The 62,100-nt window shown below is 38.6% G+C and overlaps 4 protein-coding genes and 1 long non-coding RNA gene across 10 annotated transcripts; 2 read left to right on the plus strand and 3 right to left on the minus strand.

The window, feature by feature from the left end:
* The first annotated feature begins 885 nt into the window (after positions 1 to 885).
* Positions 886 to 1,464, plus strand: LOC115732221. The gene is made up of 2 exons (XR_004014329.2): positions 886 to 1,173; positions 1,215 to 1,464. It is a non-coding gene; the product is annotated as an uncharacterized LOC115732221 (long non-coding RNA).
* LOC115727029 (DExH-box ATP-dependent RNA helicase DExH7, chloroplastic-like) lies at positions 1,024 to 31,722 on the minus strand. Its single transcript, XM_030657142.2, is given in 35 exon segments — positions 1,024 to 1,655; positions 2,702 to 2,824; positions 3,286 to 3,378; positions 4,550 to 4,762; positions 7,052 to 7,144; positions 8,592 to 8,661; positions 8,766 to 8,836; positions 9,232 to 9,360; positions 9,449 to 9,547; positions 10,313 to 10,396; positions 10,629 to 10,685; positions 10,775 to 10,864; positions 10,964 to 11,104; positions 11,571 to 11,675; positions 12,718 to 12,870; positions 12,960 to 13,061; positions 13,148 to 13,294; positions 14,267 to 14,450; positions 14,547 to 14,629; positions 17,614 to 17,679; positions 18,086 to 18,143; positions 19,089 to 19,189; positions 20,941 to 21,027; positions 21,201 to 21,323; positions 22,718 to 22,797; positions 24,138 to 24,311; positions 24,497 to 24,608; positions 26,831 to 27,037; positions 27,039 to 27,050; positions 28,156 to 28,547; positions 28,628 to 28,778; positions 29,625 to 29,681; positions 30,604 to 30,794; positions 30,905 to 31,010; positions 31,400 to 31,722. Coding segments are annotated over 35 exon segments (4,326 nt in total). The 5' UTR covers positions 31,697 to 31,722; the 3' UTR covers positions 1,024 to 1,580.
* An 886-nt stretch (positions 31,723 to 32,608) lies between these two features.
* On the plus strand, positions 32,609 to 35,640 carry LOC115727035 (nifU-like protein 2, chloroplastic). 2 transcript variants are annotated; one of them, XM_048278779.1, is made up of 5 exons: positions 32,609 to 32,882; positions 32,977 to 33,091; positions 34,024 to 34,334; positions 35,239 to 35,431; positions 35,466 to 35,640. In XM_048278779.1, exons 1-4 carry the CDS (start codon positions 32,802 to 32,804, stop codon positions 35,425 to 35,427), a joined length of 696 nt encoding a protein of 231 aa, XP_048134736.1. In that variant the 5' UTR covers positions 32,609 to 32,801; the 3' UTR covers positions 35,428 to 35,431; positions 35,466 to 35,640. The 2 variants fall into 2 exon arrangements, with proteins under 2 accessions (XP_048134736.1, XP_030513014.1); XM_030657154.2 differs by having other exon boundaries at positions 32,611 to 32,882; positions 32,980 to 33,091.
* Positions 35,641 to 36,559: 919 nt separating this feature from the next.
* Positions 36,560 to 44,346, minus strand: LOC115727031 (ribosome biogenesis protein BOP1 homolog). Of its 3 annotated transcripts, none has more exons than XM_048278778.1 (19): positions 44,217 to 44,346; positions 44,025 to 44,120; positions 43,816 to 43,899; positions 43,303 to 43,425; positions 43,064 to 43,218; positions 42,355 to 42,472; positions 42,164 to 42,265; positions 41,498 to 41,654; positions 41,296 to 41,404; positions 41,109 to 41,211; positions 40,821 to 40,971; positions 40,605 to 40,737; positions 40,416 to 40,513; positions 39,707 to 39,780; positions 39,546 to 39,606; positions 38,559 to 38,786; positions 38,393 to 38,477; positions 38,030 to 38,208; positions 36,560 to 37,059 (listed from the first exon to the last, which is right to left on the minus strand). In XM_048278778.1, exons 1-19 carry the CDS (start codon positions 44,322 to 44,324, stop codon positions 36,974 to 36,976), a joined length of 2,250 nt encoding a protein of 749 aa, XP_048134735.1. In that variant the 5' UTR covers positions 44,325 to 44,346; the 3' UTR covers positions 36,560 to 36,973. The 3 variants fall into 3 exon arrangements, with proteins under 3 accessions (XP_048134735.1, XP_048134734.1, XP_030513007.2); XM_048278777.1 differs by having other exon boundaries at positions 40,407 to 40,513; XM_030657147.2 differs by having other exon boundaries at positions 40,407 to 40,513; positions 43,809 to 43,899; positions 44,217 to 44,312.
* A 5,711-nt stretch (positions 44,347 to 50,057) lies between these two features.
* Positions 50,058 to 59,885, minus strand: LOC115727032 (ATP phosphoribosyltransferase 2, chloroplastic-like). Of its 3 annotated transcripts, none has more exons than XM_048279162.1 (12): positions 59,765 to 59,885; positions 55,820 to 56,167; positions 55,571 to 55,630; positions 54,861 to 54,974; positions 53,850 to 53,915; positions 53,650 to 53,757; positions 53,429 to 53,512; positions 51,959 to 52,060; positions 51,756 to 51,869; positions 50,883 to 50,963; positions 50,637 to 50,756; positions 50,058 to 50,459 (listed from the first exon to the last, which is right to left on the minus strand). In XM_048279162.1, the coding sequence occupies exons 2-12, from the start codon at positions 56,108 to 56,110 to the stop codon at positions 50,364 to 50,366; spliced, it is 1,236 nt and encodes a 411-aa protein (XP_048135119.1). In that variant the 5' UTR covers positions 56,111 to 56,167; positions 59,765 to 59,885; the 3' UTR covers positions 50,058 to 50,363. The 3 variants fall into 3 exon arrangements, with proteins under 3 accessions (XP_048135119.1, XP_048135118.1, XP_030513009.2); XM_048279161.1 differs by having other exon boundaries at positions 55,820 to 56,164; positions 59,761 to 59,850; XM_030657149.2 differs by lacking the exon at positions 53,650 to 53,757 and having other exon boundaries at positions 55,820 to 56,164; positions 59,761 to 59,850.
* Between the last annotated feature and the right edge of the window lie 2,215 nt (positions 59,886 to 62,100).

Raw genomic sequence — 62,100 nt, forward strand, 5'->3', positions numbered from 1 at the left:
TTTTAGTTGTTTGGAAACAAAAATATATTATTTTCTTAAAATATTTTGCCAAATCTCCCTCAATCGGACCAAACCTTACTCAAATTCCCTACTCCCAAATCGCAATTCCCTCAATCCGAAACCCAGATTTCCTCACCAGTCAAATCCTCCCTCCCCCGTGCGGCCGCTGCTCCCTTGCTGACCTTCGCTCAGCTCCTCAAGCACGTTTGCGAAGCTCGCAAGCAGGCCACTGGCGACGGCGGTGAGACGCCCCTCTACCACAGCGGTGAGACACCCATCTACCACAGCGCCCTCGTCGACGTCAGCCTTGACCCTCTCTCCCTCCCCTTGGTCCTCCACTTCAACACCTCACCTACAGCGTGAAGGTTCGCTGTAAGGTCGCCCTATCCTCGCTCCTCCCTGGCGCTGTAGCCACCTCGACTCCGTTGCCGTCGAGGACACTAACGTCAGGGAGAGCCTCTTCACCTTGAGCAAGGTCCTGGTCAACGACATCTCCAGCAAGATCCTCGCCGTCCTCGGCGCCAGCGACTTCGAGAAGTCTACACTCGTCGACCCAATCGCAAACAGGATCGCGAAGGGCAGCCTGAAGGGGAGCTAAATGGGGAGATGCTTGAATTGAGGCTGTTGAAGGTGATATTTTGTCGTACGTGATGCAGACGACGTCCTCTTTGGAAGCGGCAAAGATTGAGAAAATAATTTCCTGTTTTACAAAATGGAAATAATCTTCCCCAATACATTTTCTATTGACCGAAAAATATTTTCTGTTAACCATTCATTATTTTTTTTGGTAAGGTTGACCACTCATTTTCCGCCCTCCAAACACCCGAAATTAGGAAAAATATTTTTCAGAAAAATACTTTCCGTAAAACAAACAGAGCTTTAATTCCACATTATGGTTATTAAGGAATATAACGAAAACTCTTGGGGAATATTTATCTGCTATACCATCAAGGACCACTTTTCTTTTTCTTAGCGCAGCTGGGCCATCTTGCAAATGATCACGAGGACAAGAACTTTGTCGGCTGACAGAAAAACAACTCAAATAAAGAACTTCGATAAAAGAAAGACACGAGTTTGAAGACCGGGAGTTTCAAATATACTCTAATGATAACGACATTTTCCTTGGTACTCTGATCTATTCGTGGAGCCTCACCTTCAAAAAGGGGAAAAAAGGTGAAGGCTACTAGACCCCAGTCATGCTGACGATGACATAGGGGATACATTCAGATCTACAAAAGACTTAAGAGTCCAGTAATTTTAGCCACGCAGGTATCGTACTGTAAGCTCATATGGCATCATGTGGACAATTACATCTGCGGCGAGTGTGCTTGGGGAGACGCATCTTCACTTCATATGCTTGAAAAACGACATGGAAACCTTAACTTTGCCCTCAACATCGAGCTCCGATGATATGCTTAAATCAGATGCATCGACCTCCAGACTGCACGGATCATAATGTCAAGAAGAAACATTGAGAATCAAAATCATGAAGGTCACACTATAGGTTGGAACTTACATATTAGTGTATAATATGCCCAATGTGAACAGGAGATTTGGCTGCTGAGATGCCATTTCATAGTTCAGTTGACAGGCGTTTGCTCTTGGAGCAACAAATGAATGATGGAGCTGACGACTTCATTGCTAGCAGACGTATCCTGCAAAGACATCGAACTGCATCAGTACGATGTGTGTTGCCATGTGCAAGAATAAATATGTAGAGATCAGAAGGATACTCTACAATCAGGATCTATGCACATCTAACGAAACTGAATAGTAAATTCTGAACACAATATCCGTATATGCTTGCAACTAATACTTGCAATTCATGTGAAGAAAATGTATGATGCTCATATATCCGTATCTCCAGTGAAATGTCTTCAGCTTTACAGAAAGCAATAAAATAAAGGTCACATCTTCCAAAGTTTGGTGCAATAGACCAAAAATGAGTGTTGTCCAAATTTTGCTGCAGACATCATTGCACAGATTTCTTGTGCAATGATTCCAACTCTGTAACAGCCAACCTGAATACATCTTATGAACAGTGGTTAGTGCTATTCAAGGCAAACATTCTCCACTTTGTCACGGTCAGCAGCAGGATAAGCTTCCAATATTAGACAAAACTCATTTTGGATCAAAGGCCTGGTCTATATAGGCTATCTCCTAATGCTGACCTAAAAAATTGCCAAAGTCGATGCATCAGTATGGTCTGGACTACAACTTCACACTGAACTCCTGCCCTTAAGAAAAATGATGAGCTTATCTGATTGTTGAGGAAAAAGACTAAGCAATGAAAAAAAGGAATGACTGATGATTCCATCTTTGGCATTATTGCCACGGGAAAAAGAGAGGTTTGTGGCAAACGACGGATTACTATTATTCATTGTACTTACGTAGTGCGATATCAGATTGCTTACTTTTCAGATGATACCTCATTATTTATTTCAGAAGTCACAGGATGCTTTCAAACATGAGAATTTTGGATAGACTACACCAATGTAGAAGCATAAGTGAACATTCCACAAAGATAAACCTGTTCAAAGGCAGTGAAAGTAATGGCTTGGAAAGTGGCGACTCAAATAGAATTGAAAGGATTCACTTAATCGGATCAGAATGAAATCAAATGAGCATTAATCTCCATAGGCATGTAATACAACTTCTAAGTATTCCATAACTTCAGATGAAAGGAAGCATGCAGCAGTACCTCAGGATTTCTGATCAGCGACTTCAACACAGAATGAAGCATCGATCGAAGTTCCTTGAATATGACAGCTGTTTGAGCTGGTGCCATCAGTTTCAACCATCCATCAATGATTAGGACTCCAGACTGAAACAACCCAGCATCAAAAGCAATAAACGTCGAGAAAAATTACCGACAAGTGGAGAAATACTAAACAGCTTGGAACTGTACGAGTTTTTTGCAAAAAAAGTTACATCACGGAATAGTACAAGGCAATCCCAAAAGTTACCATGGAGAACATTTTTACATAACACTATTTCCAATAAAAATCCACCAGGCATGTTCAACTAGTGTGACTTTGCTTTTCTAGGAGTCATAGGACATTGATTACAGGTGCACATGCACCCATCAACATGAACACACTATCTCCACTCGGTTCATCTTATCACTACTGAATCCTAGTGAACTAAAAGAGGATTACCGTCATTATTAATCAAATCTTTCATGTGTCTTCTTTCTGAAAGAAATTGGAGAGGGGACATTCTCATGTACTTCCTAGTTTACAAATACATGCATATATTCAGAGAGAAATTCACCAAGAACACTACCTTATGTTGAATATCAATGGATCCCCCAAAAAGCAAAATCGAGTATGGAGAAACAATGGTCGTATCCCGCAGAAATACCTTGCCAGTTTCTACCTGAAAAACGATATTGTAGTCATCAAACAGGCTCAACATAAAAAGGCAGTGAATATTTATTTCTTCTATACAGAATTGGAGTTCAACTTGCCACAAGTGTCAGCTTGACGTGACCCATAAAGCATATCTCACTGCCTACATTGTTATAGAGCTCAAATAAACATTTAGACATGTACGACACTTGGGAAACGAACTTGTTGTGACAAAACTAATTTCGTATCTACGAAAGTACTGACCTCCCTATACTCTTCAAGAATAGGTGCTTTACCGTGAATGTGTGAATTACTTGGTCCGATTATAAGGAAAACCCAGATAAACTCCAGGTTCAAAAGTTCAATCTATCATTGTCAATTCAAGAAAAAGCACTCTATATTAGCTTATGCTTATTACACATAAAAGCTTTACGCACTAATCAGCGTAACAAACTGAGCAAACTCTCCATCATGACACAGTTATTCTGTAAGGGTTATGGCAAACCTGAGCATTGCCAACATGGGAACCAATTCTTTTGACATCTAAAACTCCAGGACCTAATTTAGGCATCAGATTATGTGCTGCCGGAAAGTACTGCTAGACAAATTGAACTCCTTTGAGTCAATAAACAACTATTTGTCTGACCAATAATACTATTTCTAGCTAGATCAGTGTGCAGAGAAAAGTTTGCAGTCGTCCTCACCGAAGTATGCATCTAGATCAGGAACTTAATGCAATTTGAGGTTGGAGGCAACTCTTTGAGCTCTTTCTACCAGCCTTTCCCATTAACGATTTTAACAATTATGATTTGCTCAGTGTGACCCCCTCTCGAACCCTTTATTTGACACGGACAGAACTAGTCATGTGTACATCCCCATTGAAGAAAATGGATGTCTAGTTGTTCCATCAACAAACCTTGCCAGTTATCCAATTGATACCAATATAGAAAAAGAATGAGTTGACGTTTCTTATGATCCTAGGTTTCATGGTTTAACAATTACAGAAAAAAGCCAGGGGAGAAAAAACAGGGAAAAGGACGACAGTAAGACTAAGAGGTGGAGGTCAGAAGAACGAAAAAAATGGTATCAACATGTCATAGAACTGAGCTTGGAACAGATTTTTATAATTTGGGGAACAAATACAAAAGGAGAAGACTATAAAAACATTAATGCAGTTGATTAGCTACAACTTCACAAACCTTTTCAAGAAAGACCAGAAATGGGTAATGAAATGATCGAACACTGCTGTTGATGGAAGTATGGTGTATGTAAACTTCCCTTCTTCCATCATACCAGGCTAGACTACCCTTGGGCGACGGACCAGCTGACTGTATAAGATTGCTGAGAGCTGCCCCAGCCATTCCTAGCTCGGTGGCTGCCACATTGGGGTATAGACCTGCACACAAAATTGCCTACAAAGATAACATGAATTAATAAAGTACCGTGATGTCATCAAACTGAAAGAATATGGTCTAGATTCTGGACAATAAAATGCTTTAATTCAACCCATTCAACCCATTCAACCACATAATAATGTTTCCAACATAATAATAAAAAAGAGCCAAATGTTAATTCAACCCATTCAACCACTCGACCCCAAATCAATTTAATACTGAGATAAAGAAAGATGTTGACTTAATGATACCAAATGGTTTTCCTTCTTCCAAGAAAGAGGTATGCCGCATTTATCTCTCAGTTTGGAATTTCATCGAAATTAGAAGGTCGCATGAATCCACAAATGTCAGCAGCCACATTTTCATTAAGAGCATTAACTAGGTATTATAAGCATAGTTGCAAAGAGTTTTAAAAAAGCTTTGAGAAATATGGCAACAGCATAATCTACACACAAGGAAGCTCAAAACTGGCATCTGAAGGCTTGAACATGGTTATTGAAATCAAGATCCTTGGCCAAAAGAAAAACAGAAAAGGAAACAGAGATCCTGGTCATTGAATCAACACAATTCCCATCCTTGTAAATGAACCTATGGGTATCGACTTAAAAATAACTCCTTTCTGCATCCAGGATTAGAGGATGGATGGAGAAGGTTCTGATCCCGAGGATTCAGATTGACCTTCCAATGCTAGTAGTATTTTTGCATTTCTATTTCTCTTCTTTTATTTTCAAACAAGTCTAGTTCCATCCATACTGTATCAAAAGGGATGAATAAGCAAATACTTTGGGTGACTCTAATAGGAAGAAGCCATACATAAGGTCTCCACTTATTCAAGCATTGACAGACATTATTTCACTCAATGTCCACAGCAAACATGAAGCTTATCTGTCAAGGAGATGTACTGTGCATCACCATGTCTCTAGCAGTCAAGGCATTAAATAAACCATGGATGAACCACCCCTAATCTTCGAACCTCCCTTTATTTCTTTTGATGTTGCTCCAACCGGTCAGTGGTATGGTTTTCATATGTTCTACTCAAGGGGATGGTTCCTTCCTACTTCTGTACAGTTCTAAAACTTATCTAACGTTCAATTAAGTGGCCAACACCATAAAATTTTACTACGTTAGACGTTATGAAGGAGATTACCGATCAGTGTTGTCTCTTATGAAGTTGGAATAAAAACCACGTTTACTTTTCTCTTTTACATTTCTCTTGATTGATGTAAAAAGACTTGTAGATGAGAGATCTAAATCCCAGTAATATGAATTTGACTTCAGATTAGTCTACAGTATGCACAGGGACATGTGTGGCAAACTTAATCAACTTTGAGGCAATAAGTGCCATTCTTTCATGTTATCTAGCTTCACTGAGATATTCAAAACCATGATGTTGTGCTTAACTTCTAATAGAATGCTAGGTATATATTTAACCTCAATTTCCTATACATTATCAGCCAAACCAGTTGGGATGATTTCACTTCTAGCAATGAATTAGTTTGATCTTATGATTCTGCAGTCATCAGAACATTTGATCCTAATGGAGACTGACGATCCGAAGTGGAATCAGTGTTTTGCAAACCGGACTAGACCAGCCAATTCAACTGGCAGCCAGAAGTTATTCCTGTCTAGTTGAGTAATTTGAACCATATTGGCGAGAGAACCAGATAGAATTGGCATTTACCACAGTTCAACCATTCAAACTGCTGTAACCCACTTAAAGTGGTTGTGGACTCCATGACTTAAAAATCTTGTCAGGGCCCCTCTTCATTGCTTTAACAATTGTAGAACTTCTTCCATCCACTATAATCTTATTATTGTGCCCTTCATTCTCTTTCAGTTAGAATCAACCCTTGCCATGAATTCCATTGCTGGCGAAAGGTGAGGGATTTACTAGGTTGAAACTTGAATCTCGAAAAGAAGAGACTTAGACATGAGTGAGAGAAAAACAGAGTTATAGGATTCAAGCAGGAACATCGCTTAATTGTAACGCAGATTGTCAGAACATGATGATTTTGACTATGTCTGATCTGAAAAAAGAAAAAAGGAAGACAAAAGATAACGGAATTCGACGATAGGACAAAGAAGCCAAAGCTTTTGAGGGTAAATCTTTTTGTCACTCAACCACCGATCGGTTATCCGGCTTGAGGCGCATTTACTAAGTATACAGTGTAATCAACAGTGGAGTACCTGTCAAACCAGTTCAATCTGATAATCTGCAGGGCAATACTAAACCCTACATCTTCCTCAATTTGTAATTGCTACTAGAAATTGGATGCAAAAGTCAACTGAAAGAGATATTTTTCTTACCTTTACAACTGATGAATGATGCGAGTGCCTATTGAAAGGTTGTGATGAATCAGAAAGCCAGCTGTCAAGATTTTCCTTCTTTCTTAGCATAACCTGAGCCACAAAATCATGTCACTGTCAGAAGTTATTTAAAATGGGTTCATTCCTAGTGATATAATGCACATTTTACCACCTAATGTATAAAGTTAACTTCACGATGTACATAAGACTTATCACAAACAAGTTCCAATGTTGTAGACAGTTAGGACTATATATGAAAATTCTCCTAAGGGAAACAATAGGCTAAGCGAGTAAGAAATCCTTATATGCAAAGATGATACAATACAACTATACAATATTAGAACAGGTTGAAATAGTGGAAGACAATGTGCATTTTCTGGTAAGAAAATCCTATGTGAACCTAGCGAACAAGACAGGGAAAGTGGTGGGGGAATGATAAAGCAAATCCAGCCAAGTCTGCAGGTGGTTTTCTTTCTTTCTTTGGGTGGTTTTGTGTTTGGGGGTTTTGTGTTTTTTTTTGGGGGGGGGGGGGTAGGGGGAAGGAGGAAGGGAATATGATTACCCTACAAATTAATGTGAGCTACATACAGAAACATTGTAGCTCCATGAAAGTTCAGTGCAATGAGCGGAAGTTGCAAATTATTAGCATGTCTCATTCCCTTTCAGCAATAATTACGCTTTTGGCATAAGAAAAATTATACTTTGAATTTCCAATTAAGAAGTAAATCTTCATGCTATTTGCACCATTTTTTTTTTGCTAAGATCTGATTTGTCATTGAGCACACTGATGATAAAGTGATCTGCTGCACATAAAAACAACACATTATGCATAGGTACACTGTTTGAGAGATGGGCTTCTAATCCATAACTTAATATTTTGGATATTTATGTGTCGACTATATACTCTTTCATTTAATCAAAAAGGAAAAAAAAAATAAGTAAAGGACTAAAGAAAATTCTGTACAGATACATAACATCGTCCTAACTAAATACCTTGACCAATTCAGTCGTTGCTCTATTTACTCCTTCACAAAGTTTTTTCTGTTATTTTGAGTAGGTAGGTGTCATTTATGATTCTTTAATTATATCCCAAAGAGAAATTGATACGTAAAGGACCAAAGATAATTCTCTACAGTTACATGATATAGTCTCAGCTACTGTAGTATGATTCATGTACCAATTTTATGGTTGCTGTAATTTTTTTAATAAGAGAAAAAAGGAAAGATTGCGTAAATGGTGATATTTCTAATAAACAATATCTAACTTCATTATAGCATTAAATTTGATCTATAAAATCACCTGTGATAACATTAATTTACTGTAAAGGGCTGTATTATGAAACAAACGTTACAGCTGCTTGAGAATGTAAGGATATCAATGCTTACAACTTCTTGATCATATAAAAATATCAATATTGAACATCTAAAGTTAGCATCCTAGGTTGTAAATAATGTACTCCGCCATCTTTACGATGTGCAATAGAATGATAATGTATAATATGCAGATCAACTAGGGCATCAACTGCAGGTAGAACATCCACCTGGTAATTCTTGGGAAAACTGATAAGCCCAATATCTGTTAACAGAGTTCCAAACTGTACCCTCATGTCCCTACATATTAATACCTCCATCAGAAAATCAGAAGCAAAAGAAAAAAGGGGAGGTGTTGGACCAGTTGGCTTACTACCAAGATGAAAAGTTAAGATGACATTCACCTTATCATGAACATAACTGGACTGCTCAAAAAGTATGAATTGCAAAACTGGTGAGCAGCTTTGGCTCCTTTCTGCAGAAGCAATATTGTACAAGTAATGAACAGCATGCTTTGGATAGACATGGTTTTGTTTGAAAACCACATGTATTATATTAACAGCAGAGAATTACTTCATTTACCTAAGTTCAATTTGTAAAAGAAAGGGAAATGGCAAATAACAAAAAGTAACTGGAAAATAAAGTCTCTTTAGCACCATCCACCATGAGAATACCCAACTTACAAAACACACTTACATGCAGGAGATATTCAAAAGAAAAAAAAATAAAGAAATGAGAATATAAAAGGAGAAAACACATTACGCCATAATCATCGTCCTGAACATGCATTACCACTACCCGTCATGAAATTCATAAGTCAGGGTTTTGGAGAGCTATTTGAAGACCTAATGGAAGCAAAAGCCAACAAACCTCATTAAGAACTTTTTCCCATTTCTTGTACACAATCATCATTAATAGATGGTCGGACTGCTGGTCACCCTCATTTAGATCTGTCTTATCAGTCAGCAATGCCAGTTTTGCCCTTTCAACAGTATGCTTCTGGAGATGAAAATACAATGTGGTCATAGACTTGCCCGAGTTCATGCACAAAGGCACAAACAGAATATGAAAGAAGTTTGGAAAAAACCTCATCCTTTGGGTACACGAATGGAGATTTATAGCTCAGAAATGCTGATATTGAAAGAATGGGCGACAAGCAGCCAAAAATTGCACCATAAAGCATCATCTGGAATTTGAATGAAAGAAGAAATTTCTTTAGCAAAATTACCAAGGAAAGAAACAAAATGTCACAACTAAGCTTCATCAGCAAAGTCAGGATCTCCCTGCCAATATCTCACTACATCTGAAATTCGAGAGAAAACAGGCTATTCGGAGGAGACGGGAAAAAATTATAGGAAACTGCAAAGTGGAATGAAATATACTGTGGATATTGATAAAGCAAATCCTAGGCTGCAATAATGAATTGGCCAAAAAAGAGATGACGTGTTTGTAGACTGACGTTGTTTTTATAGTCAGTAGACACTTTACCAATTCAGCTTTTGTGATCAAGGTCAATCAGATTGAAATCATTCCTGAATTATTATATTCCTTTGTTCCTCTCTATGTTGTCAGAATAAGTTCCAAAGCATTGTTAGATAGCTCCCAATAATGAAACAGACTTTCCCATTAGGGGTATGTCTCAATCCATCAACAAAATTGAAACAAATAGCAATTTAGGTACTTAAAACCCACTCAGATCAGTTTTATTAACTACAAAGATTATATATTACAGTGTAAGGCAAATTCGCACAATTTACTTTCTTTTGGTATAAAGACTTGCTAATAAACTTGCCTCCTTTTTATTTTTATTTTGGTTCTATTTTTCTTATGATGAGAGAAAAAGTGGACATGCTGAGCATTTCAGCAACTCTAGAAGTGAAAAAAGCTACAGTTTGTATTTCCCATGTACAACCTTGAACACACAGAGTATAAGTGTTGAATTTGTTCAAACCTTCCCTATCAGTACGTCAACTGGAAGTTTTGCAAGATGATATCCGAGAGGGGTTAACTCTTCATTCCCTTCCAATGCACCAACCTATAAAAATAAACGTAACAAATAAATTTGCAGGTTACCATTATATCCAAAACACTTGAAGTCAGAATTAACGAATAACAGCCAATATCTCTTTATGACTATGATACCCCATCAAAAGATTCTGCTAACATCATCTTTCTGGCAAGTTTTAACGTAAAATACCAAGTCTCATCATGGTTCCTATTCAGAACCACCACTTAAAATTATATTCCTGATGGTCATTAAGAAGTACCTCATACAACAATGAAATTGCTGAAGTCATAGCCTCTTCTCTTGGAGGTTCTAAGGCCTGCAAAGCAGAATGATTGGACAAAGTAAACTAATATCATTAGAGAATAAGAGGAAAAAGACACTTGACCAAGCATCAACACTAATTACCTGGAAAAGGAAGGATTTTATGTTACCCAGAGAAAGTAGCTTAATCTGCAAACATAACTCTACCAAAGGCATTCGAAGCATCTCAGGAGCCTTCGAGCATAAAACAATCGAGTGAGCACAATTAAAACAAAAGGAATTGACTGTCTAAACAAATAGAGAGCTGTCAGAAATTAACTCGATAATAAGCACCTGAAAAGGCCGCATTAGCTTCTCAAATCTGTGACGTGTATATAAGCAGAAGCATGTTCCCGGTTTCACACGCCCAGCTCTTCCTCGCCGTTGTTTTGAATTCGCTTGAGATATCCAGTCTTCTACCATGCTAGTTAATTTCTAGAGGAAAAGAATTAAGCCGCTGTAATAAGTGCATAAACTCATTGAAAGTTACAGTTCTCCAATTATCATGACCCATGCCATTAGGTATCAACTATAATCAAAACTTTTACAAGCATAGCGTACATAAAATTTCGTCAAACAAAGGTGCACTGATGGATTAGCATATGAACATCCACACTCTACAGAACAAGATTACAAACTCATTTAACTTCACAGACACTGTAGCCACAATGGAAGGTTATTTTCAAGCAATAAGATTATGGAAATAGCAGGTGTTCACATATGAATAAAGGTATTCTAAGCATACCACCTGTTGCATTATTGAGGATCTGCACGAATATTAAACCATGGTATGCCAGATAGTTATCTAAACAATAAAATGCAAACAAGACCATCCTGGCACTACGCTCTACACGTTTGCAGTGCAATGCAAATCATATTAGAAGAGGAGTGCAGCACCAACCTTTTGTGGGTTATACCGATTTTCCTTGTGCTTTCCACTGTCAATGACATAAACAACATCATCGATTGTTATACTTGTCTCTGCTATATTTGTAGCTACAATGACCTATCAAAATATGATAGAAGAACTAAAGTCATAAAAATAACCAATATATCATCAACATGAGAAATGATGCTCTCCCAAGAATGATTAAAATAAACGACCTAAGATTTTTTCTTTGCAGGGAAAGCAAATGGTAAAACAACTTCTTTGCTTTTTAAAAGGAGAGGGCGGAATGTGCTCCTGGCATCAGCCAAGCACATATGCAGCTTTTTTCGTCCGGAATTTTGGGACCAATTCAACTTCATGATGAGCAGCATCTACTGTCTAAGTGTACCAACTAAGTGAAACTTCTGTAAAATCATGTGTATATTTCTTAAATGCCACCAGTTAACAATCTAACTATCCAAGACATGTAGACTTTGCACAGAAATAAGGAAATAAATGAACAGAAGTCTTGAATATTATTACTTCAATAGATACATCTAGAAACAACTGTCGATGGAGTCTTTTCCTTATAAATGGCCTCTACATGTCCAGGCTAATTAACCCCCAACCACCCCCCGCCCAAAAAAAAAAAAGAAAAGAAAAGAAAAAGAAAGTAAAAGATCTGAGTCTCAATACCACTTGGGTAAAATGTCGGTGTGTGATATAAAATTGCTACACAAGGTCTTCTCACTTATTTCATCTGCCTGATAAGTCACTGTCTACGAGATATTCTATGCTCATTTGGATAACTATGTCCAATATATGATAATATGCCAACAGAAAAAATTCCAACAATTTACCCCTTTAATGCATTTTCTATTCCATCTTCATAGTGAAGAAATGAGTCACTTTAATCCCTTGCTTCAATCAACAAATCTTACAAAACTCATTACACAGGAAAATTGTGGATAAGATGCAGAATCCGATCATTCGACGGGAAAACCTTTCCCTTCTCCAAGTATCTACTTTTCATCATGTATATCTGTTATTGAACAAGCCACTATCAAGTGTATTGCCCATTCGCAAAACAAGAAAAGTGATCTTCTGCTCAGAATCAAGGTGTACCACAGTCAGAACAGTGCTTAATCTTGGGAACTGGGAAATTATAACAGAAGCATACCTTTCGTATATTTGCAGGAGGCTGTAAAAAAGCTTTCTTTTGGTCATTAGGTGCCAAAGATGAATGTAAAGGAAGAATCCAATCAGATGATGGCCCACTAAAACGATAAGAGGCAGTCAACTTATCCACTAGCTGATGAATTTCATAGACTCCCTGTGAATGTGGAGAAAGAGGAGCATTAAAATTATTCCAGTACGAAAACATCACAAAACCAAGTTTCCACAATTATTGAAGTGACTTACAGGTAAAAAGATCAGTATTGCTCCCTCACCACAAGTTTCATCAATATGACACACCAAGTCTTCAAGAAGATCATAGTCAATGATATCTTCATTCAATTTTCTCTGTATAGAAGGTTGTGAAGTGGGAAAATAGTAAGTGGAAAGAAAAGTAATCCATTATTTGATAAGTAGACTCTATAAACATTTACCAAGTTCAAGCGAGTTTGCTCGCTATAAGCTTGGTAATTACTTGGCTCGTACAACGGATTCAGACAGTCTTCTGACAGCTGAGAATCATCACCCCATGCAGACAAGACAAGATTCTTCTTCCCTCGATGGTTGTCCACAGGACCTCTCTGAAATGAAACCAGACCCATGACAAATAGGAAAAAAAAAAAAATCTGCACAATATACACATAACACCGAAGTTTCCCAAACGTAGGCTGATGTATAAGGAAGAAATTCCAGTAGTGAGATTTTCAATATCCTTGAAAAGTAGGTTGTAAAGAAAAAAGGAATTGTGCAGGAAAAGAAAAACGAAATTCACACAACTAAGTTATTTTCCGGGCAAAAAAAAAAAAAAAACAAACAATGACTTTTGTTCAACCAAACAGGCAGCCTAAACAATTGGCTGATGATGAACGATAACGCTGTGCATATATACAGCTTGGCAGATCGAGAAAATCAGGCCCATGGCTTCTGACAGGAAAATTACTAAGCAATCATGTCTAAGTCATAATTGCTTATCCACATTCTTACTTGTGCATTCGAATGCCTTGAATTCAACAATAACAAAACATGTACAGCTAAACACGTTCACCTTGTCCGAAGACAGCATATATGTTACAGCTAATGCTTGTTCTCCCTACACGGAGAGAGAATACAGCTACCCATGGAATGTCTACTTTTTATTAGAGAGAACATTAACTTTACATCCATTGTTTGAACACTAATCTTTAATAAGTACCGACGGTGCCAACATAGAACCCTAAGTGTAGGTAACTTTAAATGGTCAAAATGAAAAATCAAGTTTTGTTTAATAGTAGCCATCAATTGAATGCCAAATGCAATCAACTTTTCAGTGAACACAGAAAGCAAATATATTTGGCAAAAATAGTGCCGCGGATATTCTAATTCTACCAAAAGCCCTCCAGTTGAGAGACTTAAGTAGCTTCTTCTTCAAAGCATTCAGTGATCGGTTTTTTTTTTTTTAAACCTAATTGTTTAAAATAGAAAGATAGTTGTTCCTATCAAACATTCTCGATCTTATTCAGGGCTGAATGCCAAAATTTCAACACAGAAGTTGCATGTTTTGGCAACTAGGATACCTTGTCTTTAGAGGTTTTTTCCCATCTTATATATGCTGGAGAATCTGAAGCAAGACGATACTCAAGTGTTTCATGTATATCCTCCAGAAAGTATGATTTCACAGGGTGTGTCCGGCCTTGTGCTGTTATTACAGGGCAGTTACCAAAGTACCTTGAGAACAAAGCTGAATCCACTGTTGCCGACCTGGTAAAAGAAAATAAAGCAGATGCTAGGGTTACCGGAAGCATGTCAAATGAAATAGTTCAGAACAATATTATCCAATTTAAGAGGTCAACTTACATTAGAATTACTTTGAGCACCTGCCCATCGTGAGCAGTCTGTCTCTCAAGAAGATTCTTCAAGATAATAAGTAGAAAGTCACCCTGTCATGGGGAAGAAACTGGTCAATGTTTTTCCAGGTCATATGCTTCATTCAGCAGTACAAAGAACATGCTAAATTTACTCATACATAGGTTCCACAACAGAGAAGTAAACACAATTGTCAGAGGGGAGGGGATCAAATAGACATAATCGCTAACTGTGTGATCCAGTCATGTGTTATTCACACCATAAGAGAAAGTTTTCCCACTTCATCCATTATTCACCCAATAATAGAAGATTTCCCACTTCATCCTTGTTTGGCCACGACTTTATGGGCAACTCCTATTACTCACACTACCTCAATCTTTATTATTTCAACCTCTTGTGCTTGCTCTTATGCAAGGGTGTCTTGAATGTATACATCAATGTACCTGGCTAGTCTGATGCGCAATGTTTAGGTACAGGGACCCAGTCAAAGAGGCCAAAACTTGCCTTTGCATATACAGATAAATCTATGCAACAACAGAAAAGAATGCATTTTGAGCAAATAAGGATCATTGCCCTTTTTACTTTCATCTCACTCAAATTTGACCATTTCACTTCTCTTGTCAAATGTTTGAAATAATTGAACGTCCGCTTATATCGCCTAATCAGACTATTCTTTGTTCTTAAGATCCACTAAAGTACTTCATGTCATTCTTCATTAAACAATGGTTTAGGCATGTAGAGCAACAAGCTGATGGGTGGTCCGACTCATCTGCAAAGATGTATCTCTTAATATGGCCTTAGACAGGAAAATAAGGTACTATTAGGATATTATATGAAAGAGGATGAGATTGTAATTGTACCTCTCTCCAATGCCGACAAATAGCATTTGGAAATGTAGATTTATCCCTTAATTTTGGAGGAGAGCTCAAAAATCAGAATGACCCAAACTTAGAATGTACGACAGCATGACCTAAATTTTGACACCTATTTTGGTTGAAATTTAACAGGAAAGTTGCCATCATAGCAACTCAGAAGAGTAGAAGGCATCATGACAAAGCTTCAAATTCAGAAGAGCGCAGTTAAAGAACAAAATCAGATCATACAGTTTACGTGCAAAGAACAACTAAAAGTACCACAAATCTCATTCACCATTGGACAGGAAAACTTATAGTCACAAATATGAATAGAGTGATAAAGAAAAAATTGAAAGAAAGATGAATGGATTGACCGACGACAAATAGATTGGCGCAGCAATCCTTTTCCAAGTAGAAAAAGGAAACTCAGAAGGAAACCAATTAGACAAGATCAATGACAGAGTTCCAATTCTACTAGGCTGAGTTCTAACTGTGTTAGGATAAGTATCCTAACATAACTAAGTCAAAACGACTTAGTAACGCTGCTAGGAAACCTGACTTGCATCATGAACAGATGCATTACTCCATCTGCATTAAGCTTAAGATATTCTGTAGAGGGAGGTCACATGTAGCTAAGTCCACTGTAAACCCCATAGGAAGTGGTATAGAATACCACTCCCTCTCACATGCAAACTGGGTTAAGAACAACACATGGAATTGATGAACAGAGAGCCACATGCAAAACAACCATTAATCAAACCTGGCTCCAATAGTATGTTACAAGTCAAATGTAAAAGTTAAAGCCACTAGGTTGAGGAAGCAGATTTATTTAAGGCCACTATAGACCTCATATACAAGCAATGTCAGTAGTCTAATAGTGTCGATACCTTAATACTTGGAACAACATCTACTTCTCTATTATTTACCCACAATGGAGAAATCTTGCACTTGAGATCAAAATGTTAGATTCATCCAAATCCCATCATCATTAACTTGAAGTAACTCGTTTTATATGCATATTCTTAAGTGCTTCACCACAACCTTATTTACCCGTTTATTTTGCTCCCTTGCATGCAAACTTTCTTCCATCAATAATTTCTGTTATTGAAATCCTTTGTTGTCAAGCATGACAACGTCCGTGCCTTGACGATCTCAGAAACATTCTAGAGAATAAAGGTGCCCCTACGCCAATGATGACTAAAGAATGTGACACACTAATTAATAGACAATCGATTTTCAATGAGGTATAAGAATAAAATGCAGGCTTGCAAGGTACCAAGATAAGAATTTAACAAATTGTTCCTTTGCCAAAAATTTCCATTCCATGATCTTTTTTCCCTAAGTGGCGCCTTCTTCTTGTAGCGAGAACAGTCTAAAGGATTGAACTAATATGGCATTACAATAAGAGAAGATTGAAATGAGTTTACGGCTTAACTGCGTTAAAGAAAATATTCAAAATTCTTATTTGATAACTCAACTTGATGGAAATGAAGAAAAACTCTCACATTATGTTAAAGAAGCTATAAAACCTCAGACTATTTCAAATGTTTCCAACCAATATGTATCTCATAAAGTTTTCATGTGAAACTTAAAGGAAAAAACATGAACATCAACAAACCAATGAGATGTTCTTTCTAAAATTTGCATATTAAGGTACCTTTACACAACTGACATGAAGAACTAGCATACAAGGATAGTACTAGATTGTAAATTGATCATACTTGTGTATTTTTCCATTAGAAGATTCACTCAAAAGCTCAAGCTAATAGGTAAAGGAAAACTATATGAATAAGAGGCCCTTAGAAACCCCATAGACACGCGATGTAGGATACCATGTGCAAAACCAGATTCAGAACAACAAGTGCAGTTGACGAACAGTGGCCACATGGTCAAAATAAACTTAGAGAAAAACTTGGCTGGGATACCACGTTAGAAAGTCCAATCCACAATCTTAAGCCAAGAGGTGGAGAGATAGACTACGTGAATATATGGTTCATAGAATCCCCATACACAAGCAATGCAGGATGAGACCCTTTAATAGATGAAAACCGTTAGAAACACAAGGGTAGATGAAACAGGGGATTCCCATTTGCTAGTATGTTAATGCCCCGGATCCTTGATGAAAACCGTTTGAAACAGCATATTAGGTCATACAGACACAATCTCATTAACATGATACAATTGTCAAATTGTTACCAACTCACCAACAATGACCGCTCATGGACTTCATCAACTATCACGTGGGTAATGCCGGTCAAGTTTTTGTCTCCCTGAAAATCAAAAAAAGAGAAGAGGAAACAATCAGATAGAATCAGGAGAATATCCTAATGACATCTTTCGATAAAAAACCTTTTTATTCATAAAAAGAACATCAAGCGTTCCTACTAGTACAAAGCTCCAACCGTATGTATTTTCCTTACAACTTATACTTTTCGGGTATGATGTCATATTGTGGTAAACAATCACTGTCCAAAAGCTTAAGTTGTCAGAAAAGATGCCCACAATACATATCAATCATGTTTTTTAACATCTCCAAGTACACAAATGTGCAGTGTCATAGGCTGTTTAAGAATCATGCTTCATCAACCAAAGTACATGATTGCACACAGAATAGCGAACTGCACAGCTCCTTACCACACACACTACATATATGGAATTAAAAAATAGACAACTTACAGAAATGCTCCTTAGAAGAATTCCTGTCGTGCAGAAAAGAAGCTTTGTCTTTTCATTCCTGAAATATTCGTGAACAATAACCATCAATAACTGAAGTAAAATAACAATGAAAAAGACCATAAGGAACTTATCTCGCAGCTTCATTCAGAAATAAACATGCCAAGAAATGCAGATATGTCAACACTTGGTTAAACCAAATTAAGCTACTGCATCCTAAAGGAGTGGATCTAAGGTTACATCACTGGGCCTCTTAATCCTGAAACAGACGAGCATTGAAGGCCCTACCTTTTCCATAACTGAGTTTCAATCAATGCTTCCCTCAAAGTCACAACTGATTACTGGTTCAGGAAATTTAAATTACTAAACATAAAAGCACAAAAATCTGTTAAAGCTTGAGTGGAGGGGGGCTAAGGTTCCCAGCAGTGTGGGGGCTTGCTTTTCCTAAAAATGAGCATGAGGATAGATGCGTACAATGTAGCACATCCTCATCATTACAGAAGTTTCAGCCCCATGTATAGACTGCATCACTTCCACTCTTAAACAATCAGATAAAAGGAGTTAAGCGAACTAACATGCTGAGTTTTAAAGCGAGGGAGAAAATTTGCATGTTCTCTTCTGCTTGCGAATCTCCAATTTAGTTTCTTCATTGTTGTTTCATGTTTAATTTCTTCATGGTTCTTAATGCCCTACGGCTTCGTTTACCTCTTATCTGGACTGCTCCTCCCTGATTTAATGCCAACCATTGTGATTTCTCTTCATCAGAAGTGGTCTTTTAACATGAAATAGCTTATTATCACGATAATTTCTTGCTGTCAACGGTACATCAAAAGTTTAAATCGAAAAGAAATGAGCAAGTAAAAAGACAGCAGAAAATCTCAAATTGAAACGAAAATCAGTATCGGTGAATGACCAACAAAGCTTTACCAGTTACAACCGCCACAAGAACCTTAAGTACGTATTTACTTAGTAGTCTAAGAGAAGGAGATGAAGTAAAACATTATACCGAGCGCTATCAAGCCTAACTTGATAACCAATTAAAGTGCCCTTGGAACCTGGGGAACCTTCACAACGCTCCTCAGCAACCCTTTCAGCTACAGAAATAGCCTAAAATGAGAAATCAGGTACTCTATTAGTGTGCTAAGTTTAGCAATTCATTAGAATTTAATGACAGGAATAAAAACGAAAAAAAGTGACTTCTTCACCTAGGTATTTGCTGTTGATTTGCAGTTAAGATATAAGCAATTGAGCTAATGCTTAACTAATTAATGCTTTGGTAGAAGAGAAGATTTCAGAAGTATAAAGATACAAGAATGAATAAAGGCTGAATGCTGAAAGAAGCATGATAAAAGATATGTTTCCTCTACTTCCCATTCTAGCCCCTTCAGGGTCCTTGTACATAGAGAAATACATTAGGACATCTTGTGGAACAGGGTTAAGTCCAATACGCGAGATAAAGATGGGTCAGATCAGCATTAAGATTAGCCAAGAGAAATTGATCTATTGAATCCTGAGTCCAACCTGCAGGCTTTATTGCTTTAAATTAGTGGCACATACTACTGATATCATAGTGTATGGGGATTAGGAACAGGGTATGCTGCGTGTAAAGAGTACAGTATGTTTGGGATAGCCTTTAGTTTGTTAACTTTGTTCCGAGGTACTTTTTGAAGAGTAGTTAGTTTATTCCCTCAGTGTCAGAGGAACTTCACAGTTTTTTGTGATATATTTGCTTTGAGTTGCAACGTGTAGTGTAGTCCAATAAAGGAAGCCACCACTCATTGAACTTGCTTCCAACAAATCCAAAATCCTTAATTTGGTTAAAAGAATGTTCTAAATAAGTTAAAGATTATTAGTTGTCATCTTTTGATACGACTCATTCGCATTTACCACTCATATGAGACAGAATCATTTGAAGGGTTAATCATACAGAACTCAAGAGTTTGAATCAAATCGAGTAACATGATTTTAACACTGCCAATTCGAATTGCTCGATTTTGACAACATTGATGTGGAATACTGGGGTACGAGGAAGGAAGTATTATGAGGAGAAGGAATGGTTCAGAAGAAGAGGATAAGAGGAGATGAGAGAGTTGTATATATGAGTTGGAATGGAGCTTACGATCACTCCGGTGAGGATGCAGCAGGAGTGACTGCCAGGGATAGCACAAGCATCTTGTTAGCTGGAGATTGCAAGAGAATACATCTGCAGATGAAGAAGTAAATCAGGCTTAAGCAATCAATGTTAGAACGGAGCTAAAGGGAGGATGAAAATCGAAGTGGAAGGATGATTAAAAAAATTTATAATCACTTCAAAAAGGGGAAATGAAGATGACTCTTTGAAAGAGAGAAGTCCATCGTTCAGACATGAACAAATACATGTACAGAATAGTGAAGAAATAAAAATTTTATGTTGGAAAAACAAAGCAAATACATATGCTCATCAGGTTGCTACTAATTGAAGGACAAGGATGTACTCCTCCAATTGGGTATCTCAACCCCAAATTTCCTTCTTCGAACAAGATGACGCCAAAGGCTTTTCTACTATAGTTGGGATGTAAACTGTTGGGTTTTTGCTCTCTCACCACAAAAGTATTTTCCCTTGTGCCAGCAAAATTTAACAAAGAAATCACCACCCTTCTACACGTGGACAATCTATCAATACTTGAAATTTTAAGCAGCAACCTCACGACTCAGCTTCAAAGAATGGTGTAAATAAACCACAGCAACCATAATTACAATGGGGCAGGCATAGAGATAAGGGAAAAACATTAATGAAGCAAACATTACGAGTCCATTCTCCCATGAATAATTGCAAGGTCACCAAAGACAGAAGACAGTTGAAGAAATTCTAAACTTACCGCTATTCTTCTTGGCTGTGTGCATATGATGTTACAATATCCACCACATCCTGATTCAATCATGTCATCCAATATAAATTGGGGAACCTACAGTAAAGGCCATTTAAAAGCACATAAGATTTCCCCCAAAGTTCACATCACCGCTTGAGAATATGCTAAAAATCAGATTCAATCAAGCACATCCCAACCCATCTACAATCATGCTTTTGAAATCATCAGTAAGCAGACAAATCTTCACGCAAACCAAGTGTAACCTTCACCTGAGTTGTCTTGCCAGAACCTGTTTCCCCACAAACAACAAGAACATTGTTCTCCTTCAGCAGTTGCAAAATCTCACTCTTCGAAGCAGCAATAGGCAACGCAGCTCTAGCTCTCAGCATTTCCTAAATAATAGAACAATGCTGTTTATGTATACTGAAGTTTTACTAATTGAATAAAGGGAAATCAGTTGAGTTTTACTACTGGATAATCAATAAAGAGATTGCTAGTCTCAGTATTAAAAGCATTGCAACTCTTTTTATGGCATATTCATATTTGCTGCACATGCTCACTTGTATGTTAATTTCCTAGTTGGTTGTGATATCAAGCCAATGATGTGCAAAGTGAATTACACCAGCCAGTTTATTGGTCCAACCAGGAACCGGTCTAGACCTCAAAGCAGTTATGGTCAGAAACAGACCATGCACATCAACTAAACCAAGAACCTCTTTGGCCCTGTTTATCAGACAAAAACACACACACACACACACACACACACACACACAATAGCAATGGGGACAATTCAAACCAATAGCAGTATTAGAAACATAGTGCCCCCATCTAGCCATGAGTCACTTTCACTAAGGTCTCAATTAACTTAATAGATGACCAACAAGAATGTGAATCGCATGCATCAGAAGCTTTATGAAAGTCTTGACTGAGAGCATCCCTGTTCTTTACAGGTCTTCTGCTCTCCATGTTTTCACTTGACTCTCTTTTTTCTCTCTCGTTTTTTTTTTTTCCTTTTGATGATTTCACTCAATAAATCAAAGACAGGTTCTTCAGATTCTCTTTATTGAAGTAGAGTTTTGATGGAGCCAGTGAAAGTGGGATAAATATAATGGAGCTGAAGTTCGGACCATTCGAGGGAGATATTAAGAATTTCTTTTTGAGAACTAGTTTGTTTGATGGGACGATGGGCTGACAAGTCGTGGGAGGGAGAGAGAGAGGTGGCAAAGACATCATATTAAATGAGAAGCAAGAAAGCTAAAAACCACAAAAAAAAACTTTTCCTGGTGCAGTAGCTAAACCTCTCTGATTTTGAATATGATCAATAGAAAGGTCCAATACCATCATCACAAAAGCTTGAGAAAATTTCCTGTAATCTGCCTTCTCAAATAATATATCAATGAGTCGACATAGATCCTCCTTCCACTTAAAACAGCAGGTGATTTCTATGTCAGATGACTTCCCGCAAATCCATGCAAAAACTGTTCACTCCAAGTATGTGAGAACATTTTTACATGCAAATCAAACCTTCAACTAGGACAATCCAGTCCTATGTCCTCCGAAAAGGAAATCATTTCCACAGAAAACAATAGATTTGAACCATGAAACTGCTACACACTATAAACTTGCAGTCCTCATGAATGATTTGAGTGACGATATACCCATAATTAGTTGAGACTAAGATAATAAGTCGACAGGCACAATATTACTGAAAGCAGGGTGCAGAACTGCAGATATAAGTATTTCTGACCAGATATCAACATTTACTGAAGAGAAATGATCTACTGACCTTATATTTCTGCATTTTCTTTCGACTCTCGTGTTCCTTTCTCAGGCAAGAGCTCTCTGCTTCTTTAGAGAGCTCTACTCCTGTAAATTGGTAAAGTTAGACCATAATAAATATCTCTGCCATGCTCTTCTCCATTCATTGTGATTCACTCTTTCATGAGATAATAAACATCCTTAATCAATTGATGTGAAAGTGTCGATGTATGATTTTTTTATCACATAAGAAGATCGCTAAAGGAGCATGTGCTATTCTATGCATAGAAGCCCATGGCACCAAAAATCTCTCAGAATGATTAACTACGATCTTTATCATGTAATATCGGTAGCACCAGTAAACGCCCATCCAAAATCCACTCAAGATGTGCACAGATACATTGACATGCTAGTACTTAATCACACATTTTTGGCCCATCCATTATCTGAATGTTCAAACATGCTCACATGTACAGACATGCTGGTACTTTTTTTTTTTTTTGGTCCAAAGACATGCTAGTACTTAGGTTAGATAATCTTGCAATACAGTTTAGCCACCTTCATACGTAGCTACATACTCTTATTTTTAACCTTTCATAGGAAATTTGATAGGAAGTGTTTCCTTTCTCCTATAGGCCAATCCTGCTAAATTTGCATTAAACTGGAAGCAGGGAAGTTGGAGGAGTTTTCATAAAGAAAAAATATGAAGATATAGGGGTAGCTATCATACAAGGAACTTGGCATCCTCTCTATTCTAAATGCCTCAAAATCAAATGCATTAAAAGACGACTAAAGCAGAATGTGGCAAGTCAAGCGGTTCAAATTCTCATATCGCCGGTTTTACATGAAATAAATGCAATCATCAATCTTAAAATCTCAAAGCTGTATCCAACACAAATGGCCAGACCACTTAGGCAGAAGGGAACGGTTCTTTTTCCCATGTAAAAAAAATGTAGCTTTAACTAGCATAATTTCCACCGCAGCTGACAAGACGACAAAAGGACCCATATACAGAAGAAAAGACATTCATATCAAAATCATGCTCCAATATGACCAATCCAAGGAAAACTTGAAAGTCGATGGCGTCTGCATGAACATTCCACCAGCAAATAAAATCACTCCAACCCAGATGGAACAAACATTAGGTAATGAAACACGTGAAAAAGAGCTGGACTTGGCTTGGGACAGCACCCAATTCAAGATAACAATTCATGCTCATTTGTTTTGAAAATCATAAATTGATTCGAAGAAAAGGCTGTAAACACCAAGTTCCATCAATTTGTCAATCATCATCACAACATGACAAAGGTAACATCAAAATAAATATGTGGGAATGGGTAGAAGGGTGCCAAACTAGGTACTCAGTAGCATACGAACTAAGAGAAAATGCAGTTGAAAACGCACATTCAACATAGATGTAGACCATTGCACCCACAATAGGTACATACTTTGAGTGTCTATATTGCCATGTGCACTTTTGTTTTCTTTAGCATAAGGCTCTTGAGATTTTTCCTTAAGTGATCTATCAGTGACGTCGCCCACTTCAGTTGATCTCAACAATGAGTCTACAAAATCAGCCCTTCTATCTTCCTCACTGGCTTCATTGCTAATCGACTGTTCTCCTGCATAATTCAAGATGTCAATACAAGAAGTATTGCAAGCGAAAAGAACAGTTCTGAAGATCCTGATTTCAAATTGGCCTGCCATATAACGTAGGTGCGCTGATGTAGCTCATCATGCACAACAGAATATAGTCCGAAAGATGCAGTCTTCAAACAGAAATGACTTGGAATGGAGAAACACTGACCTTCCTTCCAGTGCAGAACAAGTGAGTCATAAGGCTCTGTGATTATAAGATGAACAGGAAGATTCGGAAACAGGTGACAGAGAGCGTAGGCTGCAACTTTATTTTGCCCATCCTGTCAAAAATTTGAAAGAGGTTATACAGGCAAAGAGCAGAACAATTATTCACATTGACTAAAAGCTCTTTCTGCAAGAGAATAGGACCTTAGGTCAGAATGAAAATATGATTGTATCAATAGAACAGGCTTCTCAAAGCATCAAAGCAGATACTTGATGAATCAACCAATACTGGAGGAAAGAAGATGCAAGATGATGCAACGTAGAGGCAAGCAGGTGCTATTGGTACCCAATGTCCCATTGTCACAGTTCTGTAGTTCAACCACTAGGGTAATACTGATATTTTGATCACTAGGCACACTATAAGATGAATCAACAACACCTATGCAAAAATGAAAGACAAGTATCATTAAACCAGCTAGCTATTTGTTAAATCTGATAACAACTATTAAATATAAGGTTTCATTAAGATCATGGAAGATTAAAAACAAAAGGATGAGCGTCGTGCTCCAAAAACTAACATGGATCTCACAAACAAAAGAACTCTCAGTTTCTAAGAATCGACACTCCTCAATAAAGCTATTGAAGGTAAGTGGCTTTCCAGTTTCTTTAGAATCGACACTCCTCAATAAAGCTATTCAAGGTAAATGACTTTCCAGTTTCTTAAGGAAAGAAATTCTCTCTGGGAAAGCATGATTAGCGCCAAATACAGCTCTATCCCTGTGGTTGGTGCAAAAACCAATGAGAACTCTCCACAAGGGATCGATCTTTCAAAGCATATCAGGAAGGCAAGGCATTCTCTTAGACAGTCGATCAAATTCTAAATTTGTGAATGGATGTGAAGTTCATTTCCTGTATGTTTGGTCTGTCCCTCCTCTTAGATCTAGGTTTCCTTCTCTCTTCTCCATCACTAACGATCACAACATTGTGACAATATCTGACATTTAGTGCGTCAATTCTGAATCTACCACATGCTCTCTGGCTTTAATAATATCAGAATAGATAAGACAAGCTTCTTCGGTGTCTTTCTTACAGCGAAGTCTTCTAGGTTAAAGCGGCACACCAACATTTTCATGACTGAACACACAAACTCTATTCCCCGTGGTTGGTGCAAAAACCAATGAGAACTCTCCATGAGGGATCGATCTTTCAAAACATATCAGGAAGGCAAGGCATTCTCTTAGACGGTCAATCAAATTCTAAATTTGTGAATGGATGTGAAGTTCATTTCCTGCATGTTTGGTCCATCTCTCCTCTTAGAACTAGGTCTACTTCTCTCTTCTCCATCACCAATGATCAGAACATTGTGACGATTTCTGAGATTTAGCGTGTCGATTCTGGATCTACCACATGCTCTCTAGCCCTAATAATATCAGAATTGGCAGTTCAAGATAAGACAAGCTTCTTCAGTGTCTTTCTTACAGCAAAGTCGTCTAGGTTATAGCAGCACACCAAAATTTTCATGACTGAAGACACAAACTTACAAGGGAGCACACATATCTAGAAACAAGCCAAATCCATGTATTTGGCAACTTTTATCCAGTTCAAAGTGAAATATGGGAAAGTAATTGCATGAATGCACCTCAACATACTCATCTCAAGACAAGAATATGCATTTACAAGAGAATAAGTAGGGAGACAGTCAATGACAGAGAGAGTGTGAGATTGAGGTATAGAAAATGGCAAAGGCATAAAAAGATAATGAAAAAGGTGGCCCAGATGGTGGAACAAAAAAGTTCAATCATTCTTAATCACTGGATAGACAAGGGAAGCTGGTTTCAAAATAAGTTTTTTGCTCCAACAGAAATTCTTACTAAAAGTTAATGTCGGTTTTTCCTTTCTATCTTTGTTGTGATGTTTATCTAGTTTTTAGATAAAGAAGGCAGCGAAAATAGACAAGCACGCAAGAAAGATAGGAGATAGTAAAATGATATTAGCTAATGAAAGAAGGAAAAAAAGCAATCAATGACCAAATCACTCAATAAAGCTCAGGAGCGGTTCATGCTACAGAAGGATTAATGTGTTTTTCTTTCTTTGTTTTTGGTTCTCTCAGCTAGGCAGGTATTGGTAGGGAAGATTAAATTTGAATTTGAGATCCACTGGAACTCGGTAAGGGTGGATCACCATTTAGACCAAGCCCCCATTCCACGTACTGGGCTTTTCTTTCATTTACTTCTTAAGGGAAAGCCACTCCTTTAATGGGCTCACACACATTACCATAGCCAAATATAATATCCCACACAAAGAGGCAGAAGCATAAGAAACCAAGAAAAACGGGTACCTCAGCTGATTCCAAAACTTCACCCTGGTTAGGAAGCTGAAAAGTAACTAGTCCCCCAGCTTTTCTGCTTTTGCCTCTTCCACTGGCTTTACGGACCACACTGACAGCATAAGAAAATGCTTTTGATTCACCAGGTACTTTATTAAACTTTGGTGCTTCCCACCCTGATCTTTGACATAGTTGATGCAACACAGCTTTTGGAATTTTTTGGTGGATCCCCCTGTCAAAATCTAGTCTGCATTAAAATTTGCAATAGAACCAAGAGATAAATTTGAACTAACACTCTATTATTGCCTAGGAAAAACCTCTTTTTCTCAAAAAGATGTGTTATCCAGAGAGAAAAACCTCTCTTTTCTTTAATTTCCCAGAAAATGAACCTCTAGAAGCAAGTTCCCATCCAACAGACTTTACAACTGCCCAAAGTTACTGCTACTTGCTATAACAACAACTGAACCTTCTCTCACAAAACGGGATTGGTGTACAAATTTCTTTCAAGTCAAAACACCCAATCCAGTGTCGTCCCTGAAATCCATAAACTAATGTTCTCTGTTGATAAGGAATACCCAGTTATCCCATCTAATAACAACTGACAGAAAGATAATGTTCACAAAAACCATTGTAAGGATAATCATATCTCAAGACAACATGTCCCTGACTACAATCATCAGTATCCAACCTAGAAAAAAAAACCACAGGACCATAAACTAAAGCACCATCTGTAACACCAACTTGATCACGTTTTATCTCATCAATCATCAAGCCATCCTATATAACCGATGTCTGACAACTCAGCCTTTAATATCATCTATAAGCTAAAAGCTAACTATAGGCAGAATAGGCAGACATAAATTAGATTCTTTTTTTCTTAAGATGATACTAAGAACACCATCAAGTATGGGTAATAAGTAAAAGCAAAGACAATGCAAGCAAGCAGAAACACTTAAGAGTCCAAAATTGTTGTTTCATTGATTTGCTCTTCACATACACATAAATTATTCAAGCTACTTCATCTAGAAAGAGCAAATTCACGAAAAGCCAGAAGGAGAAAATTTTTATGGTGAAACTCAAAGAGTTATGAATGATTCAATCTCAGGGCACTCAAACATCAGATCTGAAGCTATCAAGAGTTTTGAGCAAGCTTTTTAACTTCATTCTTGTTTAAGCTGGGAATGATCTTCATGTCAGAACTGCAGGTTTATTTGGTCCTATTGAGCTACAACATGAAACAATCTATGTGATAGGTGACAAATGCAAATTCATTTCACTTGATAAGGAATTTTGCAGCATTTACATAGCACCACAAAAAAACCACAACCAGCCATTACCTTTTTCCAGATACCCTCCAAATTCTTTTCACTGCATAGTTCTCTCATTCTTTCTTTTTTTTGGAGTCTCAAAACTTCCGAAGTGACCAGTTCATTCTCCGGCGCATCATCTGAGAATAGCCCGCCAAGCTCTACTTCCCCTGATTCACCTTCTGTTGTGCTCTCTTCGCGAATAGGTAGAGTCGCATGGGTAGGTTTCTGAAGAGAATCTTTGGGGCCCTGGGAAGCCTTACTCCTGTCAACTTCAATAACATCCACATGTACAGAAGGAGGAGACGAAAGACTGATATCTCTTGATGTTGTCTCCAGGTGCTCTACAGGAAGAGAACTAGTCATACTCTCCGAAGCATGTTTGTTAGCAAAGTCCAGTGCCAATACGTCCTCAGATAATCCTGCATGTAATGGTCAAGAGAACACAATCATTACCACATAACTGTAAAACAAGACAAATCATAAAAGCAATAAAACGAACCTAGAGCAGACAACTCTTGCTTGAGGTTACGGATAATTAAGCCTGCCTTTTCCTGGCTACTCTTATCTCCTTTTTCTTTGGCTCTGGAAGCATCCAAGCGAGCAGCATGGAACTCCCTGGCAATTTCATCATAGGACCTTGGTCCACGTACCTATAAATTGGCAAAACAAGACAAATGTAAAAATGACCTTCAATCTGAAACTCATCGCACCTAATAAAAAATCTCAAAACTCAATACCATCTAATCCTCAAATCAACTCCCTGCTTGTAAAGATACTAAAAATGTCACAAGCATTGCCAGAAATGACTTTGTAATCTTAAACTTCTGCCACTAAATAAAAACTTCAAAAAACAATTCCACCTGAACCATACAGCAACTCGCAAGCAATGAACATCTCTATCATGAAGATGCCAGGTGCAACTTGCAGAAGAATACACGTGAAAGAACAAAACCATGTTGTCGAAGCTGTGGAAACATATTCAATATAGATATTTGAGACCCTCTGAAGGTCTCAACAAACATTCGGATCACAAAAGGAAGGTATCTGCGGTGCCTTAAACACAAAGATTTCATTGGAGCAAGAGAGCCTTTGACAGAGACTTCACTCAAAACCTTTGGGAAGGAGGAAAAAGGCATGTGGATGTAACTGCATTGATTGAAATTAGGTGCTTTTTCCTATATTTGAGCTCCTTTTCATTTGTTTTGTTGATCGCTTCTTGTACTCAGGTTTGAACCCCCTTGGTGCCTTATAGTTAGATTAATTTCACCAGAAAAAATCTAGTTTTTTGCCGATATCATATTTAGTATGCAGAACAGCAAGAAAAAGAAAACCAGAATACCAAATCAAATCACTCGCAAGTATCATCGATTCCTTGAGTCGCTAATACTCAAAAGTTGTCTAAGCATAATTAGCAATCTAATTAGTATTAACTTTCAGAAAAAAAAGTTACACTGCATTATAAATAAAGTAATTAAAGCGACAAAGCAAATATGTACCTTTTGCGAAGCACCTTCATCAGCCAAGTGATCTTCCCATGTATCAGAACTATCCAGCTGATGCAATACAGCATTGGGAAACAAAAATAAGTAGTTTTTATGGCAACCAAAGAATTCTATGAAGATAACATAGAAAAGTAAACAAATGTAACTCTACATTTTTTGGCAGGGAAAGATTAGAATCGGCGACATTGTTATTCACCACCAAATAACAAGTCCAGGGGTGATTGATCCGCAAATGGATCGATTCACAGCCAGAAATTGGAATCAAACCTGCCAGTTAGAAACCAGCCCATTCCTGGTTGTGTCCATGACCCAGCCAACTTCTTTTTTCTTCTTTTTTCTTCTTCTTTTTTTTTTTTTTTTGGGGGGGGGGGAGTTTGTTTCGGTTTTTGTAAGAAATCGAATCACATTGTCTAATATGGAATCACGTCTTTTAAGCGAGAGAACTGATCTCAATAGAGGGATCACGTGCATGTGTTTTCAGGTTGGAGCCCATTGTGCGATCCTTAGTAAGTCATTTGCTAACTTTTATGAAGAAAGAAAACTGATGAAAAGCCAGTTCAACTGTGGAACTGCCCTAATGAGACCAAGGACTTGTTTCCTGTCAGCACACCACCAGTTCTGGCCTATTCTCAAGTTAAATGGAACTACACACCCTTATCCAAGTTTTCAATGTCAAATAAAAAATTACCAAACAAAAGTACAATAAATAGAAGAATACACTCAGCCAATCCACAAGTATACTCGAAAATGAACTAAAAGCAAAAAGTAGCAGCATCACATGTAAAAGAAATAATCCAATTTGAAAGGTATACAAGAAAATTTTCCAAATTCAACAGCAAAAGTGATTAAGCTGTTTTGACTTAATTTTCTTTCTAATTACTAGGGAATGACAAAACAAAAGACAATTACTATATCTACATCAATGTAGCAAAATGCAAAGATGACACAATTTCCAAATTATACTTGAACCAACCTCTTCCTGCTGTTCCACATATCGTTTAATCCAATCTGCTTGGGATGGTTTGTGGGAATCCAGACTCTCATTGTCCCAATCACCCTTAACCTTAACAGAATACTGGGCAGCGTCCTCATTGACCTTTGAAGATGGGTCCACTGATGGTGTCCAATCTTCCCGTGCTGATACAAGGACATTGACAGAGCCTCCTGGCAGAACATGCACAGTGCAGCACTCGGTCATGCAGGTGCTGTAGCACAGACTCTATGTACTAAAATAATCCATTTGCTATGAGTTCATTGCTCATGTTATATTTTACCTGTACTCGCAAGTGAAGAGACCCCACTGGAGAATTTCAAAGGAAGCTCGTTCCCAGGCAAATTCAAGCATAACCAATCAAGAGCGGCCTCAAACGTGGCACTACCCTGCAAGTTTTGCAAAAAAGATAAAGAAAATCATGAACCTCAGCGCTGCACTAAACTGTTAGAATTAAAAACACTGCACTGTTGCATCGGAACAACCACTATAGCAAGGTAAGAAAAGGTTGGGCAAAAAATTTTGATAAAGAGTAGGTAATCTCTAAATAGACTAGCATAGTAAGCTGAGCCCTCTAAATCCTCTACATACAAGCGACCATTTCAATCTCTTCTCTTTTACTTTTTGGCTTCGCAATCGGTTATTCCCCGCTCTTATTCTCAACGGTTATCGACAAAAAAAAAAAAGGAAGCAACTGGACCATCAAGGCTCCCACAGAACACGTCCTCGCTACTGATCACAGAGAAACTGAAATAACATTTGCGAATTCACAGTAAACCTTGAGAGCGGAGAGAGCTCGTTCAATCTGATCATTCGAGAAGCCCTCGCAGGAGAGCTTCTCGTAAACGGACTTGAGGCGCTTGGCCTTTTGGGCATCGGAGAGGGGATCGTCCGCTGGCGCAGCAGACTCGGGCGATCGGCCGGAGGCGTTGTTGAGCAGAAGGCGGCGCAGACGACTCTCGTTCTCGGCCGATAGCTGGAGCTTGGGACCGGAGGAGGCCGAGGGTTTGGCGGTGGTGGCGTTGGGTCTCGAGGTCTGCTTCGGCTTCTGTGGCTGCTTCTTCTTCGGAGCCATTTTCTACTGCGTTTCTTCTTCACTCCCGGAAAACGGAGGGACAGAGGGAGCTATATAGGTTCCATACGGCTGCAACGGCAGGAGGTCATCTTTACACGAATTACACATTAGCCCCTACATTTTTCACCTAATTTCATTTTGCTCCTCTATTTTGATTTTCTTGGCGAATTATCAATTTATCACCTGAAGTCCAACTACCCGGTGGAAGTTTTACATGAAAAATATTCTAGCTTCAGTTCAAACAATTTCGTGTGTTTTTGGTTATAAAAATTGAATATTGAGATGACAAAATAAAGTAAAAGGAGCATTGAGTATGTCATATACAAGTCACGAGATCGGATGGTCCCTAATATCAAATTTAATTATAGTAATAGAGCGAAATAAAAAGTATAAAAATTTCGAGAACCAATTAAAATGAAGAAGAAAAAATGAAGTCCATATAATTCATAGGATAATTTATATTGGAACATTTTTATTTTAGAAGAACATCATTAAAAATCGTAAATCACGTATATTATGTCATATAAATTTGTTGAGTTTCGATGGCATGAGAAACAATCCGGGTCATCATCGGGAACATACTAAACATGATTTAGAATTGTTAGTGACATCAATCCTAGAATGTCTAAAAATTATACAAATTAGGTAAAAAACGTGAAAATTGAAAATTAAAATTAAACGTGGTTAAGGACACCAACCAAATTTCCTTTTTTCTTCGTTCTTTTGGTCTAAACACCGACCAACTTCGCTTTGCCTTGTCGTCCTGTCATTTTGTGTCATCAACGTTTCATCTTCCATTTTGCAAAGTTGGATTGGTCCTGGAGATGCTAATTTTTTGTTGTTTAGTCCTGTCCCACAACAATCATATTTTTACCCTATTTGTTTTTTGTTCCTTCTTTGCAACGAAAAGCAGAAAACTCGCAGACACAAACGTAGCTCCTAGGGAGAGGGAGAGTGTGTTCAATTTCGACTACGTTTCCTTGTTCATCTTCTGTGCTGTGAGCTATTTAAACCCATCTGTGATCGAAATACCATCGATTGGGGCCTTGCCGTTTGGACGTTGAATCGGGACCGTCTCGGCGTTCGCTCGTTACCCGACGGAAAAATGCAGACGGTGGTGGCGAACCGGCCCTATTGCAAGTTCCACCAAACCCCAGAACCGCCATCTTCTTCTTCCGCTACCAAGGTCTGGTCTTTTCTTCGGCTCTTGCTTTTGCTTTGAGTATAGAATCGTGGGGATTTTATCGCTTTCCGTTTTGCTAATGGGGTTTCAAATTAAGCAGAGTTCGAGAATTCTTGGAGCTCATGTATGGCTGTTGAAGGGGATTGGTCCGTTGCCGCAGGCGTCGTGCCGCTTCATGCCGGTTTGGACCCCTACTCCTATGCGAAGACGAGGTGAGACGAGAAGCACTTTGTATAGAGGCCGCGTATATTTGCCTTGGATGTAGTCTACCTCGTCGTGCTGCTTGGGTGTACAGTTAGTTGATTACGAAACAGTGTCTCCAATAGTAGCAGGATTAAATTCTGCACAATCCGACTGAAAGTCGGTATCTTCATGTTTTATCGTTTCTGGTTACGTTCGGGTTGGGTTGATTATCTGTTTCACTGCATAAGAATGAGAGGAGAGAGAACTCTTAAGGTTTGTTTCCTCTTGGGTTAGTGAAGAAAAACCTTGTTAAGGCCTATTAGTTACTTGGACATACCAGTGAGTCTGTGAGGTTTTGTCTGTTTTGTCCTTAGGTGGTGTTTAAATGGGCGCTGCGGTTGTGACAGGAGAATGGACCAAGTGTCAGTCTCTATCGAGATGCATCAGAGAAGTCTGCCTTAGTCTGCCTTGTAGATTCATGATTATAGGCACTCTTGTTGAGATACAACAAGTTTTGATTTGACTAGGGAAGTTGTTTTTGGATTGACCTCATGGTAATTCAATTAGAGATCTATGAAGAACTTGTAGTTGTCTTGCGAGATAACGGAACATGTTGAACAGTTTTGAGGGGTCTGCCAAATTTTTCAATTTCTTCAGTTTTGTAGTTTAAGCATGGTCTATTTGATATTGAACTGTCTTCTTCTACATTTCTACCAACCCAAACATATGTACACATCTCTTATAATCTTCCTCTGGCAATCTTTGAGAGGTATCTTCTGGAAATGATAGCTTCAGAGGGTGCGAGCCTACTCAATTTTGAAACAAACTTTCCCCTGATGTGCTCCCTATTCAACCAAGCATCCTGTTCTTGTTTCTTCATCTGGAGTACTCTTTTTTCAGGGAAAAAATGACTGTAATTACTGTGGATTTTGCTAAGTGTTCCTCCATTCTTGACATGTAGTTGTGAAGGCCGTTGCTACACCTGATTCAATGGTGGAACTTCCACTGACAGCAGAGAATGTGGAGAGTGTGCTCGATGAAATCCGACCCTATCTAATTTCTGATGGGGGTAATGTTGCATTGCATGAGATCGATGGCAATGTCGTGAGGTTGAAGTTACAAGGAGCATGTGGTTCTTGTCCTAGTTCTGTAATGACGATGAAGATGGGCATTGAGCGTCGTCTGATGGAGAAAATTCCTGAAATTGTTGCAGTGGAACCAATTGCAGATGAAGAAACTGGCCTTGAGATGAATGAGGAAAACATAGAGAAGGTACGTAAGCTATTGTAGCAAATATATGTTGCTTGGCGTCAGTAACGCTTTTTTCCTTTTCCCAACTGTTAGGACTTTTTTCATGGGAGATTTCTCCTGAAAGCATTTCTTTTTGTTAACTGCTTCAAGGTCTCTAATTAGGTACCTCTGCTTGCTTCTTTTTTAACAAATTGGTTTGGATACTTTGAGTAATGGGGGTGTTGGATCCCTATGCTTGCGATAATGATTGGCTTGTCTTTTTCCTTTCCTGCTAGCTTCGTTTCTGTCCTTTTATCTGTCACTTATTGATGTTGAATGCTCAGCATGAGGTCCTCAACTTCATGAAACTATCACAAGTTGAGGATTAATTGCTGACCTCTTTTTAAGTCAAGCCTGACTACATTGACAACTAGGTCCCTGAAATTGGTTTGGATATTTTAACCAATGGAAGTTTTTATTCTTGTGCTCTGAAGTAAGGGTGTGTTTTTCGTTTACCTTTCCTGCTAAGTTCGATCTATCATTCTGTTTACCCTTTAGAGTTGAATGGCTAGCATCAGGTTCAGGTCCTCAAGTTCACGAAGAGCTTGCAAGTTGAGGATCCATTAGTGACCTGCCAACTGTATTGCAAATAACTCAAAAGTATCGAACATTGGCCAACAAAAATGGAGTGTAGGAAAGACGAGTGTGCAATTCATGCACTAAAATCTAGAACTTACCAAAAGAACTGAGACAGTCACAGAAAGGGGTTGACAAGTTGAGATTTGCATTTTTTTGCCAGAGCACTCCTGACCTTGTCTGTCCATCTGTATGTCTCAAATTGCATTTGCTTGAACAAGCCCTGGTTGCTTAGGCAACCCCATTAAGATATCTTATGTGCATGACCTGGAAATCTGCTGGCCAACATGTTATTGCATGATTATTTCAGGTTCTTGAAGAGATAAGGCCATACCTTGTTGGTGCAGCAGGCGGATCACTTGAGCTAGTGGCAATTGAAGAACCAATAGTTAAAGTTAGAATCACTGGTCCTGCAGCTGGGGTCATGACTGTTCGAGTTGCTGTCACGCAGAAACTACGAGAGAAAATTCCAGCCATTGCGGCTGTCCAACTTCTGTGATGTTTTGGACCAAAAAAAAAAACAACTTCTGTGATGTCGACAGCATTGGGTGATATGAAAGGTGTAAAGCACAAGTCTTCTTGTAGAAACAATTTTTATCACTAGAGGCACATGCAAATAATCTGTCTACATTTCAAACCTCACCCGATCAGTGCAGTAAATTGTGTACAGTTTTGAGAAGCTCTTATTTTGAAGGCAGAGATAATTTAGTCATTGATGTAGCTTTTACCACCTTGAGCTGCGGCAGTGGCTGAGCCTCTGCATCCATCTTCATGATTGTATTCCAGGCTGAGCACAAGTACGAAAGATTGATCTATTCGGGAATTTTCTTTAGTTATTGCCTAATAATAAAAAATAGCGAGATTATGGAAGTGAATATTCTTGCGGTTATTTTTAGTGTAGTACTTATTATGGAATTGATCAACGGCATTGGTAAAATTCACGGTGCTTAACAGAATTATACGTGTGCACATTTTACCTTGATGAGTTAACAGGAAGTACTAAAACCGGAGTAATATTCGATGGGATTTCCTCAAGATTTTCATATTTCAGATATAAAATAGAATTAAAGGTGGGTTATTGAGTTTTTCCTCTACTTTTCCCGTCTTGGAACTGAATCTCCCTTCCCTTTTGGTTGGACTTTGATTCTTTCATTGTTGTTCTTTAGTGATTGGTGATGGAGCTAATTCGCGGGAAACTAATTGCGACACAACGTTCTAAATTCAAAGCCTACGTCAAATTTGTTCTCTGATTTTTCAGAAGAAATAAAGATTGAACGAGGAAGAGAAGCACGTTTGGTTTGTCCGGTTTGTCAACCTTAGCCCAGTTCGGCTCCTGCCAACTCGCACGCCAGAACGAGTCATTCGAGTCAGTTGTTTGCATCCGGATTGTGAATGGAACTAGCTTCATTGCTCCTTGCCCCAACTACAAGCACGATCGACTAGTTAGTGCACCGAATTGGGGACCGCCGCTAACCCAAGCGGATTGGGTCTCGATAAAAATTGTTTCATGTGGCCTTAAGGAAGACAAAAATAAACAAGACGGATGATGATTCCTCATCACATCCTAAAGTTAAACGACTACATCAATCTTTAGTGTCTACCGTATATTGTTTATCCTCTGCACCCTGAAATCCACATCGAAGATTGCATTCATCGTATATGTATGGAGAAAACTTCACAAACCAAGATGTCAGCAGTAGCATTTTCATACTTTCCCTCAAAATTCATAAAACAAACAATTGTGAGTTCGACAGGGTACATTCAATTGACCACATACACAGCAAAATTGAGGGGACTATCAAATCTAACCAATAATAACATGATTCTTTTCCAGATTAATGCTCTAAGCTATTTAGCATAGGCAGAATAACAAATTAATCTGGAGCTTATGAGAAAAGGCTGCACGACGGCCTTCCCATCGCCATTCTGGTTTAACTTATTCCGCCACGCAGCATGACTCAGCATCAGCCTTCTAGAGCACAGCTCCGTTTAATCGTCGTATCCAAGTATGCAGAAATCAAGGGATCATATTTCTGAGTCATCTTTTAGTGACAGTAAAGTCTGACCACAGAATCAGCTCCAGCTGTGAACAACCAAGGTTGCCGTGGATGGAATTTGCAATCCAACACCCCTGCCAATAAGAAGAATAATAAATAAATAACAATATACCCAGATGTCAGTTTCTCATCGGTATGGCAAAGCTAGTTAGCTTGTAATTATATGTGCAGACAATGACAGTTTGAGAGTAGAGACCCGTTCCAGCAAAAATGTTTTGAACCATTTTCTTATAAGATGGGAATATGGCCCTCGGGCAGGATGCGATTTTCAAGTGTAACAAAATGGGGAAAATACGTTTTCTCCCCCCTTTGTAAGGTTTACGCAAGAATCTCAGACACAAATATCAGAGCAACTTAACTAAATCTTTGATAAAATAGAAAGGTCAGTTCTCTTTCAATCTGCTTCCACTACGCTGATGTCAAGATGAACCTGATGCACCATCCACGTTTATCCAAACTATAATCTGCTGCCGAGAAGTATCTTGGACAGAGACTGCATAGGTTTCAGGTGGCCCCAGGTTCTAGCCTCTCGTTAATTATGAAAGGCTCAAGATTTTGTCAACAAAGGAACAAATTAATGGTGACGTCTAAAAATCTTATGGCCAGAGCTGCTTTAAGACTTTGCCAACAAAGGAAGAAGCTTTTGCATTGCACTAAGCTGAGTGACATACAGCAGAATTGTGGACCTTTTAGTGGCCCCAAGCTAATTTATAGAAACTCACTCATCCTCGACTTGACATCCTTCCTAACACACGCCCCCCCCTCTACTTTTCCAAAAAAAAAAAGACAAAAATCAACATCAACATCACCTTTATCCCAAACTAGTTGGAGTTGGCGGTCAATGAACCCAAAAATAAATAAAATAAAAGCAAGACCGATTGAGGGAAAATAAATAATTATATAAAAAAAAAAACAAGGAAAGAAAACACTTCATGAAGCTAGGGATAGGTATTCCTTCTCTGTGTCAATATAGATTTATTTTTCATTGCAAATAGCACTTTAGCATATCATCGAATCTGAATAAAAAAGAGTACGAACGCTTACCTCTTCCATTTGAGTTTACATGCCCTCGGAGAATTTCCAAGGGAACAATGAGAGGGTTCTGGTTGAAATCAGAATAAACCATGCCATGGAACACATAGGCTGTGCAATCATCAGAACACGATGCAAAAAGGGGGTATGAACGATGGAAGGCCACATTTGTAATGTCTTTCGAATGACACCTGGCAATCAGAACAAACAAGTAACAAGCTGAAATCTGCCAAACTATGTACATGCAAAAAATAAAATTATCTACCCAGAAAAGGCAATCATGTAACTGAGTTTGATCAGCTACACTTCCCCAAAATGAAAACTCATCCGATTCCCATAACGTTTTCCTTGTCACAAAGATGATAGCAAACTTACTGGAGTGTTTTGTAAGGTTGAGATGAAAGGTCCATATCAAACCAACAGAGCTTTCCCTCTCTGCTTCCAACAATTACATTATCCCCTGCAAGGGAAGACAACTAAGAAATACGGGGATCTAGAAATCAACAAGAAGAGAACACTAACATCAGATTTTCGATCATACCTTGAGGATGAATCGCAATCGAGGAAACTTCACGAAGTCCAGTCTCAAGCTTTTTGATGAGCTTGTGCTTCAAGAGATCATACACGCGAATATTCTTCTTAGTTGAAACAAAGAAGATGGATCGAGAAGGATGAAAAACGGATGAAACTGGAAGACCATGCAACTTGAATGGGATCTTCTGAGTAATCTTCTTTGACAGCTGGTGTATTAAGATTGCTCTTGATTCACGTAAGGAAAATTAAAGGAAACATTTTAGAAAAAGTGACTAAACCTACTGCAAATTTAAAAAGTAACTATCACACACTCCTCAAATTATGGAGATCTCAAACCAGAAAATGCAAAGAAGCAAATAAAAGTTCTTATCTATTTTGGGAAGTCAACTGACAAACAATTTTCGCCCAGGACAATAATAAAAGAAAACGGAAGCTCCTGGCCAAAAGATGCTTCTACCAAAATAACAGGAAACAAAGATGGCAAGTAAACTACCACATTAAGCATACGCAGGTCTCTCAGCAACAGTCTCAATTGCGTCAAAGGCTTAAAGAGCAAGGATTATGAGTGGCAATGTGATTAGATCTCTTGTAACAAGAAAAAGTTGGGGTTCTCATTTCCTCTCATCATTTGTTGGCTGGTACAGAGAGAGAAAAAGGAGAGAATTTGAAGAAGAGTCTCATCATCTCTGGGATTACTCAAAGCTGGTTCAAAGCTTAGACCTTTAGTATTGCACAAAATTGCTCATGGATGCAAATACTCTGATTGACATTGATTCTTGTCTTACAAACAATGCCTATTTTCCCCACATACCTTCTACAAAAAAGTTTACCTACCACTACAACAACGGATGTTCTGGGTTCTTTCATGTAAGCCACGCTATCAGTGCTAAATATATATATCTTAATGCTGGGAGTATTCACTTCTCTTCAAATTATGTATTCAACTACCCCTCAAAGAGACGAATTGTCATAAAGCACTAAATCATAAGGATATCTGCAGGTGTTACTGTGGATAAATAGTCTCCTTTGCGATGCCATTCAACTGAGGTCACAGTCTGCACAAACCCAAGAAACCAGCACCCATGGCTTTAGCGAAAAGGCCTTCATAACAATGACTTGAGCACAAAATAATTCAAATAAATTCTAAAAGGGTACCTTGAAATGTCTTAATATGATTGCCTCATGCTTGTGCCTATCATCTTGAAGCCAGCTCACCAAGGGCTGCTCATCTATGCAGAGGCATATATCCGACAAAGTTAAGATCAACTTATCAACTTCAAATCAAACTTTGAAGAAATCTGACATAGGGAGACGAGTTTCAAAATAATGAGCCCAAATTGTTTGAGAACTAGAAGAGACTGACAGTGAATGATTTCTCAAAAGGATCACCACTGGGGTTTATTAAGCATTTATTGCATCACATGATTCCAAAGAAAACGACTGCTAACATTCAAACCGTATTAAGTAGAATATCTGTCTCCACAGGAGAGCATGTATTTACATACTATTAAAGGCAAGTTCAAGTTAAAGGTAGAAAACCTCTAAACAACGAACAATCCAAGTAGGAAATGTCTAAACACAAAACAGAATGACTTTATTTATAACAGGAAAAGAAACTTATTGAATTCACACAAATCCTCATAACTAAGTCTACTAACTATTCTGAAAAGAAAAGAGAAATTTACTACAGGACACCGAGGGGATAAAACTACACGCTCAATGAGGAGAACAATCCCAATCCAATGAGAACTCCTCATTGAATTGTGAAATCATGCTAAGCTCTATCTTCACCAAGTCAAAATATCACGAAACTTGTCTGAACTTCAGAGTTGCAAAAAAATGGTAACAAACCTACCAGAGTCACCTGCTGTCCCCGATATTTCAACCTGGAGAAGTTCCTTAATCTTCTCCTGATCTTCTTCATTACCCATTCCTGTGTTAATAAGTAGTACATCTTGGCCCCTGCAGAGACAAACAAGGCAAAAAACATCAACATAAACATGTGAAGCCAGGACGAGGATAGGAGATTAAACACCAAATTGCTGGAACTCACGCAGCAATTGCCAAAATTGGAAGCTCAGACAATGGATTCCAGGATACACACAGGACCGGTTCACCTATAGTCCACACCCCACGACATCTGCCAGTTTCAACCTCCCAAATGCGAACAGTTCCATCAGCAGAACCTTCATTTGCCACAATAGAAGACAAGATGGTGAGTCTAAAAGTCATGAAATTCAAAGAAAGAAGAATCTGTTATTACACGCACCTGAAGCAATCCACTGCCCCGAAGCTTCAGTGGAAATCGACACAACAGCACCCTCATGACCTCTGTACTCAAGATAACATGTCACTGGGTAAGGCTTAAGATCCTTCCGGCTAGGTAACTTGGGCTTCAATGACTCGGGGTCAATGTTAAGCTGAGGCATTACATTGCAAAAATCAATTCGTTGACGAAGTTTGAATTGCAGTTGCTACTTGCTAGTAAGTACATAATTATACTCAAAGACAGCATTGGTCTCCTCTGGCATCATCCAGGCCACCCATATCGGCTTACCCGTTTTTTCCAGGCTCTATATGACATGTAGAGATCCATGCATCGCTCAAAAGAGTCATTAACAGCATTTTCATAAGCCGGCACACTTTTGAGAGATGTGTACCTAGATAGAAAGAGAAATAAATATAAAACCAGGATGCAACACAAAAAGAAGACCAGTCGAGAAAACGGGAAATATCACATTTACCTTCTAGGAATGAATTTAGGGCGATCTTCCTCATACATAAGCTGGTAGGAATTTATCTCTTCCTGTGTGGGTATATATTCTAAAGAAGGATTATAAGATTCTTCATGGCCTGGCAAAGAGGAGAGGAAGAAAGAGGTATTTGTCATCAAAACTCATAAAGAAAAATGGATTGACTATTAATGAACTGTGGAAGATAAATCACCTGGTAATTTGGGTTTTGGTGCAGGGATATAGGCTAGATGACCAGCCCTGTCCTTTGAGTTGGGATCATCTCCCCACAGGTTATAGAAACGTGGCTCTTCCTTTGGCTTGTCTAACTTAATTAATCCCTCCCGTAATGCCCTAACATACTTTGCAACCTGCATATGTTTGGTGACCAACATGAGCCATGTTCACATGATAACAATGATATTCTGATGCAAAACGCAATGCATATATCAGCAACCATTGGTCCTAAGGTGAATTGCAAAGTAGAAAGAGTATAGGCAGGTTATTGAGTGCTTCAGTTTCCCACCACGTTGGTATATATTCAGGGCTTCCCCAGTATAGCTTAAAGACACTCAAATTGAACAGTCAACAAAATACTAAGAGAGAGAGAGAGAGAGAGAGGAGGAGGAGGAGGAGGAGGAGGGGGGGGGGGGGGTGTGGAGAAGCAATAGTGCACTGGATAACAGAAAATTGAGTATCTGAAATGGATCTCAGCTATTAGGAATGGTAAGCAGCAATTGATAAGCACAGTTCAAAGCCAACCACAACAAGGGTAGAAGCTATCAGGATCTACACCCCAGTAAAGAATCGTAAATGCATTTAAGGAATACTGACTTCTTCCCATATGTCATTCAAATAGGGAAATGCTGAAAAGACTGACCTTTTTGGCCTCCCATTTTGAAGGAATGAAACGTCTCTTTGGTTCTGGGGCATTTGATAGTGGGTGTTTTGCATCATCCCATTTGAAAAAGTCAACATAATCCTGCATTTTAGAAAGAAAAAAGGTCACATTGAAGCCCCTACAATAAGTAAACCTAAGTTTATAGCACAATGATGACAAGTGGCACAAACCGGATATGGATCAAATCCAGAATGCGGTGCTTTTCCTTTGAGCAGTCTACGAATAAGTCTTGTTTCGTCTTTAGTCAGCTCTACTACCTCATCATTGTACTCATCGTGTATCTTGCGCCTGAATAGAAATAAAATAAAAAACACATGAAATTCTATATAAACCAATTAATCAAAGTACAAGATAAGAGCAATCTTTTTCAACTTTCTTAAAGGAATTCTAAGCAAGCTCTCAACTCAGATTAAGCACCAATTGGATAGAGGCAACTGGCAATGCAGAAAAACTGACAAATCAAGGCTAAAAAATGATTAGACAATCAGAAAAAACAATTTCCATGGGTTGAACTTTATTAAGCAAAAGCATCTTATGATGACAAATATTAATCTGTCAACTTTTTTCTAAAATTTAAGACTAAACAAATTAACCAATGAGGAAATAAAAATATTGCTCAACTAAACATTGTAAGAAGAAGGATGAGAAAAGGGAACAAAATACTAGACGTTGCAAAAAACAGATAGTCAACTAGAACCAATGTCAAAGTGAGAACAACAATGCCCCATCTCCTTGATCTTTGGATAGGGACTCCATACTCTGTTAAATTGCTAAATTAAAGGATGTGACAGACCATGAGTTTGAGGCACATGGTACTTTCAATATTATCCTATGAGGACCTCAATAGAGAGAAACCATTGAAAGGACAGTTGAACTCACCAATTTTTTGAGTCATCAGCACTAGCAAGAAAAGCATCCAATTTATCTTGTCTTTCTTTCTTTTTTATCTTTTTCCCCTTTACGTCGTAACCAATATGTCCTTCATCCCTATACCACTCAAGAGGAACATCACCAATTGTATTCCGTGAAGGAACCTGTAAATTACGCAAGTGTCAATCGACCATAGGTGAGCATCATACAATTCCAAATATGCTCCCAGTCTAGAGAAGTAAGCAGACCTCGTCTTCGGATGAATCACTCTCTTCAGCTCTTCGATCCGATTCAGAGATTTCACTTTCACCATCATCAATTTGGGCATGATCATTGCTCAATTTACCTTTATTGTTTGTTTTAACAGAGCCCTGCCACAAATGCCCAGCAACAGCATTAAGTTCCGGTTTAGGGCAGAAGATCACAATACAAACAAGTTCATCATGGCAGAGCAGACAGAACAAAGGCTTTCTCTGTTTCATAATGGAAGCACAAGAAATGACATATTACAAGTTCTAACCACAACTCTAGTATTTGCATTCAATTGACTTCCCATCAGGTGTTCTCCTTCAGGATCTTCTTTCCTTCTATTTATTATGGAATTCTACTCGAGCTTCAAAGGTGAAGTTGACTCAGAGTTTCCTCGTAGTAGTCCTTTTATGCCTTAGAACCAATACTAAATGTACGAATAAGTTCGCTCTTCTCACTAAGAAGCAGAGATATATGACAGTGAAGAAACAAAGAAGGCAATTACCATGTACCTTGTGCTCTTGTGAGTCACTTTCTCCGGACTGTGTCTCCTCCGACAACTCAAATTCCTCAGAATTTCCATCCTCAGACTCATCCTATAATCATGAAAAAAAAAGAAAAAAAAATTGATTAAGCCTCCGCTGGGGAAAAAACCTGCCAGTCGCAAACAAGCATGCACAAACTGGAGCTACACAAAAACAAAAGAGCATGTAAACCATACCTGATCAGAACCGGAACCAGTAGCACCCTCTTCTCCAGACTCCGCGTCCTCTTCCCACGACCCATAATCTTCGGAATCTCCATCATCAGAGTAATCCTACCACACGCAACGCATCCATCTCAAGAAGCGAATCGACAAAGACAAGAGCAACAGAGGAACGCAAAAGCAAGACCAAAGCAAAAAAAATAAAACCTCATAATCGGAGCCCGAATCAACCGGCGAACCTCCGCCGTTCAGAGCCTCCGGGTAGGACCGAGCTCCTTCTTCATACACCTTCTCCTCTTCCTCGTGTTTCTTCATCTTCTCTTTCTTATCAAACGCTCCCATAGCTGCTTTCTAGAACGAAGGAAGAAGAGACCGCCACGGATTGTCCCAGAAGAAGCGCCACGGATTGTGGCAGACGAGGCCTTCGCAGCTTGTACTAGGGTTTAAGGGAGGAACAAGGCAGAGGGGGCCTCTCCGTCCGCGCCTAATACCGTTTTGCATTGCCATTTAAAAAACAAAAGGAAAAAGAAAAAATACATCAAACGTTTTAAAAACAATTGTAAATTAGCACTATTAATAGAGCGAATGGCCAAAAAATTTAAAACATATAAAGAAAGGAAAATAAAATTTAAAATAATAAAATATTATTAAAAATTATCCGCGCCGGTGTCCAGTTAGTATCGGATAGCCAAGGTTGGCCAAGAGGACTAAATTGACATAATTACAATAGGTGTATAACTTTTATGGTAATTTTCCCCGATCCATATAGAAAGTAGGAGGAAAATTGCCAAAAAATTTTAAAAGTATCAATTCAGTCCTAATTTTTTTTTCCAATTGAGTCCTAAACCTTTTCCAATTGTGTCAATACAATCCATTTGATCAATTGGCATTAATATGTATAATTTTTAATAAAACTTTTTAAATTTTTTAATAATTCTTTCTCTATCTATTTTGTCTTATTTATTTTTGGGCTGGCAGAGGTCATTGGCACCTCCTGTCGGCCCTAACCAACAAAAAAAGAAAAGAACCAAAGATAGAAAAAAATAGGTAAAAATAAAAAATATTGAAATATTATTCGAAAAACGTTCATATCAACGTCCCAAATGGATTGAATTGACACAATTACAAAAGGTTTAAGACTCAACTGGCAAAAAATAAAAAATTTAGGACTGAATTAGTACAATTAAAATGGGTTTTTCAGGCTACTAGGTAGCATACGAAAGACAATGAGAATGATAGCAAGTAGCTATAATAATGCAACTGATGAAATTGGTTTTTAATAGGTTTTCACGCATACAAGTATACACAGTCACATAGAATACTAACATCGAGCCATAAAATGCACATGTGTCGGCACATCGATATTAATAAAAGGGCTAATACCACCAACAAATATCCAAATTGATACATCTAAGTCACATTTACCCTAAACTAATCTTTATTTCAAAAAACTATTAAATCGGTACACTCATGCCCTGTTTATGCCAAACTGGTATAATCACGCCATATCGATCTCAAATTATGGTAAATCTGGCATTTTTGGGGGGATGAATGTGGCCCGGGTGTTATTGTACGGAAACTTTTGCAATAAAAAATTAATTTGAGTTTTCGGGTGATATTAGTCCTAATAATAATTGTACTAATTAGGCGTCATCTTTTTTATGTAGTTAGTTTTTTTTTTTTTCGAAGAGTGTTCTTGATTCGTGTCAAGTCGAACCAGATCAGCAGCTGAAAGGGGGAAACTCATCCTTTATTACATTAGGAAATTTTTAATTTTGCCACTAAATTACAGCCTCCTATTTTCGGTGTTGAAATATCGAGAATTGGCTTAAGCTGACATTTAAATCGATTGAAATCATTTATAAAAAAAAAAAAAGGATCCCTTTTCCGCTGGCTCAGCTTTATTTCCAGAGGAGTCAAAACCGGAGCGACATGTCCGGTGGCTTGCTATCGTCGAAGAAGCCAAAGATGTACTCCAAGTATCGTTCTTCCTTTCCGTGCTGACGCACACCGGTTGCGGCGGTGGCGGCCATCCCATCTCCCAAGTTCTTCTAACAACATTTTCTAAACAAATCGGAGCCAATCCGAATTGGTCTTGTAAGAAATCCACTACATAATGAATATGCTTATTTTTCAAGTGATTCATATCGTAAAGTGTACCCATTTCGAATTTCATTCCAATCAAATACTGTCAATATATCTTGCGATAATAAAAATGTATTGTTTTGATCATATTTCGTCAATCAATCCTTCCTAATCTACATCTTTGTTGCAAGAATTTCTTTTGTAGCTCCTTACATAAGGATTCAGCAAATATCGGATCTCCGCCTACACAAGCAAATTGTTGATAAAACTCCAAAATGGCATTTTCTTTTGACCCCATTTTTTTTTTCTCTTTATCAATCATGAAAGGCAAGAAAATCTTGGGATAGCAAACATTCTCTAAAATTTCTCTTAGATTCGACCACATGTTTCGACTAGTGATCAATCCATAGATACCAATAGAAAATAAAAAATAATCACTCAAAACAAGTACATGTTCGAGTATCATTGACTAGCTCCTTATTAATTTTGATTCATTTCAAAATGAACAAGAATTCAACTTACTCAATTGACCATGATATAACAAGTACAAAACAAAGGAATAGATTGATATTTGGTAATGGATCAAAATAAAGAATTTCTATTTTATACATGAACATTTTTCAAATAGAATTGAAGATAAATGGATTTGATAACATAAAACAAAGTTAAATTTTGATGGCTAGTAAATAGTTATAAAAATTTATCATTGACAAGCAACAGCAATTGCACCTACCAAAGCAACTAAAAGAATTATGGAAATGGGGGCGAAAAAGGGAAAGAGCGAGATGAGGTTTCTCTCACTTTTGACATAGTAGGCCCCGGCGAGAGGGCCACACAATGGGCTATTGGCTCAGTGGTAGAGCACACCCCTAATAATTGGGGCGACGAACCTGCGCGGCCCGAGGACGTTTGGGCGAGCGGCTCACGCGCTCCGCCTTCCAAGCCGCTGTGGTGCAAGTTCGACCCTCCGGTCGTCCACCACGTGAGCGCACCGATCGACTCGATAGGCCAATGCCGGAGGCCATTTGAGAAGCGGGTCACGGTGAGCGACATCGTCGACCAACAAAGCTGGCTCATCCTACGGAAAGACGACGTTAAGGAGTTCGTACGCCCATTACTTAGGGAAGAGGACAATCCCGCCCATGGCGGGGACGTGACGACGTTCAATACCAAGGCAAGGCGCTTCCCATGCTGATATATTTTCTCTTATAGAAAAACTCCTTCAAAAGTGTGGAAAAAGAGAAAAACATTTTCCATATCTTTCATTACTCATTTCTTTCACATTTTCTTTCTTTATAATTATTTTTTTACTTTCTTTTCATTTTTTATATAATTTTAAAAATTCGAGAATTTTATTTTTTTATTTTTTTATTTTTTATCTTTTATCTTTTTATTTTTATTTTTATTTTCTTTTCTCCTTCTTCTTCCTCCTTCTCCTTCCCATTTCCCCAGCTTGCCGCTTTCTTTGCTAACCACCGACCACGAACCTCGGCGATGGTCGGAAGCACGATGATCGCCCTGACGTCGGCCGGCGAGCTGGAGGCTCGGCCGATCTCGGCGATCTCGTCGAAAGCATGGCGATCGAGCCGAGGGTGGAGGGGAGCGGGAGAGGAAGGAGCAAGTGAAGGAAGGGAGAAGATGGAGAAAAGAAAATAAGAAAAGAAAAAAAATTAAAACCTAAATAATTAAAAAATGAAAATAAAAACTAAAAAATAATTATTAGGTTATTCAAAAAAAATTATATGTGATGGAAACTTATTTTCCTTATCAAATGGCGGAAAAATACTTTTCGGTTCATTTTCCGGTTTAAGTCAAACACCGAAAAATATCGTCATTTTCCTAGAAAATGACTTTTTGGAAAACAATTTCCAGAAACGATTCATTTTCCACGAAACAAACCGAGCCATTAAATGTAAATTCATTGTCTTCACTGTGAAATTTTCTTAGGGCTATTGTCAACTATTTTAAAACTTACCCCTTTTGGATAAATTTTTAAATTTAGGACAACTACTAATTGAATAGCCTGAAAATCTCTTTCAATTGTACTAATTCAGTTCTTAATTTTTTTTTTATATCTCGGATATGTCAATTGTACCAATTTATTCAAAAAGAAAGAATCTCCGTTGCTATTTTCCGCAACCGTAGGTGCATTTACATTTCGGATTTGGTCATTGCACCCCAATCCCTGCATTGCTTTGTGCACCTATTGATGAAATTGAGTATCGTGATTTATGAGAAAAAAAATATTTAAAAAATTAATTCGACGACTCGCTAAATTTTCAGGCTACTCAATCTTTTTTCTATTTTCTAGTGAAAACATGACGGACCTCGATTCAAAAACTTAAAAACAACGTCGTCATGTGAAACGACTTTTCTGACATGTCTACTGTGACATGTTAATGCTATTGGTCATGTCGGATCTCACATAACCTTTGAATGAAACGAAAAATTTAAATGCGGTCCGCACTAAGATTGATGCAATTTTTTTTTGAGAGAAATTGATAGATTGTAATCCAGCAGGAGCATTGGGCCTATTACTACTTGGGAAAGCCCATGCACCGAATGGACTTCTTCTGTAGAACAGTGGCCAGTTGACATTGTATGGGATTGACAATTGACAACCCGCTAATGGCAGCGATTATCACATGATTAGCAAAATAGCTAGGAGTGAGCATAGTTTTAGGATAGAACCTGAAATCTAAAATCAAAATCGTTGGAATAGATCCATTTTTAGGTTTCAAGGTATGCATGTTAAGTTTCAAATTTCAAAAATTGAGGAACATGTTCTTTTGGTAGGTTCCATGTTGAGTGTGTAATTTGAAACCACTAGTTTGAGCTTTCCATTTTCGAAATATTTATGATTGAGACTTTTACTTTATTAATATTTCATATTTATTCGGGTGACTAAATATAAGTCGTGGTTAGCTGGTTACAAGATAGGTTCAAGGTTCAAGGTTATGAATGGTAGGTTTTAGGTTCCAAAAAATGAAGAACCTGTTTTGATTTGTAGGTTTTAGGTTCGACGTAGAACCTGCATGGAACCTAGATTCGCTCACGCCTACAAAATACATGTAGTCACGGGAAGGGTGAGAGAATAGGTAGTACACATTAATACCGCTTCAGTTCCTAGATATATGCGCATAATATCTAGCGAGTCGTCGAATTAATTTTCTAAATATTTTTTCTCATAAACCACGATACTCAATTTCCTCAGTAGGTGCACCAACCGATGCAGGGATTGGGGTGCAATGATCATACCCGAGATATATATGAACCAGCGGTTGCGGAGAACAGGTGCAACGGGGATTCTTTCTTTTGGCTCTCATCCTTCGTTCACAAGCGCCCCACAGCGCTCGTCGTCCTTCTTTACTTCTCCCTCCCACGTAAGGATCGTTTGTGGGTACAGTGCAGCTGATTAAAATGAGTCATTTGCTCTCTGATGAAGATTGCACTGCAGATGACTAGTTGAGCAGGAGAATTACCAGGTACGGGCTTAGCTCATTGGGGTCACAAATTAAGTCCTAGCTCGTCGGAAACTCAAGAACGACTTACTAGAGCGGGAGAGAATTTGTATGCCGAACGTGGTGGCATTTTAGGCGTGAAGAATCCTTGTGTAAAGTACTAGCCGGGAAACACTTCTTTCCGACACCGTCGGTTGCTTCCTCATGGTTAATCTTTCCTGAGGAATGTCGTTGAGAGTGGTCTATGATTGTGCTCTGCACATTGCTTCCATAGTAAAGGCCGTCGTCAAGCAAAATCAGTGGGTGTGGAAACATCTTAATTTGCAACAACATCCGTCACTTATCTTCTGCCGTCTGTACAATCCGATCCTAGGAATTTTCTTCTTGTAACAGCCAAGCCGCCTAACTCATCCGACTTTGTGGGTATTAGCAGCGCTACCAATACGGCTAAATGATGCGCCTCGATATCGACTTGTATAGGTATTAGCAGAAACTGTACATCTTCCAAAGTGCCTCGTGGAATCGCCATCCACGCTGATTGTCATCAATGACATATCACTTACAAATTATGTTGAAAAATAAACTTTAGGATGTTCCCATACTTCCTTAGATTCTAAAACCGATCGCCATAAACCAAACAAAGGGGAAAAGAAATCACAAATCTAAAGAACAGATATGGCAAAGCTACCAACATAACAAAGATACCACCATTCCTGGTAAATTTTACCCTCTCCTCTATCTTCTCCAAAAGCCCGTTCTCCAACTCAGGCACTTCTAGCCAACCTGAACACCGGCCGGCCACTGAGAACTAAAGCCTGAGTTCGGACAGAAGCTGCTGCCATCTGGGAGACCCTTCATCTAAAATGCAAGTCAACGGAGATACAAGAACTCTACTTGCCCCGATCTGCACAGTAAAAGTTTCAATATATTCAAAAGGTACACAGGAGTGTTATCAAGCCATGATTAATTAAAATTAACAGCTGCAAATATCTTCACATCATATTAGGATGTGACAAGTGGGGAAACAAAAATCTTTGCATAAAGCAGTTGTGTATAGGCTATTTCCAAAATTAGGACTTACTGCTCTCAACTGCTGCACAGAGATATCGAGCATATTTTTAGGAACACAAATGCTTATTGCATAGCAGTCCGCAACCACTTCTTCATCACGTTTGCGAAAGACTGGACTTACAGTAAGTCCCTGTTAGCGTTTGAGCACAAGAGAATCAGAAACTCAAGAGAGTGAGAATGAGATAACAGCATTTTAAACTTCAAACCGAGCTGGGGCTCAACTTGGAGTACGTGAAAAAAGGGCTCCCTGCATTACCTCCAAACCAGAGAGCGATGGTAGACTCAGTACTCGCTTAGCGACTTCCTCTGCACTACTCCCTGTCATATTCACTGTTACCTGTGACAAGAATTAACACCGATTATAAAGCATTCATTTTGAGTCTCGGATAAAGGAGTCCAACACAAGTATGTATCTGCAGTATCTGAATTATGTATATTCTAAAAGGCTCTGCATTGCACTTACAGAATTTTCCATATTATATCTCCCGAATTTTTATTGCAGCAATTTGCTACTTAGTTGTTTAATAATAAAAGGTTGAACAAGTCATACTTGACAATGAGGTACGGTACTCTTATGTTCACAGAGTACTAACCATGTCATATCCGATTGATGCGGCTAATTGGACACCACAGAAAACTTGCACTAACATAAGTCACCCAGTTAAATTTTGTTTTTTGATGAGTGTATCTTTTTAACGCAGCTCAGAAACATAGTAATGAGTGAAAGGGGGATGGCAACAGCAGGTGCAGCTTAATAGCAGTAAACTCTAACGGGAAGTATGTTTGGATGCTGGACAGGAAGTTCGTCATCATATATACTGTAAGATTTGATGGGACCACAACCAACTGCTCTAAAAGCTTAAGCTGATAGAAGAAGGCGTGGTTTAATATTTATATATTCCAACACTCCCCCTCATGCTTAGTCTGGTCTTTTTGCCTAGTACTAAGCGTGGAAATATTCATTTGGGGAGGCAAATAGGGGCCTGGAAAGATTTGAACTCGGGACCACCTGCTCTGATACCATGTAAGATTTGATGGGACCACAACCAACTGCTCTAAAAGCTTAAGCTGATAGAAGAAGGCGTGGTTTAATATTTATATATTCCAACATATACAATAATCTACGCACCATTGACTGGCTAACTGCCTCAAGATGTGCCTCCAATCTTTCAAGAATCTTGTGAGTTGTGTCAAGAACACCTTCCCGTTGGACTAGTGACTTCCTGCTTGCCACAAGAACAGCCTGAAGGATATTCGGGCCAAGGGTAAGAGTAGTTCGAAAAAGACAATGAAAAAATGTTGCGAGCTTGCCAATGCAAACATGTTACCCACCTGGCTTTCCAACACTGTCCCACCTTCAATTTCTTTTAAGTTATTTTCTCTTAATGTTGTCCCACTACTTACAACGTCCAAAATAACATCAGCAGTCCCCATCTAGATTACCAAAGAAAAGAAACGAAGTCACTTGTAGATCATGCAGACACAGCATCAATACTATACTGCCAATGCCATTAATTAGCATTGGTTTAGTTAAATCCTTGACCTCCCCTCATGGAGATGCCATTGCAGATACCAGGGTGCCACATGCCAAGATATAATGGCAGTCATACATATTTTTCCATTCACCTAAACTGCAGCTTCTAAACAAATATATGAATTGAACGACAGGTGATATGCTCATGAAGTTGCTTTCCTAATAGCCTAATATGTGGGGGTATAAATGTACTTCAAATTCTTCTTAACAAAGGATGAAGCAAGTATCATTCAAAAGAGGAAAAAAAAAAACCTGTAATTCATGGATTAATCACATCAACGGTTCATATCACAAAGTGAATAGCCACAAGATCTATAGGCAAGACAGATAGATCCAACCATTGCATCATCGAAGGAAACATCAAAAGATTCAAGTGTTTTTTTTAAAAGGATCCTGCTGCTAAAACTACGGTGGCTTGTGGTAGTCTCAAATATGCATTCTCCAGGACAGGGAATATACATACATTGCCCCATAATATGGAGAGGAAAAGGTCTCCATAGGCACAATGTACTGACATTTAGCATAGGAAAATTAGTGGGATGTACACTAGTCCGTCCTTCCTTTCACTGTATCTACCTGTCAAGAAAGAGATGGTAGTTTCGACTCCCTTCTTTTCCTTGTTTCCACTCTTCAATAGCAATTATCTCTCTGCCTTGTTTAATGAAGATTCTCATGTAATTAGATTCCCAGACACTATTTTTAATCTCCTAAATGGGGTGCATTTAGGAGTGACAGAAAGGGCTGCGCTCCATGGACCAACCTAGAAAGTTAGTGGGAATCGAGATATTTGCCAATAATGTAAAAGATGTGCTAAAAAGTTGACCCCTAAAGCAGCATGAAAAGAATAACACAACCCCGCCATACCGAGCAAAAATATTTGTATTCATCAATCTGCACTTTCAGTGCAGATCTTCTAACTGTCTAGGTGGAAAAAGAAAAGGGACTTGGATCCAGAGCCAGAAGAGACTCTATGCATTTCATAGTCTTTTGTTTTACATAACAAAAATTGAAATGGACCGAACCTTTTTCGAACTGGAAAATGAAATGGTTTAAACTTCTAGATTCTAAATTCTAGTTGAGCAAAATCCCTCCTTGACATAACTCTATCAGAATATGGGTTTAAGGACATATAAACTTCAGTGTTCGTTTAGACAACACGTGCATAATGAAAAAATTCATCATGACAATCAAAAAACATCTGCCAATACCGGTAATAAGTTGGTAAGCTAGAAAGATATCAAATAAGTGAAAGAAATTGGTAATTTTACTGCAGGAGCTGCCTCCAATGCTCCTTCACCAGTTGAAAAGCTCACATACTTCAGTCCATTTTCTTTCATGAACTTATGCCCCAGCTACAATGACACAAGAAAGAAACTTAAGCAGTTAATAAAGGGCAATCGCTCTGGCACCCCATAAGGAAATTTGCTATTGAAGGTGGACAGATGGCACAATAAACAATGACATTTAAGATCTGGAAATGCAAACATACGTAGGTGAAACCAGTAGCAACTCTGAGTGGTTTCTTGTCAGTCCATTGGGCCATTAGCGCTAGCTCCTTCATCGATTTGATCTTCTCAAAGATCCCATACTTGGGAATCTAATAGAAGATCAAAAGAACATATCAACACTACAAACCGACTAGAAAAAATTCTATCAGTATATCAAAATTCAGAGCATGAACTTTCTTACTGCAAGAGACAAACGGCAATGCCCATAATCAAGAGCTTCGTGAACAATAATAAGATCTTTGTTACCCTGGATAAAAGGACCATGAGCTCTTTTAGGACAGTCTACTATATCAAGTTAGTGTTGCGAAATCAACATTCTACATGAAGTTGAAAAGCTTGATGATAACACAAAAACACCACAAAAAGATCAGAAAAAGCTCTGATATATGAAGTTGAAGCAATCAGGAAATTTTTGTCTCTGTCCAGCATTTGTCACATGGTGACCACTCAATCATCATTGCAGGATTCCAAGTCCTGATTTCCTATCATCCGAACAAACACAAAAAATATGAACACTCTAACCACCTAAACTATCCAAAGACTTCAGAGGTACATACTGAAACTCGACATCATCCAGCAATTCTGCCAGTCCAAGCCATTTTTCTAAATTGTTTACATGGAAAAGAGTAAACGACCGAAATAGATTCCGCAACTACTATTGTCATCCATTCAGGTAAGATCTGTGATCCAACTTCACTGCTGCATATTTGACACATAGGAAGTACCCTGTCATCTAATAACTACTAATCTGCACAATTGCAGATTATGTATATGCCAAGTCAATCTTTCATTTTTCAAGGACCACATTCTGATAATAAAACAAGCAGGGCAAGGATGACATACTATTGAGGCTACAATTGAACTTGGACAAAGTCCCCACACCTCTTTCACATATCAAGGATGGCCCACACTTTCTAAAGCCAGCAGGAAAACTAGGATCTTCCGTCAGATGCTCACAGGGACTCGCTAAGTTGGATTATTCAGATAGCTATTCCCCAATCAACTTTGTTCATTATAGTCAATGTGAAATCAGGATGCGGCATTTTAAATTTGAAGTGGGGAAACCGTGCAATAAATTGTTTTCACAGCTTCAGAGTAAAAATCTTTGAATGTGGATGAACAATAATAAAGAATGATGACTAAAAAATCCAACCCATGATCAAACATACAGCATATAACATCTTCTGCTTACCTGTCCATATTCACTAACTGTGTCTAAACCAACTATTCCAATGTCTAGATGTCCAGATAACAATTCTCTTACGATGTCCTCTGGTCGCTGAAACCAGACTTGCAAATTAGAGAGCTGCAAAATAAGTTAGCCACCAAATCAATTAAGAACAGTCTGCAGTATTTAGAATTAACAACTGAAATACCAAATGAATACTGTAAGACAGATTTAAACAGTGCCATGGAGACTCTCTTAGTTACTTTAATTACTTTTTCATGGAGAGTTTTCCATGTTACATAAGCAAATCTATCTAAGAATAGAGAAGCGCTTGTCTAGCTCATCACTACAGAAGTACTCTAAGGCGCAGACCTTTTCAACCCCAACATTTGACTGACTAGAGTGTTTCTTCTTCTTGTATCTCGCAAAGATGGTTTCAGCATTACGCTTTGGGTTCGAACCATCAGCACTTTGTGAAGATTACACTCTTATCTTAATTAGTATATAGGTCCTTTTATTCTACATTAATGATTTTGTAAAGGGTTGGCACTCCTTGGTTCCTTGTCCACATATCTCAGATATGATGACTTCAAAAAATGTCTCTTGCTAAACTATCTCTAGTAGTTCTTGAAATCGAAATTGAGGACCAAGTGAATTACAATAAACGACCTCAAAATGTCATAACACCATGTCCATACCAAAATAAGGCAGAAATTTGCATGAAATTTCCATACCTGTGGAATGTCCGCAACATACTGTCGAGGATTAAGCTGCTCGACTGACAATTGGCAACGCTTCAGGAACAAAGTGGAAGAGGGTTAGTATGCAGATAAAAAACAAACCAGAGGTCTCCTAAAGCGGCATGACAGATATTTAAGCCATTCGTCGTCAAATTCAATTCCGAAAACACTATGTATAGCACATCTATATTCACTCAATTTTCTACCAAAACCGCAATGCGAGTCGTGAAAAGCAAGTAATACCTTGAGGAGGTCGAGAGTGTTGCCGGCCATGCGCCCTTTGCTTGGCAAACCGAGCCGAATCTCTCCCCGCTCGCCGTCCGGCCTGCCATTGGAGACTATGACCTTGACCGCGGCTGCAGACTTCAAAAAGCCAGAGCGGCAGACAATCCTCGGGGACGCGGAGCGCTCCATGGAGACGCTAATGGATGTGTGGGCGGGGAAGGTAGAGAGAGAAGGCATGGGCGAGAGAAGCTGCCGTATACCACGAGATGGCAAGAGGAGCTCCTGCATACCATGGGATGGCAAGGCCATTGACGTCGAGGCAGACACCACTGGGACGGCGAGTGAAGCTCCGAGAGCTGGCAGCTTCAGAGAATGACTGAGAGAGAGAGAGAGAGTCAAAAAGAGTGGGAGTTTATATGTGTGGAAGCTGAGAAATGTCACTTTTTTCCAGTAAAAGCACTACAAAATGAATAAGCTCATCATAGTAGAACAGACTGAGCAAAGACCTTCTCTGTTTCACAATGATTAACCATCGCTGCTTTCCGAAAAGAAATGGCGGAGAACTGGAAAAATAGAAGCGAAGGGAAAAAGAAGAAGGCGTCACGCGCTGGTGAAGCAGCGAAGGACGTGAACTGGAGAAATACTGCAGACAAATGCAAAAATAATTCCTTAAATAAATATCAAGAACGAAAAAAAAAAAGCTCCTTTCAAAGCGACGCAAAACATATAATATTAATTATAAAAATTTTCTGTCGAAATTGCAAGAAATCGTTGATTCGAAATGTTAAATTTTTGTTTGATTTTTAGATTGTTCGTTTTTTTTTTCTCTTCTCTCACTTAAGTATATTAGTCATTAATTCAACTATATTATAAAACAACACTATTTTATTCATGAAAAAAGATACCGTTTCGCTGTTATGAGATATTCATTAGTGCCGTCAATCACGTCAAATCTTGTATCACCTTACGATGTGATTGTTATTTCTCTCTTAAGTTAAATTCAATGTATTAGTCGAGAGAAATGGAGATGTTATTGCGAACAATTTATTAGAAAGATATACAATGTAGATGACTAGTTGAGCAGTATGCAACCCATATCCTTTGATAATACAGTGCAATCAGTAAGCTATCAATGACAACGAAATTAATAATTGGTGTGACGTTTTTTTACTAAAACTTCCTTCATTTAAAAAAAAAAAATAATTTGATAAATATTATTAAAATTGACATATCATATCTTTTAATGGATCTGAGTAAAGTCATTAAATTGCTTTGTCTAAATCTGGGACGTTAAATTGGAGGGTATTCCCTGGGACAAAGGAACGAAAAATATTTTCTCTCAATTTAGGGAGTGATGATGGCCGAGGAAAAGAGAGAAGAACGTACAATTAAAATTCAGAATAATGTGGAAATCCGAATTCGTTTATTGCAGGAAAATCGGTTGAATATGCTCGATTAGTTTACAAATTTGAATTAAAGACGTGAGAGCTAACTTCCACTAGCCAAACCTCGTCCATCGGTAACTTTCTTGCTTCTATTTGATCGCCACCTTGCTTCGATCACCGACTCATCGACTTCATGTGTCACGGATCGAAAGTCTCGTGAGCTAATCGCTCGGTTTCAAGACTTGACATATCTTGGTATCTAGGGTTCTCTTGAGTTTTCTAGAGTACTTTTAGGTGCGAATGATATGATAATTGTCCTCATATTCTAAAATTCTCTTCATTGTCATTGGTAATTGATTAGATAGGAAGATGCATTCGTAATCATGATTATTAATGATTGTAATGAAAGATCTTCTAATATAAATAGAAGAGTAACTCATTTGAATCATCCTATGCAATACAAAGAATTTTTTTTCCAGAGCTTCTTTCTATAAAAACTTTCCAAAAAGTAGGCGCGTGTCGCTGCACGGACCGATGCCCAAAAAGTCAGCCTGTGACACATGCTGACGCATGCTGATGTGACATCCGTCAGCCTAGAACGGTGTTGCTTCCCCGACATCGTCTTTCCAAAATGCGAAATTTGCCACCTCGAGGTTTCGGAAATCAGAGGTTGACCATTCGTCCAATCACCTCAGAAAATTTAGTCTGAGACCCGCAAAGTAGACAATCCCATAATGTCACATTCCCCGTCAAATTTCTGCACAACGAGAAATTTGTCTCTTCTGACTTGACAGATGGAGGTAGTTCGTCGACTACCGTGTCTATGACTTGCAGCTTCTCGAATCTGAAGTATAAGATCAGTGTTTTTCATGCAGAATTTCTTTGGTTCTATCTATCGTGGAATTCTGCGCGAACATGAAAGCGGAGTTGACTAAGAGTTTCCTCCTAGCAGTCCTATGTCTCATACCAATACTAAATGTACAAATAAGTATTAGGAATCGCACACCGATTTCAAAAAAAATAATCCAAGCAAACAATCCATATTAGTATAATATAATAATAAAAGAACAAAATCAGAAGCATACATCAGAGAATTTGTTATCAAAGTTCACCCAAACTTGAGCTACGTTTCCGCGCAGAGACATTTTGCGAATCCACTAGTTTTCCAAAAAATTAGGAATATAACTGATGATCTTCTCACAAGATCGAAGCAAAAAGAAAACGAGAACCTTCAAGAGTGCCGTCACGGCCTTTCTTTTTCTTTTTCTCTCTATTTGATACTTTGCACTTCTCTCTCTTTTTCTGTTCTTATGACGCTACTACATTTACATCGCTAATATAAGAAGTATCGCGTTTAACATAGCAGCAAAAAAGGATAAAACACAAAAAAGCCCTTAATAAAATATTTTGGTTTCACATGCCAACAATCTCCTACTAGAAGACAAATATATCTGATCCAACAAGTAACTTTGCATCCATCGTCTTCAAAAACTAATCTCCTGTACCGTAGTGTTGCAACTTTTCGGAAGGGAACATAAAAGAATAAAGCTTGTAGCTTCATATCCAGATTTATGTCTGCGGATTCTAACCGACCTATAACCTGCGTGAAACTGTTAATATGTTTTGCAACAGAACATCCGTCAGATAATTTCATATTAACCAACTTCTTTAGTAAAAATACCTAATTTGATATGGATGGTTTCTCATAGATATTCATTAGAATATCCATGGCTTCTTTTGCGGTCTTCGCTTTTGCGATATAATACGTTGTCTTTTTCATCAGCCCTAGACGAATCGCACCTAACGCCTTTTGATCAAGAATTTTCCATCCCGATTTTGCTGTCGGACCCACTTCCGTGAGTTCGGGTTTTCAACCCTCAAGTGGTGCATAGAGATCTTTTTGATAAATATAGTCCTCTATTTGGAGTTTTCACCATCCGAAATCCTGCCCATCGAACTTATTGATTCTGATTTTATCTTCTATCACACAGTTTGCTTTCAATCGAATGTCACCAAAAAACCCTCGATGTTCTTGATTAGCCAACCAAAGCTCCAATACCGGTTGTTAGGAATTGTACATCGATTCTAAAAAATAATTCAAGTAAACAATCCACATTAGCAGAATATCATAATAAAAGAACAGAATCGGAAGAACACACCAAAGAATTTGTTATCGAAATTCACCCAAACTTGAGCTACGTCTCCGCGCGAAGGCACTCTGGGAATCCACTAGTCTTCGAGAAAAGTAGGAACACAACCGATGATTTTCTCACAAGATCGGAATAAAAAGAAAACGAGAACACTCAAGAATGCCGTTACGGCCTCTCTTTTTCTTTTTCTCTCAATTCACTACTTTGCACTTCTCTCTCTTTTTCTGCCCTTATGACGGCTACTACCTTTACATCGCTAATATAAGAGGTATAACGTTTAACCTAGTAGCAAAAAAGGACAAAAGACAAAAAAGCTTTTAATAAAATATTTTGGCTTCACACGCCGACAATAAGTTCGCTCTCCTCACTAAGACGTAAGAAATAATTAACAATAAGTGAAAAAAAAAAGTCAATTACCATTTATCTTTGTGTTCTTGTGAGTCCCTTTCTCCGAATTCCGATGTCTCGAATTCGTTGTACTTATCATCCTCAGATTCATCCTAAAATCATAACACCAAGAAAACGTGAATAAACTTGACCATGGAAAAACATGCCAATCACAAACAAGAATGCACAAACTGGAGCAACACAAAAGCAAATAAGCGTGCAACAAACACCCGATCAAAATTGAACGAAGGACTTAGAACTAGGGTTTAAGAGGAGGAGTAGAAAAAGCCGCTCTGCTCTGCGTCTGCGCGTTAAAGAAGGGCTGCACTTTTTTTCCTCTTCTTATGGCTTAGACACTCTCATTTTCTCTATTTTGACCATCATATCTCTTGTGTGGCTCACTGTACAACTCTACAAGGGCGATCCGTTTTTTATTATTTGGTCAACTGTTTATATTTTGTTTCTTCCTTTTTGCCCTACGAGTCCCACTTTCCTTCTTCTTTCTTTCCACGCCTCCCACTCGTCTTTGTTTTCTCTTTTGCAGACTATTATCTTCTTTCAAGATTGGAAGCGTCAATTTTTTATCCCAGATGAAGTAAGAAACCTGTGTTTATAGTGCATTAGCACCATTTTAGCATTTTTGGAAATAAACAGTGCGCGTCTGAGAAACATTGTTTGGCTCCCTGAGATGAATCAGTGACATTTGTCATCCAAATATAAACTTACAAGAGAACCACTAGTTCAATATGAAGCTTTACGATTTTTTTTTTTAACGAGTTAGAAGCACAGATGCACCGACGAAAGTAGAGTCCATCCCCCATCAGATCTGGCCAAGCAAAATTTTTTAATAGAAACATGCTTGTATGGAGTGCCAACAAGATGCACATAGCCATAGAAATAAACTACTCAAATGCTCGTGCAAATGTGCAAAATTAGATGCTCAAGTATGATTGCTCAGATGTTGTAGGTGAAATTGGAGAGAGATAGCATCTTTGTCACGCCCCGATCCCCGGGTTCACAATATCCCTACCAAAACGTCTCGGGTCATTAAGGACGACGTCCCAAGCACGTCATCAACCCTTACACATTAACTACACATGCGGAAACGATAAACTCCTAGACAACAACCAATAAGCAGATACTCATTAACCCTGCAGAGCTGGTACACTATACAAGCCCATACTTACGGGCAGCCCCCTAAGACCGATAAAAGGATAGGTGGGTCGGGTAATGGTTAACTTCATATCCACTACAAAAGAGGGGCTACCACACCCTCGTCATCCACATTCAAACGTCTCTAAAAAAGGCATCACCTACAACTACTCGGGAGTTGTAACCAGGTGGGGGTGTCGGCTCGTAATTCGGGTCGTTACGGCCTGGCTCGGGTTTAGGGTTCTCAACCTCCCCGTTAGGAGTATCGATGTCCATCGGGTCCCGGACTCGATTCGTAGAGACCACGGTAGGCGATCCCTCGAACTTACGGATCGATCCGTAGAGAGCATCACCCTCACGCACGAACTAGGCTTTGAAGCGGTAGGGCACTAAGTGCTCCAACCCCTCCTCCACCCATGCGGTTGTCATATGATGCTCCCGCACCCGATCCATGTCCGGAATCGGATAATAATCGATATCAAATGATTGGTCAATGAGGACTTTGAATCGGACGTGACGGTCCTCCATTGCTTTGGTCCTGAAAAAGAGTCAACAACAATGGGATGAGAAATAAATCTCGGTGAGTTAATGTACAATCTAGGCTAAGGCATTGATTCGCTTGAGGCGGCCTAAATATGCAACATAGGTAGAGAACAAATCAATAGCGGGCGGTCTACACTACGCTCTAGCTATTACGGGAAAAAGCACAACCTAGCAATATATCGCAACCACATGCAAGCTTACCACGCCTTAGATCACACGTAATACAACACTCGACTTGACTCGATGGTCACAACAACCAAGGCAAACAATCAGAACACCCAAACAATTTGCATGCACAAAAAATCACATGTGTTTCGATTATTAGAGGCCATTTGGCCCGACACACTAGATAGTTGTCGCTCTACTGACATGACCAGACATCGTCCCTTTCTTCCGGCTACGACGTCCCATAGTCGGTGTGATTTCGATCAGCACGAGATGAACTTACCGGGAATCCCTATAGGGGTTTCGGTCCATCACAGCTGCGACCGTCATTTAATTAACCTAGCGTCACGGATTGACGTGTAACTAATAAGTCGTGTGATTTCGTACGACCGGCACAGCACGAACTTACCAAGAATCCATCATATGACCACACAAGCATATCGTACAACCAGTTAATTCTTATCTTAGCATTTAGTCAAATGCTTATACGGTCATGCTTAAAAATTTGGCTCGAGGC

Source organism: Rhodamnia argentea, chromosome 5 (assembly GCF_020921035.1).
Source record: "Rhodamnia argentea isolate NSW1041297 chromosome 5, ASM2092103v1, whole genome shotgun sequence".
NCBI lineage: Eukaryota > Viridiplantae > Streptophyta > Magnoliopsida > Myrtales > Myrtaceae > Rhodamnia > Rhodamnia argentea.

Bases quoted from the DNA above. Each gene is read 5' to 3' on its own strand.
- LOC115727035 (XM_048278779.1), top strand. From the start codon at position 32,802: ATGCAGACGGTGGTGGCGAACCGGCCCTATTGCAAGTTCCACCAAACC. The intron at 33,092-34,023 runs GTGAGACGAGAA...CTTGACATGTAG, and splicing joins TACTCCTATGCGAAGACGAG to TTGTGAAGGCCGTTGCTACA. The intron at 34,335-35,238 runs GTACGTAAGCTA...TGATTATTTCAG, and splicing joins ATGAGGAAAACATAGAGAAG to GTTCTTGAAGAGATAAGGCC.
- LOC115727031 (XM_048278777.1), bottom strand. From the start codon at position 44,324: ATGAAGAAACACGAGGAAGAGGAGAAGGTGTATGAAGAAGGAGCTCGG. The intron at 41,212-41,295 runs GTAAATGTGATA...CTTTCTATCTAG, and splicing joins CCTAAATTCATTCCTAGAAG to GTACACATCTCTCAAAAGTG. The intron at 40,972-41,108 runs GTAAGCCGATAT...GTAATGCCTCAG, and splicing joins ATAGAGCCTGGAAAAAACGG to CTTAACATTGACCCCGAGTC.
- LOC115727032 (XM_048279161.1), bottom strand. From the start codon at position 59,835: ATGAATCTGAGGATGATAAGTACAACGAATTCGAGACATCGGAATTCG. The intron at 53,916-54,860 runs GTAAGCAGAAGA...CCTTTTATCCAG, and splicing joins CAGTTAGTGAATATGGACAG to GGTAACAAAGATCTTATTAT. The intron at 53,513-53,649 runs GTATGTTTGCAT...GTGTCATTGTAG, and splicing joins TTGCTACTGGTTTCACCTAC to CTGGGGCATAAGTTCATGAA.